Source organism: Watersipora subatra, chromosome 5 (assembly GCF_963576615.1).
Source record: "Watersipora subatra chromosome 5, tzWatSuba1.1, whole genome shotgun sequence".
Lineage (NCBI taxonomy): Eukaryota > Metazoa > Bryozoa > Gymnolaemata > Cheilostomatida > Watersiporidae > Watersipora > Watersipora subatra.
This window is the reverse complement of record NC_088712.1, coordinates 35,359,782-35,431,870: the sequence shown is the minus strand read 5'-3', so window position 1 is coordinate 35,431,870 and position 72,089 is coordinate 35,359,782. Positions and strand designations below refer to the sequence as shown.

Sequence of the window (72,089 nt, the reverse complement as noted above, 5' to 3'; positions counted from 1 at the left end):
ATAGGTCTGGGCCTATGCCAACTCCCAGCTCTGTGGTGCCATCCCCTGTGCAGCCGGTTACGGCCCAGGTGGAGACCCATCACAGGAAGCCTGTCGAGCCTGCCTCTTACTGGGAAGAGCGAGGTAAAGACGGAAGAGACGGAGATGAGGTTGAGGAGTCATTACTGACCCAACCAAAAGACTCCGGGCTAGTCAGGGTTGGTGGAAGTAGTGTTGGAGATGTTGGTGAAAGGAGTGTTGGTAGTGACAGTGGTCACGGTAAAAGTATTGGTAGCGGCAGAGGTCAGGGTGATGGAAAAGCCAGTGCAGACTGGCAATGGAGCTGGCAGTAGCGAAAAGAGTACTTTAGACGGTGGCACAGGGTCAGACAACCCAGAGGCATAGCCTATGGAGACTGCCCTAACGGAGTCAGGTAACGAGCAACACAAGTAAGGTAAGTTACTACGTCTGCTTGTTAGTAGTGATGGAGTAGACCAAACAAAAAGAAAAAAAGAAAGGGCATGTTGTATTATGGGATTCGTTAGGCTCAGGTTATATTGGTGTCTGAGCTCAAGGCAGTACAGGTGGTCTTGGTAATTACGGTGAGTGCATAAAGCTGGATAAAGCTAGTGGGTAAAGCTAGGAGATTAGCTAGTGTAAGGCAGTATGGGGGAGGATATAAGGAAGTATAACGAAAGACAGAGGCTTCTTCATCTTCACATCAGTACATGTGAGTACATCGACTTATACAACAATATCTACTTCTACTTTATTATTATCATCATCATATCTACTTATTTATTATCACCATCATATCTACTTTATTATTATCATCATCATATCTACTTCTACCTTATTATTATTGATTATTATTATTTTGTAATGATTATAATAATGATAATTATTAGTTTTCACAGGTGATGTTTTGCTGGTTTGCGTGGTGTCTTTCATTAATTTGTTAAATAGATCAAAAACCTATGATTAGTCTTTGATATAGCACTAAATTTATGCATTTAATAAAATTACATTAAAATTAACTACACGTTAAAACTAATTTAATAAAATATTAACTTTTATTATGAATATCTTTGGAACATACTGACAAACGCATGGGCTGAGGTAATGCTGACAGAGGTATGAGCTAGGTAATGCTGACAGAGGTATGAGGTAAGAATGCTGACAGAAGTATGGCTAGGGAATGCTGACAGAGATATTTGCTAGGAATGCTGACAGAAGTATGGCTGGGTAATGCTGACAGAGGTATTGGCTAAGGAATGCTGACAGAGGTATTTGCCAGGAATGCTGACAGAAGTATTGGCTAGGGAAGGCTGACAGAGGAATAAGCTAGGTAATGCTGACAGAGGTATTGGCTAGGGAATGATGACAGAGGTATTGGCTAGGGAATGATGACAGAGGTATTGGCTAGGGAATGATGACAGAGGTATTGGCTAGGGAATGATGACAGAGGTATTTGCTAGAAATGATGACAGAGGTATTGGCTAGGGAATGATGACAGAGGTATTGGCTAGGGAATGCTGACAGAGGTATGAGCTAGGGAATGATGACAGAGGTATTTGCTAGAAATGATGACAGAGGTATTGGCTAGGGAATGATGACAGAGGTATTGGCTAGGGAATGCTGACAGAGGTATTTGCTAGGGAATGATGACAGAGGTATTTGCTAGGGAATGATGACAGAAGTAATTGCTAGGAATGCTGACAGAGGTATTGGCTAGGGAATGCTGACAGAGGTACTGGCTAGGAAATGATGACAGAGGTATTGGCTAGGAATGATGACAGAGGTATTGGCTAAGGAATGATGACAGAGGTACTGGCTCAGGAATGATGACAGAGGTATTGGCTAGGGAATGATGACAGAGGTACTGGCTAGGGAATGATGACAGAAGTATTTGCTAGGGAATGATGACAGAGGTACTGGCTAGGGAATGATGACAGAGGTATTGGCTAAGGAATGATGACAGAGGTATTTGCTAGGAATGCTGACAGAGGTATGAGCTAGGTAATGCTGACAGAAGTATGAGCTAGGAATGCTGACAGAGGTATTGGCTAGGGAATGATGACAGAGGTACTGGCTAGGGAATAATGACAGAAGTATTTGCTAGGAATGCTGACAGAAGTATGGTTAGGGAATGATGACAGAGGTACTGGCTAGGGAATGATGACAGAAGTATTTGCTTGGAATGCTGACAGAAGTATGGCTAGGGAATGATGACAGAGGTATTGGCTAGGAATGCTGACAGAGGTATTGGCTAGGGAATGGTGACAGCGGTATTGGCTAGGAATGCTGACATAGGTACTGGCTAGGGAATGATGACAGAGGTATTGGCTAGAGAATGATGACAGAAGTATTTGCTAGGAATGCTGACAGAGGTATTGGCTAGGGAACGATGACAGAGGTATTGGCTAGGAATGATGACAGAGGTATTGGCTAGGAATGATGACAGAGGTATGGCTAGGAATGCTGACAGAGGTATTGGCTAGGGAACGATGACAGAGGTATTGGCTAGGAATGATGACAGAGGTCTTTGCTAGGGAATGATGACAGGTATTTGCTAGAAATGATGACAGAGGTACTGGCTAGGGAATGATGACAGACGTATTGGCTAGGGAATGATGACAGAGGTATTTGCTAGGGAATGATGACAGAGCTATGGGCTAGGGAATGCTGACAGAGGTATTTGCTAGGGAATGATGACAGAAGTAATTGCTAGGAATGCTGACAGAGGTATTGGCTAGAGAATGCTGACAGAGGTACTGGCTAGGAAATGATGACAGAGGTATTGGCTAGGGAATGCTGACAGAGGTATGAGCTAGGGAATGATGACAGAGGTATTTGCTAGGGAATGATGACAGAGGTACTGGCTAGGGAATGATGACAGAAGTATTGGCTAGGGAATGATGACAGAAGTATTTGCTAGGGAATGATGACAGAAGTATTTGCTAGGAATGCTGACAGAGGTATTGGCTAGGGAATGATGACAGAGGTATTTGCTAGGGAATGCTGACAGAGGTATTGGCTAGGAATGATGACAGAGTTATTGGCTAGGAATGATGACAGAGGTATGGCTAGGAATGATGACAGAGGTATTGGCTAGGGAATGATGACAGAGGTACTGGCTAGGGAATGATGACAGAGGTATTTGCTAGGGAATGCTGACAGAGTTATTGGCTGGGAATGATGACAGAGGTATTGGCTAGGAATGCTGACAGAGGTCTTTGCTAGGGAATGCTGACAGAGGTATTGGCTAGGGAATGATGACAGAGGTATGGGCTAGGGAATGATGACAGAGGTCTTTGCTAGGGAATGATGACAGAGGTCTTTGCTAGGGAATGATGACAGAGGTATGGGCTAGGGAATGATGACAGAGGTATTGGCTAGGGAATGATGACAGAGGTCTTTGCTAGGGAATGATGACAGAGGTATGGGCTAGGGAATGATGACAGAGGTATTGGCTAGGGAATGATGACAGAGGTCTTTGCTAGAGAATGATGACAGAGGTCTTTGCTAGGGAATGATGACAGAGGTATGAGCTAGGGAATGATGACAGAGGTATTGGCTAGGGAATGCTGACAGAGGTATTGGCTAGGGAATGATGACAGAGGTCTTTGCTAGGGAATGATGACAGAGGTCTTTGCTAGGGAATGATGACAGAGGTCTTTGCTAGGGAATGATGACAGAGGTATGGGCTAGGGAATGATGACAGAGGTATGGGCTAGGGAATGATGACAGAGGTATTGGCTAGGGAATGATGACAGAGGTATTGGCTAGGGAATGATGACAGAGGTCTTTGCTAGGGAATGATGACAGAGGTCTTTGCTAGGGAATGATGACAGAGGTATGGGCTAGGCAATGATGACAGAGGTATGGGCTAGGGAATGATGACAGAGGTGTTGGCTAGGGAATGATGACAGAGGTATTTGCTAGGGAATGATGACAGAGGTATGGGCTAGGGACATGATGACAGAGGTATTGGCTAGGGAATGATGACAGAGGTATGGGCTAGGGAATGATGACAGAGGTATGGGCTAGGGAATGATGACAGAGGTATTGGCTAGGGAATGATGACAGAGGTATTTGCTAGGGAATGATGACAGAGCTATGGGCTAGGGAATACTGACAGAGGTATTTGCTAGGAATGCTGATGAAGGTATGGGTTAAGGAATGCATCTTTAATAACATGCAACGCACAGGTACAGTTTGAAATAAATTGAAATATTTTATTATTATATCTTTCTTCGTTTTACTTTCAAATTTTATTCTCAATTGAGAAACTGCATCACATTTAAAAATTTTAAATGTCGTCAGCTGACACTGAAATTTAACTTAGCCTAGACTCAGCATGCATACCTTCAAACTTCCGTGTAACTTGTTGGAAAATTTGCATTTTACAGTGATTGAATTAGTGAAAGCTGTGTAGTTGAAATGCATCTGACACAACTGGTCATTTCTAAAAAGAAATTGTGATAAAAAAAAAGTTTTTGCAAACTGAAACTGCGCCCAGGATGGGTTGTAAACATATTTTCTATTGGCTCAACACAAGCACATAATTGTCTCCTTTTATTTAGGTAAAGATACCACAGATTAATTCATTAACTACTTACTAGTCAGAAATGGTTTGTATAAAGCCTACTAAAACTGCACCGTGTTTCTCCTGGCTTGCAAACCCTTTGTCAAGATGTACCTTGCAGTACGTAGTACACAAAGTGTTAAAATGGTATTGGAAGTGCGTCCAAGGGTAAATGCATTTAGTAGAAGTATTTGAATGCACTGGTTCCATTGGGTATGAATATGATAATACAAGGTTTTCTGTTCGATGATTTTTCCATCGTAATCTACTTGAAAATTTCTACATCAATGTAATTCTTTTGTTTATAAATAAATTTAACATTTATTTTCTTGTGTACATCTTAGACTGACATGTACTTATGTGGTATGTTTTTTTTGTTTTGTTGACACTGGTATTTTTTATTAGTCAAATTTGTTTTCTTTTCTCCCTTCGACAACCTTGACATGAGTTTAAATTAACCATAACATACATACCTTGACCACATGTAATGAACTGATACAATGTATTACTAAAGCTCAAAGTATTGATCTGCAATCTATTTTATCAGAAACCAATCAGTCTATGGGAGTGAAAGAAGATAAGTTTTGACATAAATTATTGACATATCTTTCTTAATGAGTTGTTCTCTCATGTTTCAAAGGTCTAAAATCTCACCTTAGATCTGTTGTTATATAACGGGGCTCCTAATGGCTGTCTTTATATAACAGCAGATCAGCTTTTGTTGGTTAAATGATTATGTAAACAAGTCTGAGTCAAAATCAGCAATAGTTTCAGCTGAACTAGGAATTTATCCGCTAGACTTTGCAGTTTCACTACATCTAATGCAAAGCTTAATGAAAGTTGATAGCACAATGAATATTCAATGCATTCTATATAATGCCAGTCATTTGTGATCGACTCCCAATGAAATCGCCGAGGTTGGAATTTCCAATCATTGCTTATACCGCCGGCAATCACTTCTCGATGTTTTGTGTTGGCATGAAAAGAAAGATCATTAATCAACCAAATTTTGAAAGCATTTGTGAGGAAGTTTCTACAAGGAGAAGTCGCGTCAGACTCAGTCAGCTTCAACAAACACTTCAAGTATCAGCACAGGGTGAGTTAGAGTTTGTTACAAACACGCCAGTAACTACCATCTATATTCTCTCATCAGTTGTGCAACACATACACTTTAAACATCCTTTTCTCTATAGCAACTTGTATCAGTGAATGCTCTCTCGTGTTGCAGAGGGTTCTACAGTTAAACAAGCCACAATGACCAATATTATTGGCAATTAATTATACAGCTACTCTTTCATGTTTACAACTGTACGAAGTTTTGATATCAGGTTTAGTTGCAATTTTATGAATATGGATCGAGCACACAACAGTGAAGGAGAACCAACTGTGGTGCTTACAAGCTCATGCTAGATGATCATTTATTAATTTGTATTTAAGATGACAACAGCCGACAATGTTGACAACCAACCAGTACTCACATGCAAGCAAATCATGTTTTTTAAATTGTGCTTCAATGTTTTGGAGAGCCCTTATTTGTATGAGACCAAGTTTTGTTTTGTACTAGTAACATGATATGACTGATTTGGGGTGTATTTAAATATCCTATGTGTAAAGGGTGCACTATGGGGCACACATGGCTTTGTCGAGTTCTAATAGCATTTCTTCAGCTCGCTGTCAATGTGTCACCAGTGTTTTGCCTAGCTGTCGATGTGTCATCAGGGTATTGCCTAGCTGTTGATGTGTCACCAGCGTATTACTTAGCTGTCGATGTGTCACCATCATATTGCCCAGCTGTCAGTGTGTCACCAGTATATTGCCTAATTGTTAGTGTGTCACCAGTGTATTGCCTAGCTGCCAATGTGTCACCAGGGTATTACCTCGCAGTCAATGTGTCACTAGTGTATTGCCTAGCTGTCGATGTGTCACCAGCGTATTGCCTAATTGTTAATGTGTCACCAGTGTATTGCCTAGCCGTCAATGTGTCAGCAGGGTATTACCTTGCAGTCAATGTGTCACTAGCATATTGCCTAGATGTCAATGTGTCACCAGCTCATGCCTAGCTGTCGATGTGTCACCAGTGTATTGCCTAGCTGTCAGTGTGTCACCATTGTATTGCCTAGATGTCAATGTTTCACCATCGTATTGCCTAGCTGTCGATGTGTCACCAGTGTATTGCCTAGCTGTTAGTGTATCACCATCGTATTGCCTAGATGTTAGTGTATCACCATCGTATTGTTTCTGTAAATACAATATTTCAGTGTTTATATTGGCTCCAGGAGCAAGATCATAAATCAATTAAGTAATAAAGCAATTTTTTTAAAAGGTTTCCATTTGGAGAAGCCATGATTAAATCTGTTAGATTCGTTTTTGCATATATATATATTTTTATTGGTTCATACTATCTCACAGGTTGTGTCAGATATACAGTGTTTAGATTCTCAAAATTTGAAGAGACGAATATTTTGACAAGGTAGGCGTAAATCTTTTGGTCGAAAACCGAGTTGGTCGAGAACCGAAGCGTTCGAGAACCGAGGTTCCACTGTACATGAATAGTTATCCTGTAGCATATTCAATGATACATGATATTTGATACTTACCATGCGTACTCCAGAGAATCCAAAAGCATTCTCATTGTTGACTGGCAACAAGCTTCCTGTGTGTTGACTGGCAACAAGCTTCCTGTGTGTTGACTGGTAACAAGCTTCCTGGGTTGCTGAATTTCCCAGACTTGTTGTTAACGGAGGCAAGAAGACAGTCGTGGATAATGACAGAATTGGAAGCAGGATATCCGTTGGTTGCTGTTGTGGAAATGGCTATCAGCGATCAGCGACGGCACCTGAAACAACTGCGAATTTCAAAAGGGATAAAGCTTGTGAGTAACAGCTTTTATTTTATCTTTTCTAGCTTTTCTTTTAGTAAAAGCTTTCATCTTTTATTAGTGTCTTTTTTTGCCTAGCTTGCTGTGACCTTGACGCAATCGTGCCTGATGTGACTTTGACAAAATTACGCTTTGAACATGTTGGTCTCGCTCATAGTGTAAAGCATGGGACACAGTTGGCAACGCTCAAACCCACTGAAATAATGTTGATGTCTACAACTTTGGGGAATTATGTTCTCATACATGCCTGAGGGATTCCTCTCATGTTGTGAGAGGCTAATCTAATCTAATCATCTAATATCAGCCCCTTTATTCTATGAACTAAAGGCCAGTCACGTGTACACGTGTATTATATGCATATGTGTATGTGTATCAATATACACTAGCTCTACCTTGTTTATAGTTAGTACTACTATCAAATGTTAATTTAAGTAAACGCTACTTCCTCATTAGCCATATAAGGTCACAAGTAGTTTTACATTATCTATAGCTAGTATTACTACTATTACTATTAGTTGTACTAGTATTAGCTTAGTAGCAACTATTAGCTTTAACAATGATTCGTTCAAACCAATTTTCATCAAAAATTAGCTATTCATTTCTTTTGCATCATGAACCAGGTGAGAATCAATTAATTTCAATGCAATATGCAAAACACGACATTCAATTCTTAATTTTTTATCTGTCCTGACTTCCAATGAATTGATTCAATCAAGTTCTTACAATAAAATCAATTCTTTATCAATGGGCCACCTGTCCACTAACTAGCTTGTTCAGCCTTTGCTCTGATTAGAAGGCTCTCACCTACACACATGTTGATAGGTAACTCCTACACACATGTTGCTAGGTAACTCCTACACATGTTGCTAGGTAACTCCTACACACATGTTGCTAGGTAACTCCTACACACATGTTGCTAGGTAACTCCTACACACATGTTGCTAGGTAACTCCTACACACATGTTGTTAGGTAACTTCTACACACATGGTGCTAGGTAACTCCTACGCAAAACAAGCGTAGAAATAAAATAAACATTGATTGTCGCAGATTTATTTTATCATAAAACAGTTTCTCAATGCGCTTGGTAGTTACCATTACTAAATACAGGTTTTGGTAAAGTTGCTGAGGTCCCCAGGGTTGGTCCTCCCTCCCCCCAAAAAACTCATTAGACTCGGCCCAAAATCTCGTTTTAGGTGGGTTTTCAGACTCTGGAGCACTGTCAGTGACTTTGCTACTTTAGGGGAGGTTTCTAAAGCCAAGCCAGTGAAAGGGACCATGTTTCTCATAGCTTTCTTCACACTTTTCAATGGTGATTTTGAGGTGCTAAACCCCTTAAACTCCTAGTGTTTAGGGCGGTATTTAAAATTGACCAACCAGGTGATTGGGGATACAATATCCAAGTTTGGGCCTAGCCAGGTGGGAGTTTCTTTCAGAGTATCAACCCTGGACTGAGGTCATCTTCAATTTAGGGGGCACATGATGATGACTCCATGACTAAATACGCGGTCCACCGAGACAAGTCTGCAAGTGGAGTGCATAGAATGTTTTTAATTTTAACCAACTTGGGCATCTGCCTATTGTGTTTAATGCAGCACTCTGTACCAGGACCTGCGTAAATGTTTTCAGTGATGACAATCAAATTGCTTTCTACAGTTTGTCAAGAAGACGTATTGAACAGCACCAGAGCATGACACTTTTAATTCATAAAAACTAGTTACCAGATTTGCATCATCACCAACACTCAGCACATAGTCAACACATGACTATACACAGTTCACAGTTACAGCAGCAACACATCACTACACATAGCCAACAGTTACAGCAGCAACACATCACTACACATAGCTCACAGTTACAGCAGCAACAAATCACTACATATAGCCCACAGTTACAGCAGCAACACATCAATACACATAGCTCACAGTTACAGCAGCAACACATCACTATTCACTACACATAACTTACATCTACAGCAGCAACACATCACTACACATAGCTCACAGTTACGGCAGCAACACATCACTACACATAGCTCACAGTTACAGCAGCAACACATCACTACATATAGCCCACATTTACAGCAGCAACACATCGATACACATAGCTCACAGTTACAGCAGCAATACATCACTACACATAGCCCACAGTTACATCAGTAACACATCACTACACATAGCCCACAGTTACAGCAGCAACACATCACTATTCACTACACATAACTCACAATTACAGCAGCAACACCTCACTATTCACTATACATAGCTCACAGTTACAGCAGCAACACATCGCTACACATAGCCCACAGTTACAACAGGAACACATCACTATACATAGCTCACAGTTACAGCAAGAACACATCACTACACATAGCCAACAATTACAGCAGCAACACATCGATACACATAATTCACAGTTACAGTAGCAACACATCACTGCACATAGCCCACCATTACAGCAGCAACACATCACTACACATATCTCACAGTTACAGCAGCAACACATCACTACACATAGCTCACAGTTACAGCAGCAACACATCACTACATATAGCCCACAGTTGCATCAGCAAAAGCAATAACCACTAAAACAATACTTTCTACCAGCTTACATATACAAAAAAACAAGACATTTCCACATTATGACAGCAATTATTATTACATACCACCATATGTAACCACCAATTTCATATCCACCATGTGATGTACACACGGTCAAAGGGTTGTCAATATGAACTAAGTTGAATGTGTTTATACATACATATACTGTACATACATTTACATACATATACATACATTTACATATACATACATATACCGTATATATACATGTATAAGTATACCTGACTTAATTAATTTTTCTTTTCCAACTTGAAAGAATTATTTAATAATCGATTATTTGTTCATAAAAGAAAATTTTAACAATTATTGTTTATAATTATTAACCGCCACTATTAGCTAATGACAAATGAATGTTGTAAATAACAAATAAATAGATAATAATTACAACAATCAATCATTTAGATAGTTGGAAGTATTTTGATATATACCAGAAAATGAAAGGCTTAGGATACAGCAATAATAATTAAAGATAATGTTCTCTCTAATTCATTTACTACATTTAGACTCCTTCATTCATCTCATATTCAGTGCACCACAAATAATTACTTAAATAAATAATAAGTTACTTACCACTGCAGGCACTACTACGTCTGAAGAAAAGGTGACATCATCGCTAGCACTAGTTCTATTAGTAGTGTCCACCATATTTATAACATGATTATAATAATACTGTAGAAAAGAATGGATGTTGTTGTTAGTAAGTTGATAGAATATATTCATAAAATATTGAATAAATTAGTGAAATCACCAGACTAGTGAAACTATTTATCTAGTGAGAGTAAATCATACCAACAAACTACAAACCTGAGAACAACTAGACTGGTGAACTCGGTTCTACTCACCTCCAGCCCTGAGTGATAAATTTAGACAAATGTGCACGACGAGGTCTGATGCTTGAATGAGATGTAGTTACATTCGTTTGCATGACCATCAAAACATCATAGCTAAACTTGTTGTCAGTGCACAGGAAACCATAGAACGATAATATATCGTTGCGTGATACATAAATAATAGTACTACATATTATCGACAAAGCATATGCAATGATATCAAGGTTTATGAAGGCGGTAAACATGTGTTGCTGGCATTATTGGACTGCACTTACGATTAATTGATCGGTTTGATAGGATATCACTATCCATGATGGATTTTCTGTCACTACAGCAATAAGTTACTAATCATAGAGATACTGAGATAGTAATAATAAAGAGAAGTATTGACTCGAGGTTTTTTACTTATTGAAAAATGGAGAATTCTTGAAAATGAAAAATAAAGAAAAAAGGTCAATTCTTTTATGATGACAGTGAAGAATCGAGTGAAAAAAATTGCGCCCATCTCTGCCTACTACTACTTATTATTTATACTACTATTTAACTACTATTGCCATTACTATTACTACTGCTGCTAGTGCTACTACTACTATTACTACTGCTGGTACTACTACTACTACTATTACTACTGCTGCTGCTACTACTACTACTATTACTACTACTACTACTACTACTACTACTACAATTGCTAGTGTTACTACTACAGTACTATGATTCTAGTAATTTTCATCTTCTACTTTTGGACTAAGATATCAATTCATACAAGTATATATGTGGCTGCTCATGTATCCAGCAATGACCAATGATATCATTGACAGCTACTTATGACATCTTGAGTTGAAAATTTATCAGTATTGTTTTGCCATATAAACAACAGAGCTAAAAGTTGACAATACAACAGGATTGCTTCCTACAAATGCTGAAAGTTGATCAGCTAGAAATAGACTGAGGCTAACATGAGCACTAAATCCTGTAAAATTTCTCTTGCTCTTATTTGATAGGGCTACCTTGCTTTCAAATGGTTATCTTACAGCTGGGTTGCACTCTTTGTGATCTAACTATTAGAGCGTCGATATATGAATGACTTTGAGTATCTGCCAAAATAGGCGACATTATGAATATCGGCTGATCCAAAGAAAGGAATATTTGTATTGGCATCTATCCAAGCTTAATTGTTATTAATAGCTTGTCAGTCATTGTTTCTTCTCCACTAAATAGGGAATCATGCAAAAGCATTGCCGGCTGGTTAGCACTTCTATTTCTACATGTAATATGTTATTATTACTTCTATAGTCATTGTTATTCTTGTTATTTTTACTGCAACTGCTAATACTTCAACTGCTTTGAACATGACCTTGAAATAATATTGAACATCCTTCAGTTTTAAGCCTGATTTGCATGCATCAACTGAGCCATTGTGCCAGGCCTGTAAAATTGTGTGAGAAACACACCTGTGAGAATGGGTAGGCTTCATCATATTACGTGGATTCTAAAAATGTCTTCAGATTTTAAACGCGTGTGTTGAGTATTTAAAACTGAGTATATGTATACGGTATGTGTATAGATTATGTGTATAGAGTATATGTATAGAGTATGTGTATAGAGTATATGTATAGAGTATGTGTATAGAGTATGTGTATAGAGTATGTGTATAGAGTATGTGTATAGAGTATATGTATAGAGTATATGTATAGAGTATGTGTATTGAGTATATGTATAGAGTATATGTATAGAGTATATGTATAGAGTATATGTATAGAGTATATGTATAGAGTATATGTATAGATTATGTGTATAGAGTATATGTATGGAGTATATGCATAGAATATATGTATAGAGTATATGTATAGAGTATGTGTATAGAGTATGTGTATAGAGTATATGTATAGAGTATATGTATAGAGTATGTGTATAGAGTATATGTATAGAGTATATGTATAGAGTATATGTATAGAGTATATGTATAGAGTATATGTATAGAGTATATGTATAGAGTATATGTATAGAGTATGTATAGAGTATATGTATAGAGTATATGTATAGAGTATATGTATAGAGTATGTGTATTGAGTATATGTATAGAGTATATGTATAGAGTATATGTATAGAGTATATGTATAGAGTATATGTATAGAGTATATGTATAGAGTATGTATAGAGTATATGTATAGAGTATATGTATAGAGTATATGTATAGAGTATGTGTATTGAGTATATGTATAGAGTATATGTATAGAGTATATGTATAGAGTATATGTATAGAGTATATGTATAGAGTATATGTATAGAGTATGTATAGAGTATATGTATAGAGTATATGTATAGAGTATATGTATAGAGTATATGTATAGAGTATATGTATAGAGTATGTATAGAGTATATGTATAGAGTATATGCATAGAATATATGTATAGAGTATATGTATAGAGTATGTGTATAGAGTATATGTATAGAGTATATGTATATAGAGTATGTGTATAGAGTATATGTGTACAGTATTATATGTATAGAGTATATGTATAAAGTATATGTATAGAGCATATTTATAGTGTATGTGTATAGAGTATATGTATAGAGTAAATTTATAGAGTATATGTGTATAGAGTATGTGTATAGAGTATATGTGTACAGTATTATATGTATAGAGTATATGTATAAACTATGTATATGGAGCATATTTATAGTGTATGTGTATAGAGTATATGTATAGAGTATATGTATAGAGTAAATGTATAGAGTATATGTATAGAGTATCTGTATAGAGTATGTGTATAGAGTATATGTATAGAGTACATGTATATAGAGTATGTGTATAGAGTATATGTGTACAGTATTATATGTATAGAGTATATGTATAAAGTATGTATATAGAGCATATTTATAGTGTATGTGTATAGAGTATATGTATAGAGTATATGTATAGAATAAATGTATAGAGTATATGTATAGAGTATCTGTATAGAGTATGTGTATAGAGTATATTTATAGAGTATATGTATATAGAGTATGTGTATAGAGTATATGTGTACAGTATTATGTGTATAGAGTATATGTATAAAGTATGTATATAGAGCATATTTATAGCGTATGTGTATAGAGTATATGTATAGAGTATATGTATAGAGTATATGTATAGAGTATATGTATAGAGTATAGCAACATCGGTGAATACAGATATGAAATGTCTTCAAATTTAGAATGAAATAAAAATTGAAAGCTCGAACAATTTGCAAAGCTGTACACAGGCTATAATATCATCGCAGGTTAAGGTATGAAGAAGCTATGAGCTGACCTTGTCTGATATCAAGACTGTTCTTGCTACTTGGGCAGTCTCATGATTGTAGTCATAATACAAGAGCGCAGAGAGAAGGCAATCCTAAATAGATTTTAATAAGTTTGAGTTTTTACACTTGTTAGAAGGAAGTAAAACAGCTACCATAATAAAACTTTTCTTGTTTGGTGTTTTCAGATGTTGGCTGTGTCATCCATAGTTTTTGCTGCTATACTGGTCAATTCAGGCTACTCTAACGCTGACTGGAACTACTGCCTTGCTGCTGCTGCCATCTGGTTCATATGTGAACTCATATTTCTTATTCTCTACATTACACCTTTAGGCTTGCTATGGACAGCACATGCAGCACACCATATATGTGTAAGTACCATCTGATATTTACCAGGCAATTGTAGTGGTGTAATGTGACTACTATGAGTCAACTATTTGAGTAAATTATTTTTTCAAGTATAGCCATAACTCAGTGTTTTAAAAAGGTCATAAAAATATGCTGGTTGTTTTCCATTGTACAATACATTTCTTTGTTTCAGTTTTGGCTACTCTTCTCTTTTTCAATTTTTTCCATTCTTTTTTGCATATAAACCTGCTTTTTTTTCTTATTACCTTTCTAGTTCTTTTATTTTGTTTTATTTTTTTTTTTATCGTTTTCAAATTTTCTTATTTTTCCTTTTGTTGTAGTTTTTTTGTTTTTCTTTGTTTACACTTACAATATATTCTTTTTCGCTTTTCCAATTTTCTTTTTTCAATTTTCTTTTTGGTCATTAGTTTTCTTTTTTCTTTCTGAGGGTTTTTACTTAATTTTATCTTCTTTTTCCTATTTTTGTAACATCCTCTTTTTTCATCCTTTATTTTTTTTTCGTTCTTCAAGTATGTGCATGTGTATATATATACATATATATGTATACATACACATGTATATATGTAGGCTTATACATACAGAGATAAGAGATCGTTGGTAAGTTGAAGGTAAGTTAGCAGATTTGTTGCATCTAAAAGGTTTGATATTGTTCCACCAGAAAAAGAAGGCAAAATATAGGCGACATTCACTACCCCAGTAAAAGGGTTAAATTTATTTTCCAAAAATTTTGACGAGCCGTTTAAAAAATACAATGCCAGCCTCTCTTTGAACGCCACCTCTAATTGACTGCCACTATAGAGAAAGTGTCAAAAAATAGTGCACCACGGCGTTCAATTAGATGTTTTATGGTGTATATACATGTATATACGCATATAAATATATTTATGAAATGCCCCATGTTGCACGGGTACTAAAAATCAGCTTATAAACAATAAGGGGCAATGTAGTTGCCTGCCGCTTGCTATTAGCCTGGAACATTGCCAATGAATAATTTGAGTAAGCTTACTAATAAGAGCTAATTTCTTGCTTTCACAATTGAACATGCATAAAATTACGCTACCGCTCTCCATGACGTTGTGCCATCATATTGCATCGTAACGAAAAATGGTAGCGTATTTGCACCTATGTAACAACATATATCGCCTAATGAATCCGTCAAGCTCATGTGGCTCAATTGGTTAGGAATTGGACTAGCGAACGGGAAGGTGCGAGATAAAATCTTTTGTACTATGGAATCTTTATTCCAAGATTTTGATAGCTATAGCTGGACAAAAACACAAACTTTGAGAAATATATATACATGCATATATAAATAATAATAATGCAGGTATTTGGTTTGAACTCTATTTTTTCATTCTTACTATCGCTTTTTGATGTTTTTTCATATAATTAGTTATTTCTTCTTTTTCTCATGCTCCTTCATTTCAGTTATCACCTTCCTCATTTTTATTGGTTTATTCAAGTTCTTCGGTTTTCATTTCCATTTTTCTGTTTTAAATGCCTTTTTTAACCAAATATGTATAACCAAATGAGTCCCGATCTCGGTAAGTGGGTTTAAATCGCACGTATTAAATTTGTGTAATAGCGATAGCAAGTTAGAAAACTCAATGCCACGTGCATATCCTGTGTTTTTAAAGTTACATTTATTTAGGCCAGTCAAGTATGCTTTTTCAAAATTTGAACTCTGCTCGAAGCTAGAAGCTTAAAACAGAGAAAAAAAAATTTTGTTTATGCTATGCAAACATGGCATCGCATGTTTCATCGCATAAGTCAAACGAGCGTTATTTTCATTGACACGATTGATAATAAAGATACTTGATAAATGATACTTTCAAAGAATAGTTTGGCAATGTAACCAATGCAGAGTCGCCTGATGAAGAGGAAGGTTTTGATGTGGATGATTTTCCATGTTCAATCGATGATTATGAAGAGATAATTGCACAGTTAGAAGAGAAAAAAGCCGTTAGAGTTCAGACTGGAAATTTCATTCACGAAAGTAAACTTGGCGCTGGTAACGACAAATTCGACTTTCTTGATCTTTTTTTGTAAATGTTCCTGTAAATTGAGTTCAGGAAGCTCCAAGTGTATAACTCAACTCGAGAACAATGAAATCATTTTCTGCAGATATTCTTGCTCTGAACTATCCAGTACTGAGTTGGATATTGCTATCTTAGCAAAGATTCAATGCAGATTTCACGCTAGTGAGCACAGTTTCCATTATTAGAGCTTATAATCTTAGAGTTAGATTGAATGGAATATCCGGAGAAGCTACAGAAGGGTTGGCTTCATACTTGACTAAAATATGTCTACATCTATATTGGGAGGCAAGTTCTAATGCTGAATCTTTGAAAGCCAGCATTTCTTGTTTTAAATCTAAATATTCAGATTCAGCATAAAATTCTGTCCTAGAACCTGTATTTTTGAAATACTGGCTAAATTTAGTAGTGGTTGCTATGGTGTTTCTAACTATAAACAAATAGTTATGTCACTCAAAAATTTAAACTCGAGTTTTTCGGATTCGCATTTTAACCGCTTTAAAAAGATATATGTAGATTTTTGACTGTAAAATCAGTTCTAACCAACATAGAAACCAAATCTTTTTTGCAGAGAAATTTGTAAATTTTCTTTTGTTAAGCTGAGCAGCTATCTAAATTTTGATAATTTCCTATCTTTCTGAGATCATGACCCAAATAACCTTAGTGCCTTTTACAACTGTCATAGGTATATACGTTATAAACGTTATACGTTATACACGTTAAACGTTATATGTTATATACATAATACAAATGACGTACGTATATGCATTATATAAGTATATGTATAACTACGTGAATATCCGGTGTTGCCCGAGTAATAAAAAAGTCTTTGCACAGAACATTTATTGTTATTCAACTATAGCTGGACAAACCAAAACACAGACACACACCGAAACACACACAAACTTTGAGAGTTATATATATAGATACATGTATTCTATTATAGTACGATATGCTTTGTATTCTTGCATTGTTTTGCACTTTATTGCATGTTATTTCATGGTAATGTAATTCATTGTTATTGTTCAAGTCATTGTTATGCATTATATTGTAATGCATTATATTGCAGAGACTAGTCTATCATATCATAATGTTCGTCTTTGTATTTGCTGCCTGCATCTGCTTGGTTGTTGTTGGTATGGACTCAATCGTTGATGCGACGTCATCAGCCGTCAAAAGAAACATCTCTTCAAGTGTCAACTTGGGCACAGGGTTCAAAATAGCAGCTCAAGGATACAATGTGAGTTATTATTTAGTTTCCAATAAATTTAATGAGGCTGTTCCAAAAACAATAGTTTAAACAGTGATCAGGTAGTTGTATGAAACATTCTGTTTACCTCCCTTTACTCTGTTGAACAGTGATCAGGTAGTTACATGAAACATTCTGTTTATCTCCCTTTACTCTGGCGAACAGTGATCAGGTAGTTGTATGAAACGTTCTGTTTACCTCCCTCTACTCTATTGAACAGTGATCAGGTAGTTTTATGAAACACGCTGTTTACTCCCCTTGACTCTGTTCAATATTCCTGGTGTTCCTAGCACTGTTCTTTGGTCTCTACAGGAATGTAAATCTTCATTTGATTACCATCTGCATGTTGTTGCAAGGGTAATAAAATAATCACCAGATAAGTTTGAGTAACTTAGCTAGTAACTTACTATAATAAAAGCAGTGTCCTACATCTGAAGCTAGCTTGTGACATTATGCGTAATGATCGATAGCATAATCAAGAACTTAGTGTGCTAGCATTTTTGCAATCAATGTATAAGTAGGTGCCCTATTTTGCCATATTTTGGCAAAGACAACGTAGTGTGGTGGATTAACTTACTGGTAACTCACCTGTCAACCTAGAAGTTCCAGGTTGAAATCCTCAGCGAAGTGGTTTTTTTCGTTCCTAACACTTTACTAACTGGATAGATGAAAGATAAACATCGAGATTCATTCAAGTAGATCAACATCCTTAACCTTTTAGGAGCATTTAAATTTAACTGACTTCAAAGTTGAATTTGTTTAAATATTCAAATATTTATAGCTCTGCTCTTTATCTTCACCACAGCTTCATTGGAAGCTCACACTCTCTCGCTCGCTAAGAACAGAGCAGTGAAATCACCCATTTTTACAGTTCTGGTGCTTTTTTGCAGAGCGACTTGCTGTTGATTATGTTGAACCAAGAAAATACTTGAGGCATCATGTAAAATAAAACAGATATACTTTTGTTGTTTTTCCAAAAAAATCTCATGTTGTGCAGCTTACATGTTTTTAACATTATTATATATTATTATATTATTTAGTTCTAAAACTATTTTGTACAGTTCACCCTTGAGTTACAATGTCCCTGTTATAGTTTTTTGTTTTGCGATTAGGAACACGCCTTTTCACCCTCGCCATACGACATCAACAAAAAACTTTCTCAAAATTCCAATTTGACAGTCAGTATGCTGAATACATCAAAATAATGAAAGTACCTACATGCTATAATTATGCCGAAATTCTTCCCACAAAGCATGAAAGAAATGCAATAGTCGCTCTCGCTCTCCGTTCAGCATTCCTCAGTTCAGCCTTCCTCGTGTGCAACTTAGTGAAAAATAGGCAGAAGTGATTAAATTATTAAAAAATATTAAATTTATTTTGAAGTTTACAGTAACATTATGAGCATTGATAGATTTTTAGTCTCTTCACAGTTCTACTCATTACATGTACCAGCTCAGGTCATGTCACTCCACAGGCAAATTAAATTTCATTTAACCTTTCAACAGTTATTCCATGGCCAGGTATGTAAGAGGCCACTTTCAAGAACAGCATCGCTTGGGCTTGCTTGTCAAATTGGGTTGAAAAAGTTTTAATGAGTTGGCTAGTAGTTATAGTAAAAATGAAACCGAAAACAGGTAATAAAGTTTCAGACGATGACAAAATTAAAGTTTAGTAAAATACATTCTAAAACTTAGTCGTAACTGTGTGTTTAGTAAGCTAAATTCATCTAAGTTAAATTCAAAGTCTATGTTATAGGTGTGTCTTGAAGGTAAAAACTTTTTATGGTACATACGATCTCCAATAAAATGTAATGTTACATTTTATTAGAGATCATAACCTCTGAATACACCAAAGCTACTGTAGGTAGCTATAGTTGAAAAGGTTAACATACTATTTTGTAACTAATTTTTAATATGTACAGTACGTATATAAAATTTTGATAGTTTTATATCAGGGGGTGTTTGCATTAGATAATTACTATAGGTTTCTGGACCCTTCTGTAAGACAGTCTCACTTTACGATGCCAACACCGAAACGAATTGGTGTCGTATGGCACTAGGATGCAACATCGTAGGATGCAACATATTTGGTGCAACCTTGACGTTCTCTTACTCGCATAAAACCGAGCAGTAAAATCACCAAATTTCATAGCATTTCTGCAGAGTAACCTATTATTGTTAAATCAAAAAAACAGGTGCAATAAAAATGCAATTAACATATTTTTGTCGCTTGCTGGTAAAACTCCTTTTTAGTTTTCCCTCATTTTGCAATGTGTATGTTTTGAACAACATCATATATCTAAACTTAAAACTACATTGTAAAAGATACTAAACACATTAAATTAACTTAATACTTTAGCCTGTGGTTTTCTGGCCTTTTGTAATCAATGACCTCATGCTGATACCCCTATCAGTTGTTTGCATGAAACCTGCATGTAATATTACAAGTTGGTGATTAGATGTCTGCTATAACTCTACCTCAGGCAGTTTCAGGAGGTATGTTTTATTATGTCTAGTTCCGTGGAAAATACATTTACATCTACAGTACTTACAAGTGTAAGTATGCCATAACTCCATGGGTAGTTATCAATCGCTAAGAAAAGACAACTCTACATTTTACTACCTTACATTAAAAATTCCATATTTACAGGCATTTGGCATATTCACCATAATTGGATTTGCCTTTGACATCTACCTTGGTTTAGAGATCCTTCTAAAGAAACTTCCTGCCTCAGCGACCATAAGACAAGACTCAGAATCTTCAGCTTCTGATTAGATCATCACTAAAGTATTATTAATGATGTCATAACCAACACTAGCCATGGTTTTGAAGGAAAATCAATTTTAGATACTAATTGGAGTTTTCTTCCCAACATGCAACTTTACAATGTAGTAATGCTAAGCAGATTAACTCACACATCTATGTATAACAAGTGTAGTTGTTTATCATACTAGATGTAATCTCTACTGAGTTCCTAAAGGCCTGTACAATTCATTGTTATATATATACCTATCATGTTATGGCAAGTTCCAATGGCTATGAAAGAATACGAGAATATCTATCCAGTGGTCAGCTGACAGCAAGGTTATAGCAACAATTATGACAACCTTCAATTGCTCTGAAATGATATGAGAATAAATCTGATGCCTGATAGTAAGGTTGCAATAGCAATGATTAATTTTAGACATTTATAAGGTGGTTCTTTAGTCTAGAGGTTTCGTGCTGCCTAATAGATATTAGGGGCAGGGTATACCCCTACCAAACTCCTAGCTAATTTATAACATCTGATATAGGGCTAAAATAATTACCTACTTTTAAAGAGTGGCTGACAGCGATGTAAAAGGCAAAATAAAACACCAGACATTCCAACATCATTAATAAACTTGGTTATGTTAAGATCACCAAGTATTATTTTTACGACTTTCTTCCTTCTGTATCATCTTTTTCCTGAGTATCAGATGGCAAGGCACTTGGTGATCATAAAGAGACAATGAAAGAAAAAATGATTAAAAAACAAATACACGTAGGAGTGAGAGAACAGGAAGCACATTATCATATGTAATTCCTACTGTAAAGAGAATAAATTGAGATTCAGAGCCTGATATGCAGCTGATGATAAGATGCAGAGTAAAGATAAGAAATAAAGGTTTTCCATCAGTTTATACATTCAACACAGCAATCATCAAAAATAGTTTTAATACTGAATTGAAACTGATTGTGTTTCTACTTGAATATTCCAGGTCTTGATCAGAGCTAGCTAATTTCTGTAATGAAACCGTGATGGAAGCATTTGACACGCCTATTCAGCCATATCATTCAGCCATTAGCAATCAACTGAGTTAATCAAATCTCTTTAACATTACGCCGTTCTGTGATGTAGTTATGTGTATTACATGCAAACGTTTTTCGCAACTCAATACGTACTTATGTAAATCTATGTACAGCAAAAGTTAATAACAAGTTAGATGATTCAAAAATGTGCTTAAGCACATTTAACAAAGTATCACCATTTTTTATCGTAAATGATTCATTACACTACGGTATACACCCCACGGCCGAATCTACCTGTTTGAAAATGGTACTGCAGGGAGAGTCCGAGAGGGGTGCCGTTGGGTTCTCCCCTAGGAAATTGTTTAGTCCAACTAGTCAAATTGGTGCAAATCTAGCACACTTGGCTCCTGATGGGGCACATGTTCTAACAGAAAATTTGACATTATAATCCAGTTTTCTAAATATAAAACTGTTTATTGAGATTGTCTTTAACAACGCTTATTAAAAATATTATGTGAATGACAGCTGCTAAAGGGGTTGGCCACAGCTAGCATGAGGTAGAATTATCACCGGGTACAATGCTGAACGGTGTAGGAAATGAGTAGTCTCTTATGAAATAATTTAATTAACTAATATTGTTGAGTTAAAAGTGAAATTAATAGAGCACCATGTTAAAAATAATGTACTTATACTATAGTCTATAATGCTGAGCAAGTAGTAGATTTAAGTTTGAGCTATGCATGTTACATGAATAGCTCAAACTTAAATTTATTCCTATGAACAAAATCTTTTGTACATCAGCATTCATTTACATATCTACTACTACAAAAAGTACAACCATGTACAATTGTCTTTGTATGAAGCTTGTAAGCATTCCTTTCAGTAGAGTCCAACGCTATAACGTTGCCGTGCGAGCTACCATATAGATCGTTTTTCTCTGTATATTCCAAGTATAGTAAAAGTCCAAAAAGAGTACATCACTTCTATCATCTGAATTATTTTTATTCTGCTCACGCAAAAAATCACTAACAATCGCAGGATCAAATAATTTTTTATTTTACCGTTTTGAAAGTCGACCCGAGGTGAGTGGTTTTTCCAACTTTTATTATCTTCCAAGGAGGCGCGAATTCTTTAGCTTTTAGCACAAATTAACGCCTTTCAGATAATCGTTTCATATTGTAATTCATCGACTAATATATTGTTGATGATATTTAAAACTTACTAGCGTTCATAGCCTTTGTTTAACGTTACTAGACAACAGCTTCATAAACGTCTACCGAAAGCGACATAAATGTCGTTTCCTCACGCAACCGATAAATGACATTTTTATCATTTCCCCAGCCAAAAGATTAAAATCAAGCAAAAATGACATGAATTTTGGGATTTTAAGCGTCAAAAAATGGTACTGCCATGGCAGTAGCTGCAGTATAGGAAGATATGGCCCTCATACACTCCATGTTTTATGTTTATACCAGTCGCCACATATACATCACAGTTTTACATAAGACTGTACTCTTTTAGGAGGTACATATACTAAAATTGGAATGATACAGAGAAGATTAGCATGGCCCCTGCACAAGGATGACACGCAAAATCATGAAGCGTTCCATATTTTTACATGTGTTTCGTTTGGCATAGGTTTTAGAGCACCTTACTATCAAAGACCGGTGCACCATTTGCGATTTGCCAGTGAAAAAGTTATACCTACTCTCCATTTTTCTTCTAAAGTACCTATTCATTCATTTCTTTCTAATTCTATTTTAGACATTCTCATCAATCAATCTGAATCAACTTAAATTTCTATCATTCTCTCACTCACCATTACTTTGAAGTATACATACATCTGTCCATAAACACCCTCAAATTTATCATCATAATCCACGTATTAACTTTTGCGTCTATTTCCTGTGTTAGATGAATGAATAGGCACTTCAGAAGAAAAATGAAGAATATAACTTTTCAACTGGCAAATCGTGAATGGCGCAACGGTCTTTGATACCTCACAATACTATTCACACGTTATTGTGAGATATGTCTTTCTCGACATTGAAATATTGCGATATCTTCTCTATATGACAGCTATTTTTCTATTCAGAAGATTGTGTAACAGATCTACATACGTTTTATTAGTATTCATTTCTTAAGAAATTCATTTACATAATAATTGCACTGAATCCACCATTACACCTGAACACAGTCTTGTAAGGCACCAAGTTGCCATCTGCGTCAATGTTAACCTTCTTTGTCAGACCATTGTGCCTGCAACAAAGTTGTAATAGTATTACTTATTACTTGTATCTCTTTTGTATCTTGTGCTTGGCTCATTATACAGTATGATTAATGACTATTATGCTACCAACACTATATAAAGGATTGCTGACTTTTTATTAAGAGAGTGATCATTGTTAGCCTCGTTAGCCTGTCAGTACTCATGATAGTTTAGCTAATAAATGCTTATAAGACCAGGCACTCTCTCTTAAGAAATCTTTAGGCTTTAGGAGTTAAAAGCCACCTTAGAGCAGCATACCGCGCTGTTATAACTGTACTAATTATCTACTCTGAACTAAACCATAGAGTGATTGACTGTGCTACCTATCTACTCTGAACTAAACCATAGAGTGATTGACTGTGCTACTTATCTACTCTGAACTAAACCATACAGTGATTGACTGTGCTACCTATCTACTCTGAACTAAACCATAGAGTGATTGACTATGCTAATTATGTACTCTGAACTAAACCATACAGTGATTGACTGTGCTAATTATCTATTCTGAACTAAACCATAGAGTGATTGACTGTGCTACTTATCTACTCTGAACTAAACCATACAGTAATTGACTGTGCTACCTATCTACTCTGAACTAAACCATAGAGTGATTGACTGTGCTAATTATCTACTCTGAACTAAACCATAAAGTGATTGACTGTGCTAATTATCTACTCTAAATTAAACCATACAGTGATTGACTGTGCTAATTATCTACTCTGACCTAAACCATAGAGTGAACAAATGAACAGACGAACATACAAACTGACGGACAGAAAAAGCTTGGCAAACTGAAATTTGCACAATCAGTTCCAGCAAAATTGTTTCTTGTTTTGTTTATTACTAAAATTACCTATGGAAGTGAGGGAATCCATGTGAAGTACACATCAGTAACCTTGACAAGTGATTCTAATGTTTTAGGAATACAAACACAAAGCCAATTAGAAGGAATGGGCTCACGTTGTCTACTGGATTGAGACGGATAAAGCAAGAAATCCTTAGAGTTTGAAACATAAAAACTGAAACAAGGCAATCTCAAATGTCTGTTGCTCTGGTAGCTACAAGATTGTCGATGTACCCAAATTGTGAGCTAGAGTATATAATACAGTAATATAATAGAGTATAATAGGACTGAGAGAAGACAACTCTGAGAACATCTACATTTCTGCAGAAGGCATTGATGAGTTCCTAACACATTCAACCTGCCATCGTACCTCGCTCACCATTTGTATTCTTAGTACAAATAGTTTGTAAATTCCAAGTAATATGACTAAAAATGTTATTCCACAGTAAAAGTGAGTGGCAGGGTGACAGTTTATTGTGTTTTGTTATAGTCTTTTATTTGCACCATGAAAGGTTTTTTGACTAATTTTTTTCTTATCAGTTGAAGCATTTTCAGTATCCCAAGCATTGGCCAACGACTATTGCTATACTTTTTAAAGCAAGGATGGAAAACTATTAGAGCATAGAATGAATTTTATCACTCAGCTGTAAAAAGAGTGTTAAAGGCACATGTCTTCACAAAATGGTATAAACATGCAATTAATGTTCGATAATTACTATTTCACATGCATGCTTTTTAATACTTAATATGGGTTTAAACTAATAATTTTATAAATGATTTCAAAGAATTTGTACTTTAATGATTTTGCAAAATTATGGGTAAATTTGATCTGCACTATAATCAGCTAAAACTATGGAACGCATCACGAATTTGCGCGTCATCCTTGCGCAGGGGCCATGCTAATCTTCTCTGTATCATCCCAATTTTAGTATATGTACCTCCTAAGAGAGTGCATAAATGTCTAAATGTATTGTATATGTTTGTTGGTTGTAACGTACAACGTCGAGTGTATACCGTAGATTAATAAACCAACTATTATAGAAATGGTTATATTTCGATAGGAGCACTTTTTCGGAACTGTCTAGCCTGTAATTAATTTTTACTATTTATAGATGTATTTATGTATGTATTGAGTTGCATAAGACTGTGGGTGCAACACATATATGTACATCATAGGGCGCGTAATAATAAAGAGATTTGATTATTTTGGATGATTATTAGGTGACAGGTCTATGTTCCGCATGTTCTATGTTCCGCAAGGCTCTGTTTCGCGTTTTTTTGCAAAATTGAGCGAAATTCTTCAAAAGAACTGACAACTTCTAAAACAAATGCAATAATTGTGTTTTATAGCAAAACCTTTGTTACCAAAGCTCGCCGTTACAAAAATACAAATTACTTTGCTACATTTAAGAGAAAATAAAAACCTTCAACAAATGAACGTTCACTAAAAATTATATATATATATATGAGCAATTTTTATTGTGGTAATCAATAGTCATACTTCACAACATGTTTTCAACAAGGTACTACCAAAATTGGTAGTAGTGACAATTGTATAGTGACAATGCACAAAGTATTAATTGGCACACTCAAAAAAAACAATCTCATTCAATCATATATTTATTATCTTCAAGTAATATCGATAAATCTATAGACTTCTTAATTGATCTCTTTAATTAATGAATTACACGTGTACAAAATACAAGGTATTTGTGTAAACCTACATTTTTAATCATAGAAAGACATGAAATCTGTGTTTTTCACTTTATAACAATATTATTATAATCATTTAAGCCTATGTCAAACTCACTAATGAAGGCCTCTTCAGGTTGACTGGATCTGCTCCTCTTTCTACCAAACTGAAATTCATCAGACTTCGTTGGGCTGGTCATGTCAATCATACGCCAGTTGACAGAATCCCTCATCAGCTTCTTCATGGTGTACTGGAGAACGGAACCCGCCCAACTGCCAGACCATATCTGCGCTTTAAAGACCTACTTAAACGAGATCTCAAAGATTTTAATATTGTCCCTAACACTTGGACCACTGTATCTGAAGACAGAGTGCAATGGAGGACTAAACTTTACTCAGGCAGCAAGGCTGACACACAAAAACTCTTTAAGAAACTCCTGATAAGAAAACAGAGAACATGAGAAAACACTACCAAGCATTGTCATCTTGTGACAGAAGCATGCCACTACTACTAATTAAGCCTATGTTACTTACTCTGTGATAATATACAATTTATTTCTAGGCCTATTGTTTTCACTACATGATATTTATATGCCAAGAAAGCTGATGCTTTTCACTAAATGATATAGCAAATAAATATAATCATGAGGTATGTTTCTCACTCAAATGTAATATAAATACATCCATGAGGGTCTATGTTCTTCAACTGATATTACATAAAATACTCACTTGGGCCTATGTTCCTCATTTTGTATGGCACAACATAATCAAAAGGCCTATATTCCTCTCTCAACAATATTATAAATATATTCATGAGGTGGCTATGTTGCTTAACCAACCTATATATATAAATCTCAGTGTTGTGTTTTTTCTATTATTCTGTACTTCGATGTGTCAAGCTATTAAATGTTTGGAATGAAAAGCTAACATAGTGCTGGATTTGAACTCACGAAGATTGCACCCACATGTTGGTAAACAATCATCTAGACACAAGTCTACAAAGGTTCTTACGATGCCATCGCCCTCATGATATACTGTATAACCTTTTCCTGGTTTCACCCGCTAAATCACTTATTAATTGATATATTGGGCCTACGGGTTACGATGCCCCTGTTATAAAATATGTTATGCCCAACTTTATAAAGCACGATGCTTTTTCATCCTCGCCATACTAGAGCAAGTTTGTTTTCCTGCCAAACGACATCAACAAAAATTCTTTTCGAAATTAAAATTTGGTGATTTGTGTGTTGATTATATACGTTATTAAGAGATATGCGTTGCTCGTCATGGATTCGTGTGTTGATTATACACGTTATTAAGAGATATAGGTTGCTCATCATGGATTCGTGTGTTGATTATATACGTTATTAAGAGATATAGGTTGCTCGTCATGGATTCGTGTGTTGATTATATACGTTATTAAGAGATATAGGTTGCTCATCATGGATTCGTGTGTTGATTATATACGTTATTAAGAGATATAGGTTGCTCGTCATGGATTCGTGTGTTAATTATATACGTTATTAAGAGATATGCGTTGCTCGTCATGGATTCGTGTGCTGGTTATATACGTTATTAAGAGATATAGGTTGCTCGTCATGGATTGGTGTGTTGATTATATACGTTATTAACAGATATAGGTTGCTCGTCATGGATTCGTGTGTTGATTATATACGTTATTAAGAGATATAGGTTGCTCATCATGGATTCGTGTGTTGATTATATACGTTATTAAGAGATATAGGTTGCTCGTCATGGATTCGTGTGTTGATTATATACGTTATTAAGAGATATACGTTGCTCGTCATGGATTCGTGTGTTGATTATATACGTTATTAAGAGATATAGGTTGCTCATCATAGATTCGTGTGTTGATTATATACATTATTAAGAGATATAGGTTGCTCGTCATGGATTCGTGTGTTAATTATATACGTTATTAAGAGATATGCGTTGCTCGTCATGGATTCGTGTGCTGGTTATATACGTTATTAAGAGATATAGGTTGCTCGTCATGGATTGGTGTGTTGATTATATACGTTATTAACAGATATAGGTTGCTCGTCATGGATTCGTGTGTTGATTATATACGTTATTAAGAGATATACGTTGCTCGTCATGGATTTGAAAACAGATAAGTGATAAAATTTTAGTTGAAAGTTTGAAGTTTACTAAAATCGGTATTTAGTACGCTAAATTCGTTCAAGTTAGATTTACAATTTATGTTACCTGTCTGTCTCGGAGGTAAAAACTTTCCACAGTACGTTCTGCGCATAGTACATTGGAATGTTACATTTTCTTGCAGATCATAACCACAAAAAGCACTAAAGTTATTGTAGGTAACTATAGTTACTAAGGTTAACATATTGTTTTGTTACTATTTTTAATATGATGATTTTGATTATTTTTACCAGGTGTTTGTATTAGATTATTACTATGGGTAGAAACCCATTGTACCATAGTACACCATTCTATACGATATTTTCTCTTTACGATGCCAACACTGAAACGAAATAAAATCATATAATTGTATACCAAATTATTTTTCATTGCAATCATAGCAAAACAAACTATATTTAGCCATTACTTGCTAATGATTTCACAATTACATTTAAACATCTTTATAGTTATATTTGTCTTCCTAATATATTTCACCAAAACACTTCTTTCATTACATGAAATTTAAAAGTTACAGTTGTTTGAAACAGTTTCAAAACCTTTACAGTTGTTTTATGTTTTCTCCTCATTCATTTAAGCTTCACAAAAATACTTTTTTCATAATATGAAGTTTAAAGGTTAGCACGGTAAATGTGGAATAAGTTAAATAGAAGTAAATTTTCTCTCCAAAGACTTTTTTATTACCAAGGCAACACCGGGCATGCACCTAGTTATATTATAAGTATAATCAGTAGGGTCTATGCTCTTCATTCTTTTATATCAAGAATAATCATATGACCGAGGTTCTCTTTTGATAATGCACACTATTTTTGCTAAGTTGTATAAAGCTTCTAGGCTTTCATAGAGTCAGATTTCTTTTGCTTGTGCTCGCGTAGAGCAACTCATGGTTTCTGGCTGTGCTGAGCCATGCTGAAACTGACAATTTAGATATGTATACTGTACATGTATGCTGAAAAAATCTTTCTGTTTGGCGTTATGCAAGGCATAATGTCTTTAGAAATGACCTCAAGAGTAGATCTTTGGAGTAATACATTTATACTCTTTCCTTTCAGAACACAGACACCTGTGAAGAAACCTAATGATGTGTAAGTCAATTGATAACCTTCGGTTTGGGAACTCGCAGAGAATCCAATTTTATTTCATCCTAACCATAGCTTCATGAGATATTCTAAGTCGTAGTGAGATTTTGAATCTAGCGATGTACAATGTATCTGTGTTCACTTGCATGGTGCTTTTAAGCAGTTTTAACAAAAAGTTTTAATTTACCAAGCAGCTTATCTTGCAACCACCAGCGATTATCTTTGCGGCCAATGTTCCTCACTTGAAGATATTAAATGTAGGTTACTCAGGAAGTTCTGTTTTTCATTTTACTCTATTTTAATTTTGTTTATGCAGGTTCCATGAGTAAGTGTGTTTGTGTATTTGTTTCAGTAAAAGAAATAAAAATGTTTGTATATATGCTCATAAACAAACTGATGCTGACTGAAAAATACATAAATAAAATAAAAATTAAAAAAAATAAAAATAATATTACTTGGCAAAAATGAGATTAAGATACGATGTACACTTAGATCTAAAACAGTGTTTGCGTAGGTTCCCACTAAATTTTATCGTAGACAGACGTTCTGAGGGTAGTTTTGTCAAAACAAGGTTGGTGTGACTTCTGATATTATTAACCTTAAGCTTTGTGTGGCTAGGCGGCAGTCATATACATGCAGTTGTTGGACAGACTGCAACTCTGAAACGCCACTAAGTTTCATAGCTCCTTTTACTACCCTTTGTAATAACTTCTTAGAGTCATTGTTGAGATGGGAGAAGACAACTATCAGATGGTAAGTCAGAACACTTTTGATAAAAGATGAGTGGCGTTCATGGAACATGAAAGTTGAAAGATCATATTTTGCATCAGAAGGTTACACTAGCAGCAACAATGGTGGTGTCATATGTTTCAGCCAACTCATACTCACTCAGGCTCTGTAACTCTGACTCTGATCATCAGGAACCACAGAGAAAGGAGATGGTCGTAGATGGCTGTCGTCTTATGCCTATGGTGTTTTTATAAAGCACCTCTACTGATCACCCCAAAATAAATCAAGCTTATGAGCACTAATCCAGAACTGACAACTGCCAACTTATCAACCTGAGAATTGTTATTTGCTTTTTCAGTTTTCCTTATGCCCAACATTAGTTGAGCATAAGTTTCTGTTGTGACCTTATTTGTGTTCATAAAAATGAAGGCTATTGGAGGGTATGGCAACAAACATTTATATGCATGTAGTCATAAACATTTGTTCCGATTGTTGGTCTGACCTAATAATTTAGATGTCTTGAAAGCAATTTTTTAATTTTTTGGTTTTTGTGATACTGCCAATCAACAAATTAAAAAGACAATCTTCCATAAGTTTATCATCACCGCTATATACAATATTTTTAATATACCATCAAATTTTCGGCATGTGTTTGTCTCAACATACAAAGTAATGCCATTATATAAAGTTGAGTTTTCTCAAACATTGTCTTTTTGCAAACTGAAATAAAAAGGCAAGTAAAAATGAAGTGTAAAGTATAAACTGCATACCAAACTATTCTGAATTAAATCATATTCTAACATTGTTTTAGTGAAATTCAATGATTTATAGTGAGTTTATAGTGGGCTATGTCATATACTTTAATGACCTATTCTCCCAAGCAAGGAGTGCAAAGCCTACATCTCTGTTCACATTTCGCAAAGTTAAATTACCAACATAAGCTGCTTTTGATTAATAATCACTTTTTCACTGTAATGTTAAATTGTTTTATTTATTGATTTTGTTTTTTTGCAGAGTCTAAAGTATTTGTGGTTGGTTTTCATGCTGTTGAATGTCCAATTAAATACAATGTAAGTGTTTTATAAGAAGATTTGCTTTAGCATATGACTGCTTTGTCGTACAAAATAAGTTAATATCATACAAAATAAGTTAATATTAAAAGAAAATAACTTATTATGTAATGTTTGACATTGTTGTATTGTTTTTAGCTATTTGAAAAATATTTTCAATTGAGAATGTATAATGTCCCTGTATTTAATATAGTATTCCAAAATGCAAGCCTATCTATCTAGTAAAACCTTTATTGTTAGATTGAAGGTAACTGGCCAGAGACAAGGCCAATAGGAGAATTAGGGCAATGTCTCATATACAACAGTGGACAAAACCAGCTACTGTCGATCTTATTGGTCGTCATTTCATGGCCTGCTTTTTCTTTATATAAGAATGGCGGCTGTTCATCCTTTTTTTTTCTATGATCAGCCTGATTCCTCTCACCGATCTAAAAACATATAAGGTTAGATGATGTTAATCATAGAGTCTTTAGGCTTGTCAGAGGCACGGTTTATTTACCTTAGATATATGGGACAAGACTCAACAGGGTTGTTTTATATTTTTAATGATTCAACTAACAGTTGTTTTTGTACTTTTTCAAGTGTGTGTGTGTGTGTGTGTGTGCGTGCGTGCGTGCGTGCGTGCGTGCGTGCGTGCGTGCGTGCGTGCGTGCGTGCGTGCGTGCGTGCGTGCGTGCGTGCGTGTGTGTGTGTGTGTGTGTGTGTGCATGCCTGCATGCGTGCCTGCGTGCATGCCTGCGTGCATGCGTGTGGGTGTGTAAAAGAAATAAAATATTTGTATATATGCTCATTAAAAGCTGATGCTGACTGAAAAAATAACATGAATAAAATAAAAATGTGAAACCATAAAAATCATAAATTATATTACTTGGTAAAAAATGTGATTAAGATACAAGATACACTTAGATATAAAACAGTGTTTGCAAAGGTTCACTCTAAATTTGATTGCAGACAGACGTTCTGAGGGTAGCTTTGTCAAAACTAAATTTTTGTTATTTTTTAATCAGTGCCAGGTTTTCAGACATATATATCTTCTTAATATATCTGAAAGAATGCGTTCAGATTTCATTTTATGTATTTATTTTGTATTCATAAAGAAAAAAGTTTGCTAAAACACATTCTGTGTTTGCAAAAGTATTGTACCATGGTACATAACATTTAACAGCTGTTGCAGTCTACTTATCACACGATGGTGTCATCCTCTGCTTTCTGTTCTCTCTGCAAGACTGTTCGCACTAGTTTGTGGATTCAGTGTGATATCTTTAGTAGCTGAATCCATCTCCACTGTTTAAGCAACCCTTCATCAGCAGATTATGTGTATTTTAAGTGAAAGGCAAGCTATTTAGCTGCAATGTAGTCTAAGTGGTGAAGGAGAGTACTAAGTTTTTTCAGTAGGGTTTTTTTTAGATGGGTGGTTAAAAGACGCTTTATGGTTTGTGAATCGCGTCTTGAAAGTATTCTCTGTGAGTCCAATGTATGTTTGGTCTGGTGAATCGGTGTTGATTTTAACAGTAGCCTGATATATCAGACCAAACATACATTAGACTCACAGATAATACTTTTACAAACCATAAAGCGTTTTTTAACCATTCATCTAAAAGAAACCCTACTGAATTAAGCAAACATATATGGTCACTAAAGGACAATAAGACCAACTACACAATATCATGGAAAACTCTACAACATGCTAAAGCATACAGCACTATCTCCAACAAGTGTAACTTATGCTTATGGGAGAAATTCTTTATTATTTACAGACCATCACTAGGTACTCTTAATGGACATAACGAGCTATTATCATCATGCAGACATTCATCTAAGTTCTTGCTGCCTAATTGTATCACCTAACTATTTGGCTTTTGGCTTCTGTACCCTCATCCAATTATCAGCTTATCTAACTCTGTATAACAGCATATTACTGGTGTATGAAATTCATTTTAGACATTTTATCTGAAGAGTGTGATACTTATTGTACCACATGAAACTATTAGTAATAAAATGTTTAACTTATAGAGTGAAGTTCCACTTTTACATATTGTATATATATATATAAATATATATAAATATATATATATGAATATATATATATAAATATATATAAATATATATAAGTACAAAGATGGAAAAAGATTTTAGCAACAGTTTATGACTAAAAGTTTCATACTGCATGCAGTAATCATCAGATGCTAATGTGAAGACATATATATCATCTTAATATATCTGAAGGACTTCACATAAGGATAATATATATAAGGACTTCACATTAGCATCTGATGATTACTGCATGCAGTATGAAACTTTTAGTCATAAACTGTTGTTAAAATCTTTTTCCATCTTTGTACTTATACAGGCTCGGTGGACCACTTTGAGCACTATATCAGTGAAGTCTCAACCATTATTTATAAATATATATATATATTTTTTTTTTTAACACCGGCGCATAAAATGTGGCTTGCCCAAATACTAACAACAATCAACTCAGGTGAGTTGCAGAAAATTGCGCTATTGGGAACAGCTAAGATCTTGAGGCGAGTGCTCAAACTCCCAGGTCTTTGGTAGGAGACCCGAGTTAGAGCAGAATTTACCACCCATACGGGGTATCCGGGGTGAGGAAACAATTTTATATATATATATATATGTGAATGACATTTATTACATTTGTTTTAATGTTGGAAGATGTTTATGTTTACAGGTTCACTAGTGAAGCAGTCGTGTCGGTCTGGAAACTGCCATAAATGGGAAAGAGAGATACGAATGTGTGCTGCACAAACTATAATATGTTTTGTTTGTTTACCGCAGTAGATTAATTTGTCCTATTATATGAGCTGAAACTGTGTGAATGGCCACGACTTTGATGGTTGTTTTTAATAAAAACTTTGTGCTGCGATGAAAATTTTTTGGCTTGCAAAAATTATACAATAAAATAATATTGTTGAAGACAATGCAAAACATGATTTGCAGAACATATTGAATACATCATAGACCTGTTGACATCTGTGCTGAAATCTTCTTTGATAGATAGATTTATGAAGTGTAATCAGAGCTGTATTGACAGGTACTTTTGAATAGCTCGACTCAATTCCAACGGACCAAATATTAAGTTCAAAAGATTTTATGCTTCACCCTACTAAGTGAAAACAGCTGAGTCCACAAACCGAAAACCAGGTGCAAGGATGGTTTTATTAACCCTTTGCCAGAATTGCTGGGTTAATTGATTTCAACGAACTTGACGTTGTTTTGCATTCACTATTTTTATCAACTCATAAAACCATTTGTTTTGTACTTGAATTAACTAATCGAATGTGACCAGTAAAAAACTTTCTACAAATTGATGCTGATAATGACTAGATTATGTTGACTATACATGACTTTTTGGGATGCAGTTGGTTTCGCCATATATTCGAACATACCGTATTATTTCCAAAGATGGTGGCGTGCCTGTTTTATTTAGTAGCTAGTTTCTGGTGTGCGTGTAGCAACTGAGAACTTAGCTGATACAAAGGCCATGATGAAATAAGCTAACTCGACGACCTAATTACTGTAGACCGGTATAATTGGTAGTCAATACTCAAATGTTTACACAGCATTTAGAGGAAGTTAATATGACAAGCTTTCAATTTCCCTTGTTTGAGGCCTTTGAAACATTCATAATAATGTATCTGTTGCTGGATTAAAAGTTTTACTCTAGCCAACATGAGCAAATACAAAATAAGATATATGCCAATAGAGCCGCGTAGGACTAGACTTTTATCACAATAGCCGATCTGAATACGAGAGATAGAGACAGGTTGTATCACGCGTTACATCATTTTGGGCAAGTCTGGGCATGTTCTTTTTGGCCTGAGTGTTTGTACTGTGATCATTTTTTTTCGATTTTAATCTTCAAATATCTTGACAATGAGATCGTCTAACACAACAAATAACATATCAACTGATAGACAAAAAAAATACTTTCTTTTAAATTCAACTCAAATTTGACGCAACCACATCTTTAAGGTTTTATACCACGATGTGTATATCGCTTGTATAATAATGGAGTTTTCTTTTCACATTCACATTCCATTCGACTCGGCAGCCGTATGTTCATAAATATTACTCATGCATAAGTTGACCTCCAAAGTTTTACATTAAAGTCGTCTCCCAAAAACTCATGAGTATATACGGTAATACTTTGACTGAAACCTTTCATCTGGCATGTGTTCTTTGAAAAATAATATAACTTGTAAGTATAATATAATTTTGGTGTAAATTCAAAGCAGCCAGAAAATACAAGCCACCAATTGCCATGAAACAGTTTTACAAAATATTTTTTAAGAATGCAAATTCAGCAAATGTCTGAGTTTGCCACCTATAAATCCTATCAAACATCTAATAGTATGATTTCCAGCATGCTTTCTCTATGACAGCTAAATCATTAATTAATGTTTTCTAATTTTTTATTGCTCTAGTAGCTTAAAGAGATCAGTAGCTGTAATGGTGGCAGCAAAAGATTATTCAGCCATGGAGATGTTACTAACTTACTTCCATAATACATTTATATGTGGAATAATTCCAATAATTCCATTTACAATGCGGAATGTATATTTTTGAGATATAAGCACACAGACTAACAATTATGTAGTAGGTAAATATTAAAAGCTAACAATAAAAAAAATCAGACATTGTCTGCTACCATGCAAGAGAAGTGATGGTTTACAATAAAGTTTTTCGAGTTATTGTATATTGTTCACATTTGTGGAATATGTTGAATGTTGTTTACCAAAATGTCCAAGAAAAGCAATTCTCACTAGCAGTGTGAAGGCAGTGTTTTATTATTAAGACTATATTCTATAATGACACATCATGTGCCAATTTTTTTTGTTTCTGACTCATATTACTCTGAAGTTTCTACATATTGAAAACCAGCAAAGTTTATTGATACTCAATTTATAATTTTGTCTTCCTCAAAGTAATTCTATAAAAAAGAAGCATTCAAAAAGCACGCATCCGTTGTATTTACTACAAATTTTAAATATTTTTTTGAATAGGTGCAAATAAAATATTATGTAAATGATTGTGAAAATGTGCAGTTCTCAGGCTAAGGGCATAAAAGGCTAATGAGCTAAGAGCAATATGCTATAAATGAGAAATAAGCTTCCACAAAGTTAAAATAAAAATTATGCGATTTCATTTAAACTTTAGGGAACAAGGTGAGTTCAAATTGTGGATAAAAAAGAAAATAATTCTTGTAGCCTAATTATACTATAAGTTTACTCAGCAAATTTTTATTTTTTAATGCCTAGCCTAGAACAGCCATTTCAATGATGGAAGGAACACCCTTCGATATGGCTCCTCATTTCCTGTTTAAAAGACAAAGAAGTCTTATATAAACAACGAGCCGCAGCTGCTGAAAGAGGTTCGACTTTTTACGAAAAAATGAGACAGATCATTGTAATCTACTTTCTTTGGCAGACTTTGCGGGACAATGGTTAATTTGTATTGATTGTGAGTTTTGTTAATGTTCAATGACACAATTTATTTTCAATGCTTTATTGTTTATAAACCATTCTTATCTGATGCATGTATATATGTACAGCGGAACTGATAACAAACCCTTAGAAGATTTTTAAATGCAGTTTTATTTATATGCAATATTTTCATTTCAGAGAAACTAATAGTTTGCAGGCAGAAAAAATAGCAAAAGTTAGAGGAACAAAGACAAAGCTCAAGAGACAGTTAGAACAGGGAAAACGAACGATGGATAGTTACTACAGGGCAATAAAATATTCTGTCAAGAAAATGATTTACAATGACCCACATTTATTTTATAAAAACATATTGCGTTATATAATCTCAATTAAATGACAGAGAACACTTCAGTATGTGAAATCATTTATTACTAAATAATTTATGCCTGTCGAGGCCCTCCAATGAAATTGCTAGAACACGATAGAATCATAAATATATTGACTATATACAATTGGCAATCACTTATTGCAAATAAGTGCAATATATTGCAAACAATCTTGCAATATATAATTCATTGGGTACTCAACATCTTTCTGTGCGGTACATGTTTAGAATACATTTTATTTATTATTATATTATTATATTACATTTACATTTTATTATTATACATAATTATTTATGATTGCCTGCATGTACTGATTAGCTCATTGCTCTTAGGTAAACTGGTCATGTGAAGAGTAGAATATATAGAGTAGAAGTGGAAGGTATAGAATTTTTTCCACAAGCACCTGTTGCATCCTATGAAACTACTGTTACGTGAATGGTTTTTTATTAGTTTCCAGTTAATAGATTACCAAACATGGTCATTCTTCAGTTGCCAGATGTAACTACATGTATTGTATTTGGTTCTGTTGTTGATCTTTTGAGATAACTATTGAGGGAGGAACATTGGCCCTTTGAGTATACATGTATTGCGCAATATTCAGTGAGTAATTATTATAATTATATTGATTTTTAACTAAATTGCGCAATCTCGCGTGAGGAACATAGTCCCAAGCGAGTATATCATGCGTTATGAAGTGAGGAATATAGGCCCTTTAATTATATTGCGCAATCTCGAGTGAGGAACATTTGCGTGAGAAACATCATAGCGCATAGGCATAGCGCTTTTGTCTTGGCGAATCATCAGCCACTTTTAAGTCCGCATTGTTAAGACAGCAATAAATGTGGAGATTGAGCCGTAGCGATTTGCGGAATATAGGGCCTTGCGGAACATAGGGCTGTCCCCGATTATTAAGGCTGAATGGGCGTGTCAAACAGTTGCGCAATGCTTCCCTCACTGTTTCGTTCATAGACCTATTAACTAAACTTAAGTTAATAGTTAATTATAGTCAATAGGTTTCACGGCTTCATTATAGAAAGTAGCTAGCTCTGATCAAGACCCGGAATATTCCAGTAAAACCACAACCAGTTTCATTTTAGTATTAAAATTATTTTTGATTGTTGCTGTGTTGAATGTATAAACTGATGGAAATACTTTTATTTCTTATCTTTACTTTGCATCTTAATACCAGCTGCACATCAGGCTCTGAATCCCAATTTATTCTCTTTACACTAGAAATTACATATGAGAATGTGCTTCCTGTTCTATCACTCCTACATGTATTTGTTTTTGACTCATTTTTTCTTTCATTGTCTCTTTATGATCACACAGTGCCTTGCCATCTTGATACCCAGGAAAAGGATGATACAGAAGGCAGGAAGTGGTAAAAATAATACTTGGTGATCTTAACATAACCAAATTTATTAATGATGTTGGCATGTCTGGTGTTTTATTTTGCCTCCCTGTGAGGCGAAATCACTGTGAGGCAGTCTTTAAAAGAAGATGATTATTTTAGCCCTAAATCAGATGTTATAAAATACTCGAGAGTTTGGTAGGGGTATACACTGCCCCTAATGTCTAACAGGTAGCATGAAACTTCTAAACTAAAGAACCACTCTATAAATGTCAAAAATAAAATATTACTATTACAACCTTGCTATCAGGTAAGATAGCAAGGTCATACATATATTTATGGGTTAATCTGCTCAGCATCCCTACATTGTAAAATTGCATTTTGGAAGGCGAACTCCAATTTGTATCTAAAATTGATTTTCCTTCCAAACAATGGTTAGTGTTGGTTATAACATCACTAATACTACTTAGTGCTGGTCTAATCGGATTCTGAAGATTCTGGATCTTGTGTTCCGACCGCTGAGTCAGGAAGTTTCTTTAGAAAGATCGCTATACCTAGGCAGATATCAAAGGCAAATCCAATTATGGTGAATATGCCAAATGCCAGTGACGATAGTTTTCATAAGGTAAATTATATGTAGAGTTGTCTTTTCTTAGAGATCGACAACTACTTATAGAGTTATTAAGTACTTTTTTAAACTAAGTTGACATGCAAGCTCGAGCAATGTCATTCTTGAAAGCATACTTAGTCACTTAATAGCCATCAAAAATTGAAATGAAATGTTGTATACCTTTGGAGTGATGTGACTTGAGCTGGTACATTGATCACTTTTGCTTACTTTTTAGTAATTTGCACACAAAGAATGCTGAGCTGAGAGAGAACAAGCATCGTATCTCTTTTATGCGGTGTGGGAGGGAGTTTGACGAATAGCATATCAGCATTTTTGTTATTCCGACATATTCAGCCTACTGACTGCCAAATTTGAAATTCGAAAGAAATTTTTGTTGATAATGCATGGCGAAAAACAGTCATATGGCAGAAACAAAAAAACATTTTGTTCCATATTGTAAGAAAAAAACGTATAACAGGACAATGTAATTTATGATGCACTGTATAAAACAATATTATAAGGGAATACATAATAATGCTAAAACATGTAAACTGCACAACAAAAGAAAAATAAAAAGTGATTGTGGAGGAAAACAACAAAAGTATATTTGTTTCATTTTACATGATGCCTGTTTTTAGCGAGTGAGAGAATGTGAGCTTTCAATGAAGCTTTGATAATAAAGAAGAAGATCAAGAGAAAAACTATAAATATTTGAATGTTTAAACAAACTCAACTTTGAAGTCAGTTAAATTTAAATGTTCTTAAAAGGTTAAGGATGTTGATCTACATGAATGAATCTCGACGTTCATCTTTCGTCTATCCAGTTAGTAAAGTGTCAGGAACGAAATAAACCACTTCGCTGAGGATTTCAACCTGGAACTTCTAGGTTGACAGGCCAGTGAGTTAATCTGCTACACTATGTTGTCCGTGTCACACTATGGCATAATAGGGTACATACTTATCCATCACTTGCAAAAATACTAGCACGCTTCAAGTTAATGACTGCATTATAAATCATTATTAGCCGAATGCCCGGCGTTGCACAGTGATTAAAAAACAGCTTATAAACAGTAGCAAGCAATGTAGTTGCCTTCCACTTGCCATTAGCCTGGCATGCTGATGAATAATTTGAGTAAGCTAGTATCCGTATTGTTAAACTTACTAATAAGAGCCACGAGAGTAAGCTTTAGTGACGTTGCATAACACGTAACACGGAGTGCTATGCGTATTTTAACCTAGATAACGGTTCATATTGCCTAATGAAGCCATTGGATCTCACATAGCTTAATTGGTTATGTTATCACCTCATGAACTGGAGGTTCTGAAATCAAATCCAGCACAAAGTGGATATTTCATTCCTAGATGTCAATAGCTATAGCTGAACAGACCGAATGGCAGACTTTTAGATTTATACTAGCTGTACCACCCGGTGTTGCCCGGGTAATAAAAAGTCTTTGGACAGAAAATTGATTTGTCCTTAACAAATAACAACATTTACCATTATAACTTTCAAACTACATATCATGAGAGAAGTGTTTTCTGTAGTAGAAATAAATTAGGAGAGAAAATAAAAACAACTGTAAAAATTTTCAAACTTTGTCAAACTGTAACTTTCAAACTTTATATCATGAAGGAATGATTTTGTGCAGAACAGGTTCTTTTCTTTGGAAGTATTAGACAATGTATAACTTCTGAGAATACATGTATTTAACAGATCAATAAAAAAATATGACGCAATATGGTAGTATTTTGTGGTTGAAATTTTATTAGAACAATGTCTGCCAAAAATGGTTGAATGAAAAATTAATATTAATAATCAAGGATGGAAACTAACTAAGTAATAATAGGTAACAGTGATAGGACAATGAATAATGGGTAAACTTCAAACAGATATTAAACTCAAATTATGTTTAAAAAATGCAAGTTGCAATAAAAACGATAACGTAACAAACCATAAAAACTTATATTATAAACTTCAAAAGTTATACAAAGTTTATAAATGTAATAAGAGAATGAGAAATATATATCAAAGTATTTAAATGTATGTAAATATAAGAGAGTGAGGAATAACTGATACTAACGATAAAGTTTACGGATAATCTTACATTAATCTTAAAATTGTTGTAAAATGTGAAAATAATTATGAATTATTAATTGGTTAGGTATAGAAGGAAAGATGTGTAAGCTGCTAATACACAAAGTGAAAACTGATAGAAATTTTTTGAATCATGCATTTACCGCACGGAACATTCGGCTGTTGAGGAAAAGAAATAGCACTTGTTACTATACTATATCGCTATTAGAATAAACGCTAATTAACAAAATGAATAACATTTAACAAAATAAAAACAACTGTAAAGGTTTTCAAAATTTTTCAAGCAACTGAAACTTTCAAATTTCATATCATGAGGAAAAGGTTTTCAATCCACTGTAAATTTAAAAGTTCATAACTTTTAGTGACGTATACCTTTTAATAATGTACTGTTCAACCTATTCTAGCGGAACTGTTCTAGCGTTGGTAACCGAGTTTTTCGAGATCCGAACAATTTTTTCTATTAAAACAAAATTAAGTGGATTTTAATCCGTTCCAAGATGAGGAAAACCTTGGGTAAATTTGGATATATACTTCGGTAAAGTATGTCTTCAACATTTTACACCATAAGCTGTACTGTATACTGCATACTATAAATAGAAACGGGTATATATAGATCGTGCTTAATTTTAATAAAATGTTTTATACTTATGATGATAGAAAAAGAAAGCAAAAGTAAACATTCCGTACGTTTGGCTTTTAAAACATCCAAAGCATTAAAGGTTAAAATACAATACTATAAAATATGCAACAGATAGTTACATCAAAATTCGTAAGAAAAAGAAAATAGAAACAGCATTGGCCTGTTTACTTTACATCTTTAAAGGAGACTCATCCTCCTACACCATTTAGGGTAACTCGACAGGAAGGGTTAACTCCCTAGCAAATTTCTTTGGTACAGGAAGCGTCGTCCCACATAGTTTCTCCCTTTTTGTTAAGAATTTACGAAGCGTAAAATGCTTATCAGTTTCCAAGCGTTTCCTGAGTTTTGCTAACTGCAATGCGCATGCTCCAGTGTAGTCGAGAATTTATGTTCAAGCTCCTAGTCAAACAACTCTCAAAATCTTTGGTGAAAATAATTAGCACGCTCAGGCTGTATATTCTATATGAAAACGCATGGAGTAACTATGGTGTTATAGTTCAGTGGTAGAGCATCCGGATAAACCCTCGTCGATGAGAATATTGTTGTAAGTACGAATCCCTCAGATCGCGGAAAATAATTATTTAAAGATCTATAGCCGGAAAACTGACATACATACGATACACGACATACGACAGACATACTTTGAGAAGTATATATAGATATGTATACCGTGAAACCTCTAATTGAACTCCATCTCTATCTGAACGCCACCTGAGAGAAGAGTTGAAAAAATAGGCCGCCCCTCTCTAATAGTCCAATTGAACGCCACCTCCATTTGATCGCCTCTTTGACATTCTTTGATCTTTACAAACCCATAATATCAACTGATCAGTAAAAGTGTGTACAAAATCATATTAATAATAAATTGTTGACATCAATACTACTAATTTGCTCGTTATCCGATTCCAAAGCGTTTTGTTTTTTTTGTTAAAACTTTGAAAGCAACACCATAGAAATAATTAATAACGATCTCAGGCTAGCAGTAGCTTTCTGTTTAACACAGTCTTTCTACTTCGAAGTAGCCTACATATATAAAAAAACCGCTTAAATTTACGATGGTAAATTGAACTTTGAAAGCAACACCATAGAAATAACTACTAACTGTCTCAGGCTAGTAGTAGCTCCTTGTTTAACGCGATCCCAATGCTTTGGAGTACATGCAAATAAAAACCAGTTCGCAAGTGGGGGACCAAAGGTTACATTTATTGCAAGCAAAACTTTTACATGAATGCAGCGTGTGAAAGTTTTGCTTTGCCAAAGAATTGTTTGCACGCTAATATTGACTAGTTCAGCAGTGCAGAAAAAGAGTTGAGGCCAGAGGATATTGTGGAAGCTATTGGACAATTAGGGAATGTTCGCTCCATTGAAAGCAACAATCAGAACGCAGCTATCCAAGCAAACGATAGAAATATTTTTTGTTTCAAAAGCGTCAATTTTAGTTTCTGCATGTAATATAAACATGGTTCATTTTTTTCAATTGTTCATGAATATATATTTGATAGATTATTGCTGTATACCTTATAAATATGCAGATTTATTGCATGTTATTTAATAGCTTCATTGCGGCTATCTTAACACAGCTTACAATGAATCGATGCTCATAACTCCACTTCTATTGCACATAAAAGTTAGCTTTGGCTGCCAGCAACATATCAATGAAGTGCAAACAAGTGCAAATAGAAAACTGTAGCAAACATATCAATGAGTGTAATGAGCTTTTATACAACATTGTAAAATATAAACATAAAATAAAAACATGTCTTCTAATTTGAAATGAAATAAAAATTGTAAATGCCAAAAAATTGCATAGAAAGACACAGGCTATCATACCATTGCAGGTCAATTACAAGCATTAGATATCAACTGGTAGAGACATGTCTCAGTTTCTCGGGGATTTATTAAGCGATGTTTGACAAGTTGGAAGTAAGTTAGCAAATTTATTGCCTTCGAAAGGTTTAGTATCACTCCACCGGAACAAGAGAGCAAAATATAGGCGACACTCGCTTTGCCTGCAACAGGGCTAAATTTAACTTTAACCCTTTTAACTTTCAGACTTCAGATTATGAAAAAAGCGTTTTGTGCAGTTAAAATAATTTAAGAAGAAAAACGACAGTAAAGGTTTTTAAACTTTGTCAAACAACTGTAACTTTGTCAAACTTCACATCATGAGGAAAATATTTTGTGTGGGTCAAATAAATTAAGAAGCAAAATAAAACAACGGTAAAAGTGTTTAAACGTAATTGTGAAATAATTAGCCACTAATGGCTGTCTTGCAAAAATTATAATGAAAAATAATTTGGTATTGATACGATTAATACAAACTGAAAAAAAAACTAAAAATATTGAACATGTTGAATTAATGATAACAAGAATTAGTGCATAGATGTGTGCGTGCGCGCGTGTGTAGAAAAGGTTACTGTTCCACCAGAACCTATTCATCAAAACTTTGAATACGATGATACTGGTACCTCCCAATACTGGTACAAATGTAAAAATGAGACATCAGACTGTCTTTGTCTGGTACTTTGTCTGACCGAGCAGAGATAAAATGTAGAGGCTATTCCCACTCAAGATAATACAATAGTGACACACAAACTTTAAAGGTTGACTTGCAACAAAATTAACATTACAGTTATTTGGTATCAAAAGATTCACCATGTCTTACTCTGCTGTGTGGTAGGTGCCAAATATGGGGATATGTGATTACAAGCTCTTCAAAGCTCAAAAACAAAAAGCCGCCGCAGATTGGAATCAGTTTATTTCTCTGACATTGTCATTACATTTGGTTATTGTTTTGTCATGTGATCTTCTCACGTGAATTGAAAAGTCAATAACAGGCTCAATATAAAACTTCTCATAGCACTAGTTTATGACAAACACTTCGGGTTTGACCAAAGACCCCGTACCAAATATATAGATGCTCGCTACTTTACAGTTTCGTTTCGACTTGGTCTAACCGTCTAGTCGTAATCTGATCATGTGACCCAATATTTCGCAAATAATTTCTACTGCACTTTTCGATTATCACAAGTGACCAACAGGCTCGTCATGATTATCAGACAATGATATGTACTCCTTTGAGCTATAAGGTTAAAAAATTAAATGAATTTTTACTGTAAGTTATAAGATATCAGTGCTGAAAGTGACAGCACTACAATGACGATAAAACAGACGCGTAAGAACAATAGACATGGTTATATTGAATGCGTGAAGTATATTTGTGAAAATATTTCGACGAATGAGGTTGCGTGAAAGTGTAAACAGAAGCCATCTTGTACAACTACGTCCCATTTGAGCCGTTTTGGGAAGAGATTCTAATCTTTGGCGGTTTTGTTATGGCGGCGATTAACTGTTCGTTTTTTCGCTTTCAAAAGCTTGTAATCACGTTTCCACATATTTGGCACCTACCACACGGCAGAGTAAGACACGGTGAATCTTTTGATATCAAATAACTTTAATGTGAATTTTGTTGCAAGTCAATCTTTAAGATTTATATAAGCATAACGTATATGCATATATCCACGCGTTAGCTTCAGATGTAGGACACGGCTCTTATTATAGTAAGTTACTAGCTAAGTTACTCAAACTTACTCAAAGTTACTCAAAGTTATTTGGTAATTTACTCAAAAACATTAGATGATTATTTTATTACCTATGCAATGCCGGAGATTTAGCTGGTAATAAAGATTAGAATTCCTGCGGAAACAAAATAGCAGTTTTAGGAACACCAGGAATATTAAACAGAGTAGAGGGAGGTAAACTGGATGTTTCATATTACTACCTGATCACTGTTCAACAGAGTAGAGGGAGGTAAACATAATGTTTCGTATAACCATCTGATCACTGTTCAACAGAGTAGTGGGAGGTAAACAAGATGTTTCATATAACTACCTGATCACTGTTCAACAGAGTAAAGGGAGGTAAACAGAATGTTTCATATAACTGCCTGATCGCTGTTCAACAGAGTAGAGGGAGGTAAACAGAATGTTTCATACAACTACCTGATAACTGTTCGACAGAGTAAAGGGAGGTAAATAGAATGTTTCATATAACTACCTGATCACTGTTCAAACTATTGCTTTTGGAACAGCCTCATTAAATTTCTTGGAAGCTAGATAATAACTCACATTGTATTCTTGAGCTGCTATTTTGAACCATGTGTCCAGGTTGACATCTGAGGAGATGTTTCTTTTGAGGGCTGATAACGTCCCAACAACCATTCCGGGAAAAGCCAAACAGACGTAGGCAGCAAATAAAAAGATTAGCTTTGTGATGCGGTAGATTAATCTCTACAATATAATGCATTACAATATAATGCACTTCAATATAATGTATTACCATGAAACACCATGCAATTAAGTGCAAGATAGTGCAATAAAACGCAACAAATTGCAAGAATATACCTGTACAACGTAATGCGCTATAATGGAATACATGTATTATAGGCTATCTATAATTTATATACAGTATATTCCTCTGACTGTTGCAGAAGGCACTAAGGTTATTTGGTTATATTTTGTGATAAAAAAGAGTGAAAACGAACAAAGCTTTAAAACTGGAAACTGGAAAAGTAAGTAATAGAACTTCGAATAAAATGAATGAGAAAAAAAATTAAAAAAGAGGAAGAATGAAAGAACAGGGAAAAATGGGAAAAAATAAATATCAATTGTAAAACATCAGAAAAAGCTTTAAAAAAGATAAAATAGAGTTTAAATAAAATACATGCATAATATATACATATATATAATTTATACATGTATACAGTACGTAAAACGCAGCTGCGAAAGGCACCGAGAGTAAATGATCATTTCTGAGAGACATTGACAGAGCATTCTTCATGGTCAGCTTTAGTACTCAACAGGCATCCAGCGTTACTAGCGGCCTGGGGTATATCTAGTCACCTGCTGCTGTTGTCTTACTTTAGTTTATGAGATATTTGAGGTTGTTAAAACCAGCGCAGTACATCCATAACATCGTGTTAAATTAGCAGGAGATACTTTTCTAGTTGGAGAGGAGCAAGTTTGGGCTTCATGTTGAAACTTTTGTAAATTTCCAAAGTTACCTTAAAACCTCTAATTGAATGCCATCTTTATTTGAACGCCACCTCCATTTGACCACCACTTTGACATTTTTTGATCTTTACGAGCCCATAATATCTTGAGATCAGTAGCAAGGTGTCCACAAAATCGCAGTAATAATATCAGCAGCAACAATCTATTCTTTCATTATTTCTGTTCATATCGAAGTCCGTTTTCCAACTCAAAAGCTTTGTGGCTTTTTCGCTAAAACTTTGAAGGCGATACCATAAAAATAATTAATAACTGTATCAGGCTATTAGTAGTTTCTTGTTTGACGCGGTCTTGATACTTGGACATATGTGAAAAAACTGTTTACATTTACGATAGTATATGAATTATTAAAGGTTGACTTGCAACAAACTTCACATTACAGTTATTTAGTATTGAAAGATTCACCATGTCTTACTCTGCTGTGTTGTAGGTGTAAAATATGTGGAAATGTGATTACAAGCTCTTAAAAGCTCAAAAACGAACAGTTAATCGCAGCCACATGAGACCGCCGTTATTTGGAATCTCTTCTCAAAACGGCTCAAATGGGACGTAGCTGTACAAAATGGTTTCTGTTTAAACTTTCACGCAACCTCATTTGTCAAAATATTTTCACAAATATACTTCACGCATTCAATAAAACCATATCTATTGTTCTTACGCGTCTGTTTTATCATCATTGTAATGCTGTCACTTTTAGCACGGATATCTTATAACTTACCATAAAAATTTGTTTAATTTTTTAACCTTAGCTCGAAGGAGTACATATCATTGTCTGATAATCATGACGAGCCTGTTGGTCACCTGTAATAATCGAAAAGTGCTGCAGAAATTATTTTCCAAGTATTGGGTCACATGATCAGATTACGACTAGATGGTTAGATCAAGCTGAAACAAAACTGTAAAGTAGCGAGCATCTATATTTTATACAGGGTCTTCTGTGAAACCCGAAGTGTTCGTCATAAACTAGTGCTATGAGAAGTTCTATATTGAGCCTTTCATTGGCCTTTCAATTCACTTGAGAACATCACGTGACAAAACAATGACCAAATGTAATGTCGACGCCAGAGAAATAAATTGATTCCAATCTGCGGCGGCTTTTTGTTTTTGAGCTTTTAGGAGCTTGTAATCACATTTCTACATATTTTGCACCTACAACACAGCAGAGTAAGACATGGTGAATCTTTTAATACTATATAACTATAATGTGAATTTTGTTGCAAGTCAACCTTTAATAATTCATATATTATCGTTAATGTAAACGGTTTTTTTCACATACGTCAAAGTATCAAGGCCGCGTCAAACAAGAAACTACTAATAGCCTGATACAGTTGTTAATTATTTTTATGGTGTCGCCTTCAAATTTTTAGCCAACCTTAAGCCAAGAACTCAATCTTTAAGTTTTTATAAAAGTTGTGCTTAGCAACCATGGAGCTAAATGATTGTGCAAAATTGAATGCGTAAAAGTTTCACTCTGCTAAAAAATTGTTTGGATGCTAATATCTACTAGTTTAGCAGAAGAAAAGTTGAGGTTCAAAAAAGCATTTTGAAAGAGAATAAATAGCCAGAAGACGAAATAAAAGAAAATAAAATTGTTCCAAACAAAATCAACAATCAGAACGCAACTGGCCAAGCAAATGGTGCAAACTCTTTTGTTTCGAGAATGGTAATTGTTGTTTCTGCATGTATTATAAGTACGGTTTGTTCGTGTCACTTGTTCATGAATGTCACATGTCACATGTACTTGTAGCATTTGATAGCTTATTATTATATAACTTAAATTTGCCAAATTCATAGCAAATTATTTGCGGTTATATAAAGCTTACAATTGGTCAACGCTCCGAACTCCTCTTCTATCTATATATACGTGTATATACCATGAAACCTCTAATTAAACGGCATGGCGCTCTATTTTCAACCTTTTTTCTATAGTGGCGGTCAAATAGAGGCTGGCGGTCTATTTTTCAAATGGCTCGTCAGAATTTTCAGAAAATAAGTTTAGCCCTGTTGCAGGCAAAGTGAATGTCGCCTATATTTTGCTCTCTTGTTCCGGTGGAGCGATACTAAACCTTTCGAATGCAATATATTTGCTAACTTACCTCCAACTTGTCAAAGATCTCTTAATAAATCCCCGAGAAACTGAGACATGTCTCTAACAGTAGATATCTAATGCTTGTAATTGAACTGCGATGATATGATAGCCTGTGTCTTTCTATGCAATTTGTTGGCATTTACAATTTTTATTTCATTTTAAATTGGAAGACATGTTTTTATTTTATGTTTATATTTAACAATTTTGAACAAAAGCTCATTGCACTAATTGACATGTTTGCTACAGTTTCCTGCTAAAACTAGCTTTTAATGTGCAATAGAAGTGGAGTTATGAGCATCGATCCATTGTAAGCCAATTTAAAATAGCCGCAAGAATGCTATTAAAAAGCATGCTATAAATCTGCATATTTATAAGTTATATAATGATAATCTATCAAATTATACAGATATATATTCATGAACAAGTGACAAAAACGAACCATACTTATATTATTGAAGAAACAAAAATTTACGTTTTTAAAACAAAAATATTTCTATCGTTTGCTCAGATAGCTGTGTTCTGATTGTTGCTTTCGATGGAACAAACATCCCCTAATTGTCCAATACCTTTCACAATATCCTCTGGCCTCAACTCTTTTTCTGCACTGCTGAACTAGTCAATATTAGCGTGCAAACAATTTTTTGGCAAAGCAAAACTTTCACACGCTGCATTCATGTAAAAGTTTTGCTCGCAATAAATGTAACCTTTGGTCCCCCACTTGCGAACTGGTTTTTATTTGCATGTCCTTCAAAGTATTGGGACCGTGTTAAACAAGGAACTACCACTAACTGAGACAGTTAGTAGTTATTTCTATGGAGCTGCTTTCAAAGTTTTAATGAAAAAAACCGATGGCTTTGGAATTGGGTAACGAAAGAATTGATTGTTATTAACGTAAACCATTCATTATTAATACGGTTTTGTGGACACTTTTCTGATCACTTGATATCATGGGTTCGTAAAAATCAAAGATAGTCAAAGTGGCAGTCAAATGGAGGTGGCGTTCAAATAAAAGGCGGCGATCTATTTTTCAACCCTTCTTTCGTAGTGGCGGTCAAATAGAGGTGGCGTTCGAACAAAGGTGGCGTTCAATTAGAAGTTTTACGGTATATCTATTTCTCAAAGTTAGTTTTATGTATGTCGTTCCGGCTATAGCTATTAAAATCTTGGAATATATATTCCACGTTCTCATGGATTTGAATCCACTCACAAAGAATGCATCTACATATTACTTATCCAGGCGCTCTACCACTGAGGTACAACAGCATATTGTATAAAATTGTTATCATATACCGTATACCGTATACCGTATGCACATGCTAATTATTTTAGCACTGCGCCCACGCGTTACGATGCGCCTGTCCAGAAATATTTTTTGTAAGGTTCAATTACTATATCTTGGGTCAAGGCCAATTCTTCTCACACTGACAATTATATTATCTCCTTAGCAAGAGTCTCGACATTCTCTCTCTGTTCAGTTAGACTAAGTCAGTACGGTATTGCATTTTCACATTTGAAACCGGTATCAAGGGGTTCCATGCAGTATCATCGTATTCAGAGTTTTTATGAATAGCTTCTGGTAGAACAGTAACCTTTTTTATACACACACTTTTATGCAAGAATTGTTATTATTAATTCAAAATATTCAGGATTTTATTTTGTTTTCTCAGTTCGTATTAATTGTATTATTACCGAATCATCTTTTATTGTAATTGTAGCAAAACCGACTTAATTTAGCTATTATTTGCTAATTATTTCTCATTTACCTCTAAACCCTTTTATAGTTGTTTTATTTTTTTTAATTTATTTGATCTGCAAAAAACTTTTTCCTCATGATATTTAGTTTGAAAGTGAGAATGGCAAATGTTATTATATAGATTAAATACAAATCAATTTTCTCTACAAACACTTTTTTATAACTCGAGCAATACCAGGTAGTAAAGCTTGTAGATATGTGACAGGTCGTGTCATTTTCAATACAAATGAGGTGAGATCACAAAATTGTTTTTTAGCCTGAAGTAATAGAGAAACTTCTCAGCTTTTCAAAGCTGTTTTCGGAATTGAAATCGAAGCAATTTAACCTGAGATACAGGTTTTTATCGAAGAAGGTGTATGTCAATATGGTCGACGCAACAAACTGAGAAATTTGTCTTTAAAGTTGATGGATTGAATTTTAAACAGTATACTTTGTTGACGTTTTGGAAGGTCATAGCAACCACACGCTACAGACATGACATTTTCATGAATATTGCGATCTATAGGGAAGAGAACATGGCGAACGATATGAAACGGGTCCCAATGACGTCACATGAACTCGAATACATGAAACAGGGGGTCAAGGTCACATGTTGTGTCATTGGAAAAGAACACATTAATACACAGTAAAGGAGCTATTATTAAATTGTGTTGCACATTGAACTGATGATTTTCAGCATAACAATGATGCAAATGTATCAGTGTTAGAATAATCACCCAATTCACTCACAGAACTTTTACGGAGATGAATGAGTTAGCGCCTTTAGGGTACGCGATTCAGGGCCTCTGAGCCAGGGGAGACAATTTGAGATGAATGTTACCTGTTTGTCAGGTAAATTAAGTTTAAGTTAAAGTAAGTTAAATTTTATAAAAATATTATCAAAACAACATGAAAATAATATAATAATATAATATAAACAAAAAAATAAAATAATAGCACCTCTGCTGCTGTCTATGATTGATTTTTACGTTTCCGTATCGGGGTGGTAGAGCTAGCCTTAGTAGACTTTTTAGCAGTCTTTTTAGATTCTGCAGTCGTTGAAGCAAACATATCGAGCTGTGAAAGCTGTTGAATGGGCGCTGGGCACACGATATCCCTTTTGCTCTCATCACAGAACTCTCTGATTTCCTTGAACAGATATTTCTGACGTTCAACACTCAGACCAGGCGGCGGAATGATTACGGGCTGCCCTGACCTGGCTGACTCTGGAGACATAAGCTGTATGTCCTCACTCTCCAAGCTATTGGCATGCTTTTTCACTCGGACACTGCCTGCAGCAAAACAATGATTACTGCACACACTGTCTATTCGTATTATATTAATTGGACAACATTATTGAATTTCTCTGTCGTACTTAAAAAGACAAAATTTAGTATGGTTAAAGAATACCAAATAAATTATACCTAATCTTTCCGCCGACAAGATAAACTGGTGGTAGCTCTTAATTTGGCTGATCCTTTTGCTTTTTGAATGAAGAAATCCGCTCCAGTCCTTTATTGGAACGAGCGCATTGCCATGATCATCCATGACAAGCTGGGCATGATTTATGCGAGCCGAGCCATTTACTACCTAATTAAATAAAACTCAGATTAGGAAACCAAGAACCATTAGATAGTTTGTGTATAAATAGCGCATGCAAGATTTGCAAATTCTTATTTCACTAATTGACAAAATGAGAAACATACCTCAGCTATATCGGAAAGAGAGGAAACTCTGTTAGTTCTGTATTTCTTTTTTAGCAGACCAAAACAGTAATCGCAGCTGAACTTCGTGTGACCCGCGACAAGAAAATTCAGCTCAATCTCCTTGTGCAGCCCGTTTGCAACACGCCAAGCCAAGTACTGTATCACTGCGTTGTTTTTATTTTGGCCACTAAAAAGGGTTTGACATATATAATTTTATCAATACATTTTCAATACAAGCATGAAACTTCAAAACATTGGTTGTAGTTTGCATACCAACAGTTGTCAGCGTGAAACAAAGCTTTCTCTTCACCGAGGCCATAAGTCTCTAAATAGTGATGAATATAAGATATGACGCTGTTGGCTCCTTTTGTCGCACAAGCAGCCTCATCTATCAGATAGTTCACTTGGGCAGGGAAGGTGTCACAGACCACCCCAAATAGCGCACACTTCCGAGGGGTTTTGAAATAGAGTGGCCCAGGTTGCTGTGGGTCGGCAGGGTAGTGGACCTAAGAATTAAACAAAAAAAAAACATTTTTTGCTCTTTATAGGCTTGCAAGTACACTGTACATTTACTATTTTCATTCTTAAATGTATATTTTTATTTATAAATTTGATTGTTTTTATAATTCTTATTTAGCATTTGCAATTGCTAATTGCCAATTGCTAAAACTCAGCAATGTTTATACTTGAAACACTACATTCATAACCTTATAACCTTGTAATAGTCGAGTAATTATTTTTATATATTGGGCTCTGTGTGTTTTTGATGAAAATAAAAGATGAGATTTGCGTTTTGTAACAAGCAACAAAAAATGTTTAAAAAAATGTTTTGACCTACCTGCTGTGCATAATCAAATCCGTAGTGAGCAATGGGAGGTCCAGTAAGAGGAGTGTTGGCACCGAGCTTCAAACCTTGTGTAAGATATTGTCGTGATGACAGGATGCACTCATTAAGGTATTCGCGTGCCTGTCTAGCATGTTCCAGGTGAATCCGCTGCTGATCGATCTCTGCAGCTCGTTTATGTAACGGTTGGTTTGCAGATCTGTTGTGACAAACAATAACGAAAGGTAGTGGGCAGTGTGCAAGAACACTTGCCAGAATATTCAATATGCTCAAATATCACCAAGACTCAAACTGTAAACGCACATACCTCAAGTATGCCATGTTGTTTTTCTGGCAGAGCCAACACAGATCTGTACTTGGTTTGGTGATGATAAGGTAAGGCCGAAGCTCCTTCCAGATTGCTCTGAATGTCGACTTACACTTGAAGTTAAGCATAGCCTGCTGACACTTTTGCTTATAGAGCTCATATATTGACTCGACTGTGAAGCTGCTAGGCAGAATCTTTAGTTCCTCACGTCGAAACCCTATTGGAATGTTTTGATGAATACTGTTCAACGTAGCTCTGACACTATAAATGACTTAAGTTAACTAATTGCAAAATAAAAAATAATCGTAATTAAGCTTTAAAAGCATTTTATTTTAAAATTTTAAAACATAGTTGGCTTACCTGAAACTCGGCCTGGAAGGTCAAGAGAGTGAATGGAGGTGATGTGGTCTAAGAAGTCTGCAATGCTCTTACTATCATCTGATGTGACAGCCCTCTTATTCCTACCTTGGTAATTGAAACTCCTTGGTACAGCTCCTTCTGTCCTATAGTGTCGTTTCAGTGTTTGAAACGTATTTTTCCCAATTCCGTTGAGGAAAAGAAATGTTTCCCGGCATATTTTCTGACCTACATACCAGAAAGCATTATGTAGCGGTGTGAAATCACAATAACAGCTTTCGATCACAGATTTTCCACAGTAACATCAAAAAACATCCTACCTTCGTGAGCAAAGTTGCAGCGGTCTCGCTCTCGCTGCATCTCCTTGTGTTTATGCTTTTTGCCAGTTGTCTCTGACATGTCAATTATGGCTGAAATCTTCCCAAGAATGATAAGATCTCTGCTCTCCTTGGCTAGTGATTGGTTGACTGTGCGAATCATGCGTATATTTGACACTTCAAACCGTGCAATGCAGCCACATGTCGGTTTACACCCTTAAAAACAAAAACAACTTGTAAGCTTAACAATTATCAGTCAGGTCATTGACGGTGCTAGCTGATTAAAGGTAAATATGAATTCATGACACTAAATACATGTATCACACTGAGTGTTAGATTGGTAAGGGAAAAAAAGGTTGGTCGTTTACACCGAACTGTGGAAGAAGATAATAATACTACATAATAATAGGCCTACTAATAAGATAATACATAATAAAATAATACTCACAATAATACATTCAATACTTTTTTAGAATACACCTACCTGCTTGCAGTAGGTACTCATCATCACTGAGATGAAACTCTACATCTGCTGGCAGAGCTGTACCTGTATCATCTGAGCACGGCTGAGCAGCATTATTTGTAGAAGATGTCTCTAAATTACGACTGTCATCCACAAAACTCGGCTGAAAATTCCCATCTAACCCATCGTTCTCAAGATCTAAATCGATCTCACTGCTTCCAGAATCACTATCACTTTCTTCTCTACATTGTAAATCTAAATAATCTGCATCTACCTCCTCAAATTCTCTCCAAAAATCACCACCGTCGACATCGCGGTAAGACATTTTAAAATACGATACGCAGACCGAATAACCGGAAATGAAAAATCGCCATTTTTATCGTCCTTAGCAACCACTTTAAAGTCTGCAAAACAGTCTAATTAAGCATCCTAGCCAATCAAACGCCTCAGAAATCAATTCCTGACATACTATTCGCCCTAGAAAGTTCATGACCTCAAAACACAAAAGTCTGAGCCGCATGGACAAGTTTCACTTTGAGAGCCTATTGTGCGCTATATGAAATGCCGCGTTTGTATTGAAAATGATACGAGCCGTCACATATATATAAATCTCCAAGTTTGTCGTAATGTGTTGTACGTTATCTTCTGTTTAAATATTTGCCTGCCCGGCTATAGCTACTAAAATATTGGAAATGAGATCTCACATCATTCTGGATTTGAACTCGCGAAGATTGTAACCGCAGGTTTGTAATCCAGCTGTCCAACCACGAGTCTACGAAGGCTCTTACAACACATACACATAGTCATCACTATATATTGTATACATCCTTCTCCCTTTTATTCACACGCTATTAACTAATACTTTATGAACTCTATTACCTCTATGAAACATGATACTTTTTATCATCGCCGCACTCGGGCTAATTCATTTTCCGCCAAACAACATCAACAAACATTTTTCTCGAAATTAAAATTTGGCGATTTATCGATTATTTGGCGATTATCTCAGCTCAGCATCATCCGTTATAGTAAAAACGGATTCGCAAACGGATAGTTGAATGAATTTTTTTTTAAATATTGCTAAAATGCATACTAAAACTTCCTACATGTAAACTTCCTATGTTTTAGTAAGCTAAATTTATATGTTAGATTCAGCATTTATGTTACACGTCTGTCTTGAAGGTAAGAACTCATAGCACATTGTAATATCACCTCTTCTGGCAGATCAAAAACACAAAATGCACTAAAGTTGTTGTAGTTAACTATAGTTACTAACATTAACATATTGTATTGCGAGTATTGTTTAATGTTGATGAATTTGAAGATTTTTATTAGGCATTGACTGCATTAGATAATTACTATAGGTTTCTATACCACTGTATACGCCAATACATGTACATTATTTTCGTCTTAAGATGCCAACACTGAAACAAACTAAAATCATATAATTGTATGCCAAAGGATTTTTTATTGTAATCGTAGCAAAACAGACTATATTTAGCCAATACTTGGTAATGATTTTATATTTATATAGCACCTTTACAGTTTTGTTTTTCTTTCCTAATTTATTTCAACAAAACGCTTCTTTTGTGATATGGAACTTAAAAGTTGCAGTCGTTTGAAAAAAATTTGAAATTCTTTACAAATGTTTTTTCTCTTAATTCATTTGAACTGCACAAAAACCACTTTTCTCATGATATGAAGTTTAAAAGTTAAAATGGTAAATGCTGTATGTGTTAAATAAAAATAAGTTTTTTTGTTCGAAGACTTTTTTATTACCCGGGCAACACCGGAAACGCATCTAGTTGCACATAAAAGCCAGGGTGGCTGCAAGCTACAGAAAAATTATCAATGAGTACATTATGTTTTTGATACACCATTGCTAAATATAGTTAGAAATTAAAGATATGCCTTCAAATTTAGAATAAAATGAAAAAATGGAAATCTCCAACAAATTTCAACACAGGGCTATAATGTCATAGCAGGTTAATTGCAAACAATAGAATTCACCTGGTAGAGATATTTCTTCGACTAGTTCGAGGTAAGTTAGCAGATTTCTTGCATCTAAAAGGGTTAATGTCGCATCACCCAAAGAAGAGAGCAAAGTAAAAGGGTTAAATTTACCTTACCAACAATCTGATGAGTTATTTGAAAATACAACGCCAGCCTTTAGTTGAAGGTCACCTCCAATTGACCACTTCTATAATAGGAAAAGGATTGAAAAATATAGCTCCATGGCATTCAATTAAAGGTTTTATGGGATATAAACAATAAATATTTGTATTGCTTGCACTGCTAGCAGCTTGCTACTATATGGTACACAAATGCTTTTTCAACTTATGCTGGTTTCATATCATAGTTGGTTAGCATTAGTAGCTATACCAATGCAATGTAAAACATTTTAAACTAAAATGAAAAGCCACAAAGAAAAGAGAAGGACAAAAACAAAAAAGAAAAGGTGTTGAAGAAAGAAAAAAGTAAAAAACCAAAAACAGGACAAAAGAGAAAACTAATGAAGAAAAACGAAAAAGAGAACTAGAAAAAGGACAGGAATAAACAAAGAAAAACACACAAAAACTAAAAGTCAACAAGAACAAGCATGAACAAAATGAACAAGTATGAAAGGAAAAGGAAACAAAAAAAAGAGGAAAAGAAGAGAAAATATAAAAAGGAAGAAGGAAAAAAAGAGTGATTAAAACTGAAAGAAAGAACTGTGTTGTAAAAGGGAAAACAACCCTCATATTTTTCAAATAAATAAGTTGTTTCTCATTAGGTGTTCAGCTTACTACTAAAGGTTTAAGGAAATACTGTATGAAGACACACGAACAATATAAAGTAAGGATAATGATATTAACCATTGTCACCTTTGATTTTATGAACTTTTCAAACATTGAGCTAAGGCTACATTGTTGGAGAGTCACGTCTTTAAAAAACACTTTAAAATAGACTAGTAGTCACATTACTCCACTACAACCATTTGTTACATGTATATATCAGCTGGTACTCACACATAAAAGATATGCTGCATGTGCTGTCCGAAAGTATAGAGAGATGTAGAGAGATGGAAAAAATAATACGAAAACACTAATACCAAGTATGATAACCATGCAACAGCTGACGGCAGCTGAGAGGTAGAAGTCCGAGTCATCGTTTAAGTAACCTGAAGTGACGGTCAGGGCCAGTATGTTAGTACAGCAAAAGCAAACCACAACCAACACCTGAAAACACCAAACAACAAAAACTCAAATATGGTAAATGGAACCAAAGCTTCCTTTCCTTCCGACAAAAGTAAAAACTCAAACTTAATAAAATCTATTTATGGTTGCCTTCTTTCTGGGCTCTCGTATTATGACTACAATCATGAGACTACCAAAGCAGTAAGAAAGGTTTTGATATCAGACAAAGTCAGCTCTTAGGTTTTTCATACCTTAATCCTTTACTTGATACCTGATCAGTTGTATGCTAGACTAACTCTGTTTAGTGCCTACTTTTGGTCATATGCCCTATTAGTAGAAAGTAGTAGTAATATACGCACTTGAATCAGAGGGCTAGAATATATTTCATTTACCATGTTATAGTATTATAAGACTACCAGTATAATATACATTCAACATTAAGATAGTGCAAGAGTACCTGTATAGTATACCTTCAACATAACCATATTATAAGAGTACCAGTATAATATACCTTCAACATTACCATAATATTAATGTACCATTATGATACATCTTCGACATTACCATATTATAAGAGTGGCAGTATAATATATCTTCAACATTAGCATATTATAAGAGTACCAGTATAATATGCCTTCAACATTACCATATTATAAGAGTACCAGTATAATACATCTTCAACATTACCATATTAGAAGAGTGCCAGTATAATATATCTTCAACATTACCATATTATGAGATTACCAGTATAATATACCTTCAAAATTTCCCTATTATAAGAGTACCAATATAATATATCTTCAACATTACCTTATTATGAAAGCACCAGTATAATATACCTTCAACTTTACCGTACTATAAGAGTGCCAGTATAATATATCTTCAACATTGGCATTTTAAAAGAGTACCAGAATAATACACCTTCAACATTACCATATTATAAGAGTACCAGTATAATATATCTTCAACATTAGCATGTTATAGAGTGCCAGTATAATATACCTTCAGCATTACCATACGATAAGAGTACCAGTATGATATACCTTCAACATTACCATATTATAAGAGTACCAGTATAATATACCTTCAACATTAGCATATTATAAAAGTACCAGTATAATATATCTTCAGCATTAGCATATTATAAGAGTACCAATATAATATACCTTCAGCATGACCATATTATAAAAGTACCAATATAACATACCTTCAACATTAGCATATTATAAAAGTACCAGTATAATACATCTTCAACATTAGAATATTATAAGAGTACCAATATATTGTACCTTGAACATTACAATAATATAAAAGTACGAGTATAATATATCTTCAACATTAGCATATTATAAGAGTACCAGTATAATACATCTTCAACATTACCATATTATAAGTGTACCAGTATAATTTACCATCAACATGACGATATTATCATAGTACCAACATAATATACCTTCAACATTACCGTAATATAAAAGTACCAGTATAATATACCTTCAACATTAGCATATTGTAAGAGTATCAGTATAATATACGTCAACATTACCATATTTTAATAGAACCAGTATAATATACCTTCATCATTACCATTTTAAAAGAGTACCAGTATAATATGCCTTCAACATTACCATATTATAAGATTACCAGTATAATATACCTGCAACATTACCATATTATAAGATTACCAGTATAATATACCTTCAACATTACCATATTATTAGAGTATCAGTATAATATACCTTCAACATTACCATATTATAAGATTACCAGTATAATATACCTGCAACATTACCATATTATAAGATTACCAGTATAATATACCTTCAACATTACCATATTATTAGAGTATCAGTATAATATACCTTCAACATTATCATATTATAAGATTACCAGTATAATATACCTTCAACATTACCATATTATAAGAGTATCAGTATAATATACCTTCAACATTACCATATTATAAGATTACCAGTATAATATACCTTCAACATTACCATATTATAAGAGTATCAGTATAATATACCTTCAACATTACCATATTATAAGATTACCAGTATAATATACCTTCAACATTACCATATTATAAAAGTACCAGTACAATAGATCTTCAACATTTTCATATTATAAAAGTACCAGTATAACATACCTTCAACATCACTATATTAAAAGTAACAGTATAATATGCCTTCAACATTACCATATTATAAGAGTGCCAGTATAATATATCTTCAACATTAGCATATTAAAAAATTACTAGTATAATATACCTTCAACATTTTCATATTATAAAAGTACCAGTATAACATACCTTCAACATCACTATATTAAAAGAAACAGTATAATATCCCTTCAACATCACCATATTATAAGAGTATCATAATAAGTTACCTTCAGCATTACTATATTGTAAGAGTAACAGTATAATATACCTTCAACATAACCATGTTATCAGAGAATCATAACAATTTACCTTCAGCTTTACCATATCATAAGAGTACCAGTATAATATACCTTCAACATTACGATATTACAAGAGTATCAGTGTAATATACCTTAAACATTACCATATTATAAGAGTACCAGTATAATATACCTTCAACATTACCAAATTAGTAGAGTACCAGTAGAATACACCTTCAACATTACCATATAATAAAAGTACCAGTATAATATACCTTCAACATTACGATATTATAACTGTACCAGTGTAATATACCTTAAACATTACCATATTATAAGATTACGAGTAAAATATACCTTCGACATTACCATATAATAAAAGTACCAGTATAAAAGACCTTCAACATTACCATATTATAAGAGCAACGAAATAATATACCTTCAGCATTACCATATTATAAGAGTACCAGTATAATATACCTTCAACATTACCATATGTTATGTCTCTGCACAGAAGCAATCAAATAGTCTTAAATTAGAGAAATGTGGTTTATTGCACTCTCCAGAGACAACTGATTTGATAACAGAAAACCCAAGTATTTATATGTTTGGTCATAGAAAAGCTTTGTAAAAAGCTACAAGCATTATTAATAGCTATAATGAGACAGTACTATATAATATTAGCTTGTATAAAGCTTTAGCTAATAAGCATAATGTTTGTTTGCAAAGTACCAATAATACTTGGCACTTGCATGACACCTCCTCACTAAGCTAAAGGTTCTTTCTGGTTCTCTTAGACCTTCGGGGTTTGTCTCTGCTATACTCATCTCCATCAGGTAGACGAGGGTTGCGTGGTCTTCTTCTAGACGGAGGTTGCTCTGTTACAGTTGTAGGGGCTGGTAGTTGCAGTTTTGTCTCCTCTGTTATATCAGGTTTATCTCCAGGGTCTTGATCTTCTTCTGTTGAGTATCTTGGTCTGAGTTGTTCAACATGTCTTCTCCAAGTAGGTCCCTTTGGTACCACTTTGACATTGAGACTACGAGTTCCATATATCTTAGTAACAATGGCTGGAACCCATCTAGGTTGTCTGTTGCGTCTAGGTCCATGATACAAGGCATAGCATGGTGCTCCAAGATTGTAGCTGTGTATCTTGCTAACTGTCTTTTCTGCAGATCGGTTGACTTCTCTGGATTGATGAAACTGTGCTATGTGTGCGGGTGATGGCAATAGGGTGTCAATCTTGCATCTCATCTGTCTTCCATTCAGCAGCTGACTGGGAGAGTATCCTGTAGGAAGTGGTGTCCTTCTATAGTGCACCAGGAACTGTTGTAGTGCAGATTTAGGTGGGAGTGACGATTTCTTCATGGCTTGTTTGAAGGATTGTACTAGTCTTTCAGCTGCGCCATTTGTAGCTGGATGGTAGGGTGCTCCCGTGAGGTGAACAATGCTTCTCTCTTGACACCACTGCTGAAACTCTCCTGAGGTGAAGCTGGTAGCATTGTCAGTGACTATGGCGTGAGGGTATCCAAAGTGTGCGAATATCTCCTCTAAGATGTCTGTGGTAGCTCTGGTAGAAGTAGATGAAGTCCTGTGTATGCATGGATACTTTGAGTAGGCATCTATCATCACTAGCCATTGGCTGCCCATGAAGTTTACTGCATGATCTACGTGAAGACGACTCCATGGCTTCTCAGGTAGCATCCAGGGATGTATAGGATACTTCTGTGGAAGCTTCTGGTGTTCCGCACAGGCAGTGCACTGTCGGCTTGTCTCCTCTATATCAGAGTCAATGCGAGGCCAATAGACAGCAGTTCGAGCTAGCTTCTTCATTCTTTCCATTCCAAAGTGTCCAAGGTGAAGGATCTTTAATACTTCCTGTTGTAACTTGACAGGAATGACTACTCTGTTGCCATATAGAAGACAACCTTCAGTGATAGAAAGTGAATCAGAGATCTTGTGGAAGAGTGACAGCTGAGTCTCCTTCATCTCTTTGTTACCAGGCCATCCTTCTGCTGTGTAGCGCATTACTGTGGCTAGTGTTGGGTCTTTCTTTGTCTCCTTTGCTAGAACATTGTAGTCTGTAGCGTTGAGCTGTTGTCCAATAGTGTGAATAGTGCATACAGTATCAACATCATCCTCATCTTCTCTTGCATCAAACTCTTTATCCGGTCCAACTGGCAGTCTTGAGAGGACATCTGCATTTTGATGATGCTGGGTAGATCTGTATTCTATGGTGTAGTCATACTGATTTAGTACCAGTGCCCATCTTGCTAGTCTGTTGGCTGCTAGAGCTGGAACTCCTTTGGTAGGTCCTAGAAGTGTGAGAAGAGGTCTGTGGTCAGTTACCAAGATAAACCGTCGACCATACAGGTACTGGTGATACTTCTTTAGAGCAAATATGATTGAGAGAGCTTCTTTTTGTATTTGTCCATATTTCCTCTGTGTGCTGGTCAGTGTTTTTGAAACATTGGCTATTGGTCTCTCACTTCCATCAGGATAATGATGAAATAGTACAGCTCCCAGTCCAGTTTCTAAAGCATCACATGAGATTCCAATGTCAAGATCTGCGTTGAAGTGTGCTAAGACACTATCAGTTGATAGCATATCTTTCAGTTTGTTGAAGCTCTTTTCTTGTTCAGTGCCCCACTTCCAGGTCTCTCCTTTGCGTGTCAGTTTATGCAATCGTCCTGTGAGTTGTGGCAGATTGGGTATGAACTTGCTGTAGAATTGTGTAGCTCCTAAGAAAGATCTTAGCTGAGTTAAGTCTGTTGGGACTGGCATCTGTTGTACTGCATCTGCCTTCTTTCCTTTAGTGATTCCCTTTGAAGTGAGTTTGTGTCCCAGATACTTTACTGTCGGTTGAGCAAAACAGCACTTGTCTTTTCTACATCTGAGCCCTCTTTCTTCTAATCTTTGAAGAAGTCGACGTAAGTTTTGTAGATGGCTCTCTGCATTGGCTCCACTCACTAGTATATCATCTAGGTATACTGCTACTCCTGGGAGGTCTTGTGTCAGTTGCTCCATGATTTCTTGAAAATACCCTGGTGCTGAGCTTATGCCAAAGGGCAACCTCTTCTGTAGTAGTACTCCTCGGTGTGTTGATAGTGCTAGTCGTCGTTGACTTTCTGGTGCCAACAATATTTGATTGTAGGCATCTGCTAAATCAATCTTTGTGTAGCAATAGCCTCCACCTAGTTTTCTGATTAGATCTTCTGGTAGTGGGATAGGTTTCCTATTTGTTTCTAGCTGATTATTGATAGTTTTGGAGTAGTCTCCACATACTCTGATCTTCCCTGCAGCTTGACCTGTTGTAGATTTGCGTACAGGTACAACTGGTGTTCCATACTGGTTGAATTGAGTTGGTTCCCATATGCCTTTAGCTACACCTGCTTTGTATGCTTGGTTGAGCTCTTCTGTCAAGGCGATAGGAACTGGTCTGGGTCGGCAGAAGACTGGCTTTGTTGAAGGTTTGAAGTTTATCTCTAGTTCAAAGTTCTTGAGACATCCTAGCTCGTCTTTGAATATTTCTGGAAATTCTTTGCACATCTCCTTACACTTGATTTGTAACCTCCCATCTGGCTGGTTCTCTGTGATTGTTGATACAAGGTTCTGTTGTAGCTTGTCATCAATAGAGATGCCTAGTTGCTGTATAGCAGTTCTTCCTAGTAGGTTGAGATCTTGTACAGCACTAATCACAAATGGTAGTCTGACTTCTTTCTGTGCATCCAATTGGGCAGTTAGCTCACATCTGCCAAGCGTCTCTATGAGATGTCCTGAGGCTGATTTGTAGTTAACTGTAGTAGGTTTTAGGTTTGGCTTTCCTAGCTTCTCCCATATTGATTTACAGATGAAGTTGTCACAAGCTCCAGTGTCCAGTTCAAGTGTGAAGTTGTCTCCCTCCAGTTTGATGTTTTCAGCAAGTTTCACCATCTTGGTTGATGTGCATTCTATCATCTTTACTGGTTTTCCTGCTGCAGATGATTTCTTTTTCTTGCATGCTCTTTCTATGTGACCTTGTTTAGAACAAAAGTTGCAGGTGGCTGCTTTGAATCTGCAGTCATCCGCTGTATGGTTAGTTCGGTCACATCTGTAGCATAGCTTTCCTTCCTTCTGCTTGTCAGGTGTAGAGTTGTTTTTCTGGAGTGGTTTGTATCTTGATTTCTGTTGAACAACCTTGTTGACTTTAGACGAGTTTCCATAAACTGTCTCTTTGGCAACTTTAGCTGCTTCTTCTGTTTCCTGTGCTACCTGTCTAGCTTTGTTGAAGTTGAGTTCATTGTCCTTGACCTTGAAGAGAGATTTGAGAACTGCTTCATTGTTTACAGAGCATATAAATCTTGTTCTGAGAGCCTCATCTAATGGATCTGTAATGTCTATGAAGGCACATGTAGTTGCATCTTGACGAATTCTGGCAGCTAACTCTTGAATAGTTTCTCCAGGTTTCCTCTGCATGTCACTCCAATACTTGTAACGCTCTCTAACAATGAAGCGCTTAGGGTCATACTGGTCTTTGAGAAATTCCAGTATTTCATCCATGTTGAGGTCGTTGATCTGCTTGGGTGTTGAAAGCTGAGCTGCCATATTACTAAGCTGCTTGTAGAGTGTAGGCTGTTGGTTGGTGAGAAAAGTGCCAGCAATCTTGTCTTGATGAATAGAATTTGCTGCAATGAAGGTGTTGAATCTGTCTATGTAATCTGTTAGTAGCTTTGCTGTTGGGTCAAAACCTGGGAAGGCTGGAACAGCGGTTGCAGCTGTTTCTTGTTTCCGTTGTAGGTTTTGTAGTAGTAGCTCCATCAGTTTCTTATTCTCCTCCATTCTTTCATCTTGCTGACGTCTGTATTCCTCTTGTTGCTGCTTGAACTCCTCATGCTGTTGTTGTCTATGCTCTTCTTGCTGACGTCTGTATTCCTCTTGCTGCTGTCTCTGGTCCTCCTGCTGCTTCTGCATTAGCTTGATCAGGTCTGCTACTTCTGCCATTGTAGTGGTGCAATTTTGCAATGCAAATCTGAACAAAACTCTTTGTAACTGTTCAAAAGAGAAATCCTTGTCGCCAATTAGCTTCTGTTATGTTTCTGCACAGAAGCAATCAAATAGAGTCTTAAATTAGAGAAATGTGGTTTATTGCACTCTCCAGAGACAACTGATTTGATAACAGAAAACCCAAGTATTTATATGTTTGGTCATAGAAAAGCTTTGTAAAAAGCTACAAGCATTATTAATAGCTATAATGAGACAGTACTATATAATATTAGCTTGTATAAAGCTTTAGCTAATAAGCATAATGTTTGTTTGCAAAGTACCAATAATACTTGGCACTTGCATGACACCATATTATAAGAGTACCAGTAAAATATGCCTTCAACATTACCATATTATAAGAGTACCAGAATAATACATCTTCAACATTACCATATTAGAAGAGTACCAGTATAATATATCTTCAACGTTACCATATTATAAGTGTACCAGTATAATTTACCATCAACATTACCATATTATAAGAGTACCAGTATAATATACCATCAACATTACGATATTATCATAGTACCAGCATAGTATACCTTCATCATAACCGTATTATAACAGTATCATAATAATATACCTTCAAAATTACTAAATTAACAGAGTACCAGTATAATTTACCTTCAACATTATCATATTATAAGAGTACCAATATAATATATCTTCAACATTACCTTATTATAAAAGTATCATTATAATATACCTTCAACGTTACCATATTACTAGAGTACCAGTATAGTATACCTTCAACATTACCATATTTGAAAAGTACCAGTATAATATATCTTCGACATTAGCATATTATAAAAGAGTACCAATATAATATACCTTCAACATTACCATATTATAGGAGTATAAGTATAATATATCTTCAACATTAGCATATTATAAGAGTACCAGTATAATATACGTTCAACATTACCATATTTTAAGAGTACCAATATAATATACCTTCAACATTACCATATTATAAAAGTACCAGTATAATATACCTTCAACATTAGCATATTATAAAAGTACCAGTATAATACATCTTCAACATTAGCATATTATAAGAGTACCAATATAATATACCTTGAACATTACAATATTGTAAAAGTACCAGTATAATATATCTTCAACATAAGCATGTTATAAGAGTACCAGAATAATACATCTTCAACATTACCATATTATCAGGGTACCAGTATATTTTACCATCAACATTAGCATTTTGTAAGAATATCAGTATAATATACGTCCACATTACTATATTTTAATAGAACCAGTATAATATACCTTCATCATTACCATTTTATAAGAGTACCAGTATAATATGCCTTCAACATTACCATATTATAAGAGTACCAGTATAATATACCTTCAACATAATCATATTATCAGAGTATCATAATAATATACCTTCAGCATTATCAAATCATAAGAGTACCAGTATAATGGACCTTCAACATTACCATATTATAAAAGTACCAGTATAATATACCTTCAACATTAGCATATTATAAAAGTACCAGTATAATACATCTTCTACATTAGCATATTATAAGAGTACCGATATAATATACCTTGAACATTACAATATTGTAATAGTACCAGTATAATATATCTTCAACATAAGCATGTTATAAGAGTACCAGTATAATACATCTTCAGCATTACCATATTATCAGTGTACCAGTATAATTTACCATCAACATTACCATATTATAAGAGTACCAGTATAATATACCATCAACATTACGATATTATCATAGTACCAGCATAATATACCTTCAACATTACCATAATATTGTGGTGGAACACAAGATTTCCATCCTCTCTTGTACAGTTTCTAACCGGAGTTATGTTCCCTTTTATTCTTTTGTTAGCCACACCCCTAAGGGAGGCTGGTCTTAGCATCTAATTTGCATAATTTCATGTACATAAGGCAGGGTCTCGGCTCTTTGTATTCATTCAATACATGCAGTGCATTTGAATCATACTCCTTCTGCTACATTAAGCAATACAGGAACTACCACGGCATATAGCTATCTCCAAAGATTTGGTCTATGGACTGTGCTGTGGGAATAGACTCATAAAAACACTGTCGACCTCTGTCGACCCCGTCGACCTCGTCGACCCTAAGTCGACCTTGTCGATCTAGTACAAAACCTCCTTCGTGCAATCCCTTGTGTGAAGTGGTTGATGTTGACCGGTGGAGCAAGCCGGCCTAGTCGCCTCCGCGTGTTGGTCACGGGAACCAGCACACAGCCTCCTGTGAAGGGCGAATGCTGACCGGTAGAGTAAGCCGACCTAGTCGCCTCTACGTGTTGGTCGCAAGAACCAACACATTGGTGGCAGCAGTGGGATCTGCTGAACAAGGGACGCCACTTGGAAAACTACGCAACCATGCCTAGCAGTCGGCGATCAGCTACCAGAGAACTGGCGGAAGCTGAACTACAACAAGTCGACCAGATGAGTCGACTGACTGAAGCCATTACACAGGCACTACGAATACCTCGTCAGGAAGGGAATTTTAAACCCCCAAAGTTCGATAGAGGAGAGGATGTCGAGCTTTTCATTACCCAATTCCAAGAGGTTGCTGAGGCTAACGAATGGAATCGAAAAGCTACACTCTTACACCTCCGTGAAGTGCTGAAAGATGTAGCAAGAACGTGTAGTCAAGGAAACTCCCCCGAAGCCATATTCTCGTCACTAAGGACCAAATATGGGCTGTCCCCTAGGGAGGCAAAGGCTCGACTCAACACTAAGCGTGACGATAAGGTCAGCTTACAAGACCATGCCACCGAAATCCGGCGGTTGGTGAAGATCGCCTACGGGGAACTACCAGAGATTTACCAGGCTACCATGGCGATGGATGCATTTGCTATGACCCTGGGAAACGCCTATTTGCAGAGGCATCTGCTAGCCGTGAAGGCACAGACGTTAGAGGAGGCTGTCCAGGCGGGAAAGGAATTCCTCCAAATCCAGCCTACTCCCCAACGATCTACCCCTCGACCTCTGATCATGACTCTGGAGGAGGAACCGGAACTTGATCACACAGTCGCTCCAGTGACTCCTGAACCTCCATCCGTCACATTAAGCGATGTCCTAGCCGCCATAAAAGGGTTGGCAGAAGGACTGCAAGGCAGAAGGCAGACAGAAGGCAGACGAGCCAACCACTCACCTCTAGCAAAGGAACTTAGTTGTTGGGGGTGCGGACAAATGGACATACTCGCCGCCAATGCACACAGCATCTTCCTGCTAGGCGGGCCAATCCTCAGATGCCGGGAAACGGCCATCATTCACAGCAGTAGGGGAAGGTACTGACTGTGGATCACGAGCAGGCAAGCAAGACGTTTGGCGACAGCCATGACGGACCGGTCGACCCAGGCCCCCCCTCCGGTCGACTCCAGTCTCCTTGCAGAATGCCTTCGAAACATTAACTGACCCCATGACAGTCCCCGAACCGGAGGAAAATGGGAAGTTGTATACCTGGCCAAAAAGGCAGAGGCGCGAGAGGAGGACGCCAGCCAAGCCAAAAGTGCCGGACGAGACGGAGGTAGACAACCTCTGGAAACCACATAATAGTAGTTATTTTCTGCCGGGCCGCATAAGTGGACAGCCAATCCAGTTCTTGATAGACACCGGGTGCACATCAAATCTCTTGAGCCGTCATGTATTTGACCGTCTCCCCAAAGAAGTCAGAGCAAGACTAGAGACAAGGGAAGACTATGGACGGATGGCCGATGGCACAAGACTCCGCTTCCATGGGTTAGTTACCCTCCCCCTGCGAGTCCGGAGAATGCAGGTCACCGCGTCCTTGGTGGTATGTGCACTGAAAGAGGATGCCATCTTGGGCATGCCCTTCCTGGTGGACCATCACTGTGAGATGGACTTCCAGCAGCCAACCCTGGTGGTGAATGGCCAACGCCTAGTATGCACTGACCGAGAAGGTCGACCCTTAGTGAGTAAAGTGCAGATACTAAGAGCTACAACCCTTCCCCGCAATCAGAGATGTTGGTGGGAGGACGGTTGACCACCACGTCCTACCAACCCGTGGGACTCATGGAAGGTGCCAACCAGAAATGCATGATAGCGGCCAGCCTGCTCCAGCCGGACGAGCGGGGACAGGTGGCGGTACGTTGTATGAACCCCACGGATCACCCGGTGGACGTGGCGGCTGGATCTATCCTAGGCCATTACACTGGGGTAAAGCAGAATGATATCGGGACTCCCTGGACGGACACTGACTCCGTAGGGAGTCCCTTTCCCCCAAAAGCCACAGACGGTCTGTGGGTACCTACCCACTTACATGACTTGTACCAACAGACTGTGACGCACTGTGCAAGCCAGGGGGAACGTCAGAAGGTGGAAGACCTCCTCTGTCGGTTTGCGGATGTCTTTAGCCATGGGAGCGAAGACATGGGACGCACCACCCTGGTGCGACATGAAATTCCAGTCTCCACGGATGCCCAGCCTATTCGCCAGCCACCATACAGAGTGGGCCCTAAAAAAGAGGCCGAAATAGAACGCCAAGTAGCAGCCTTAGCCAAGCAAGGGATGATTGAACCCGCCCACAGGGCTTGGAGTTCGCCGGTGGTGCTAGTAAGAAAGAAGGATGGAGCCTGGCGGTTGTGCATCGATTACCGGAAATTGAATACAATCACTAGGCAGGATGCCTACCCCTTACCCCGGATCGATGACAGCCTAGATGCCCTGTCAGGCAGCAAATTCTTCAGCACTCTCGATATGATGAGTGGCTATTGGCAAGTACCACTGTCAGCCGAGGCGCAAGAAAAATCCGCCTTTGCCACTCGGAGCGGGTTGTGGCGGTGGAAAGTATTACCCTTTGGGCTGACCTCCGCTCCAGCCACCTTCCAACGCCTGATGGAGCGGGTGCTCCAAGGACTTCATTGGAAGACCCTACTCCTGTACTTGGAAGACATTATTGTTATGTCTGCTGACCTCCCTAGTCATCTTTCACGACTCGGCGAAGTCTTGGAAAGGCTCCGAGAGGCTGGACTTAAGCTAAAGCCCTCTAAGTGCAGCCTACTACAGACCCAAGTCAAATATTTGGGACACATAGTCACGGAGGCGGGGGTTGCCACGGACCCGGAGAAAATTAGGGCCATTGGCGAGTAGACAGAGCCACGAGATGTCACCCAGTTGAGGGCATACCTCGGGACTACCGGGTATTACCATCGGTATGTCCCCGACTACGCATCTATTGCTAAACCCTTGACCCTGTTGACCGGAGAAGGGACCAACTGGAGTTGGGGAGACGTGGAACGAGAAGCCTTTGAAAAGTTGAAATGGGCACTGACTCACGCTCCCGTGTTGGCATACCCAGACCCTACCCTGCTGTACATACTCGACACAGATGCGAGTAACGTGGGAACGGGGGCGGTGCTCTCACAGATCCAACAGGGAAGGGAGTGACCCATCGCCTATCAAAGCAAGACACTCTCCCCAGCTGAGCAGAATTATTGTGTCACCAGGAAAGAGCTCTTGGCAGTAGTCCTTGCGGTGAAACACTTCCGGCCTTATTTGTATGGAAGGGAGTTTACGATCCGCACGGACCACGCCTCTCTGGTATGGTTACACCGGCGCAAGGAACCGTCCTGCCAGATAGCCCGGTGGTTAGAGGGCCTGGCAGAGTATAAGTACAAGATTGTCCATCGGAAGGGGGCTCGACATGGCAATGCGGATGGACTGAGCCGGCAGCAATGCACAGACTGTCGCCAGTGTGCACACAATAGAAAAGCACGATGGTGGGCCCACAAGGTCTGAAGTTTACGACTCGCTGAATCTTCCTCAGCCAGTCACACCACCCTCGCCCTCAAGATTGCCTGCTATAGGGAGAGAGGAGCCGAGCCTACAGTTGTCCGACAGAAGTGGATGGGAACCAAGGCTATGGAGTCCTATGGCTGCCCCGGGGCCCTTCCAGTACAACTGCCACGAGGTACAGGGACTCCCGACGAGGTTCGCACGCCTCCCCCTATGTCCGGACCCCTTGAATTAAATGAGGATGATTGGCCCCAACTAAGCCGCGGCAATCACCCATCAGGACCCGGTCTCCCGAACCCTACACCAGCCGGCCAGGTCTCAATGCGGCCGCCATACGGTGAAGGGGTCCCTCGAGTATCGGATAACCTTCTCCCACCCTCCGGGGCAAGGACTGGACCCGACGGTCCTCGAGTCAAAATGGAGCCTGGTCTTCCTGGGGAGGATGGCCAAAATATAGTGCGGCCATCACTAAACACGGAGGACGCGAGACCCCTGCCTACGGAGCAGTCATCCCTGGCCGCCATCCAGACACCCCTGGACGAGATCCGGGCTCTCCAGCAGAGGTCTGGAACCGAGCTGGGACAGATCTATCAAGCCATAAGAGAACGACGAAAGGTCGAGGAAGCGGTGGTACGCCTGGGGAGCCCCGAGCTACGTAGACTTGCTCAGATGTACCACCAGCTACAGATCGACGAGTCTGGGGTCCTGACCCTCCACCTAGTACAGAATGGACGAGAGAAAGTTGTAATTGTGTGCCCTCAGAGCCTACGCCAAGAGGTTTATGGAGGACACACGAACAAGCCCACAGTGGAGTAGAGCGAACCTTGAAGAGGGTACAGATAGAC

At 36.2% G+C, this 72,089-nt stretch overlaps 2 protein-coding genes and 2 non-coding genes across 4 annotated transcripts; 2 read left to right on the top strand and 2 right to left on the bottom strand.

Annotated features, from left to right (window-relative positions):
* Nucleotides 1-23,109: 23,109 nt before the first annotated feature.
* LOC137397842 (U6 spliceosomal RNA) lies at nucleotides 23,110-23,216 on the top strand. The gene has a single exon (XR_010978888.1). It is a non-coding gene; the product is annotated as a U6 spliceosomal RNA (small nuclear RNA).
* Nucleotides 23,217-25,527: 2,311 nt separating this feature from the next.
* On the top strand, nucleotides 25,528-26,866 carry LOC137397314 (uncharacterized). Its single transcript, XM_068083603.1, has 2 exons — nucleotides 25,528-25,531; nucleotides 26,508-26,866. Exons 1-2 carry the CDS (start codon nucleotides 25,528-25,530, stop codon nucleotides 26,864-26,866), a joined length of 363 nt encoding a protein of 120 aa, XP_067939704.1.
* LOC137397845 (U6 spliceosomal RNA) lies at nucleotides 25,560-25,666 on the bottom strand. The gene has a single exon (XR_010978891.1). It is a non-coding gene; the product is annotated as a U6 spliceosomal RNA (small nuclear RNA).
* Nucleotides 26,867-51,852: 24,986 nt separating the features above from the next.
* Nucleotides 51,853-55,199, bottom strand: LOC137397313 (uncharacterized). The gene is made up of 9 exons (XM_068083602.1): nucleotides 54,896-55,199; nucleotides 54,415-54,627; nucleotides 54,098-54,322; nucleotides 53,738-53,954; nucleotides 53,425-53,629; nucleotides 52,860-53,092; nucleotides 52,587-52,773; nucleotides 52,305-52,470; nucleotides 51,853-52,172 (listed from the first exon to the last, which is right to left on the bottom strand). The coding sequence occupies exons 1-9, from the start codon at nucleotides 55,197-55,199 to the stop codon at nucleotides 51,853-51,855; spliced, it is 2,070 nt and encodes a 689-aa protein (XP_067939703.1).
* Between the last annotated feature and the right edge of the window lie 16,890 nt (nucleotides 55,200-72,089).

Bases quoted from the DNA above. Each gene is read 5' to 3' on its own strand.
- LOC137397313 (XM_068083602.1), bottom strand. From the start codon at position 55,199: ATGTCTTACCGCGATGTCGACGGTGGTGATTTTTGGAGAGAATTTGAG. The intron at 53,955-54,097 runs GTAAGCCAACTA...ACATTCCAATAG, and splicing joins CCTTCCAGGCCGAGTTTCAG to GGTTTCGACGTGAGGAACTA. The intron at 52,471-52,586 runs GTATGTTTCTCA...TTATTTAATTAG, and splicing joins CTCTTTCCGATATAGCTGAG to GTAGTAAATGGCTCGGCTCG.